The sequence below is a fragment of the Coregonus clupeaformis genome, chromosome 26 (genome assembly GCF_020615455.1).
Source record: "Coregonus clupeaformis isolate EN_2021a chromosome 26, ASM2061545v1, whole genome shotgun sequence".
NCBI classification, from domain to species: Eukaryota; Metazoa; Chordata; class Actinopteri; order Salmoniformes; family Salmonidae; genus Coregonus; species Coregonus clupeaformis.
In genome coordinates this window covers 12,525,459-12,597,547 of record NC_059217.1, presented here as the reverse complement: position 1 = coordinate 12,597,547, position 72,089 = coordinate 12,525,459, and the positions used below count along the sequence as shown (strand labels likewise).

The 72,089-nt window shown below is 45.4% G+C and overlaps 1 protein-coding gene across 4 annotated transcripts; it reads left to right on the top strand.

Annotated features, from left to right (window-relative positions):
* The first annotated feature begins 12,856 nt into the window (after positions 1–12,856).
* LOC121540391 (retinoic acid receptor RXR-gamma-A) lies at positions 12,857–70,048 on the top strand. Of its 4 annotated transcripts, none has more exons than XM_041849232.2 (9): positions 12,857–13,073; positions 38,509–38,717; positions 58,304–58,448; positions 58,706–58,885; positions 59,158–59,318; positions 59,471–59,600; positions 60,928–61,152; positions 63,513–63,618; positions 69,408–70,048. In XM_041849232.2, the coding sequence occupies exons 1-9, from the start codon at positions 13,040–13,042 to the stop codon at positions 69,553–69,555; spliced, it is 1,338 nt and encodes a 445-aa protein (XP_041705166.2). In that variant the 5' UTR covers positions 12,857–13,039; the 3' UTR covers positions 69,556–70,048. The 4 variants fall into 4 exon arrangements, with proteins under 4 accessions (XP_041705166.2, XP_041705167.2, XP_041705165.2 ...); XM_041849233.2 differs by having other exon boundaries at positions 58,706–58,891; positions 60,976–61,152; XM_041849231.2 differs by having other exon boundaries at positions 58,706–58,891.
* Positions 70,049–72,089: the final 2,041 nt, after the last annotated feature.

Genomic DNA, 72,089 nt, shown 5'->3' with positions numbered 1-72,089 from the left:
GTCCGTTCCATCCTGGATCCGAGGCATCGGGTGGGGGGCCTTCAGTACCTCGTGGAGTGGGAGGGGTACGGTCCAGAGGAACGGTGCTGGGTCCCGGTGAGGGATATCCTCGATCCCTCCCTGTTGCGGGATTTCCACCGTTGCCATCCGGCTCGCCCTGCTCCGCGTCCTCCTGGCCGTCCCCGAGACCGGTGTCAGTGCGCGCTGCTGGAGCTGCGCGTCAAGGGGGGGGTACTGTCACAACTTCTTCCGAAGCTGCCTCCCCTCCTTGTTCGGGCAGGCTTCGGCGTTCGTCGTCACCTGCCTTCTAGCCACTGCCGCTCCATATCTCATCATTCCATTTGTCTTGTCTTGTCAATTACACTCACCTGGTTCACATTCCCCTCATTAGTACGTGTTTAAGTGTTCCCTCTGCCCCCTTGTCCTTGTGGGTGATTGTTCATTGTGAGGATTAGTAGCTCGGTTGAGCTCAGTATTTTGTATTGCTGGGGTATTTTCCCAGTGTGCATGTTTGTTCCAGTGCGCCTGTTTTGTGCACTGGACTGGTTACGCTGGATTACGGAACAAACTCTGTATACTGTGATTTACCCTCCTGCGCCTGACTCCTTCAAATCACGCATCACACATTGGGAGACAAATTAACCATTCAGCAGGACAATAATCTGAAACACAAGGCCAAATATACACTGGAGTTGCTTACCAAGACGACATTGAATGTTCCTGAGTGGCAAAGTTTGAGATTTATCAATATGAACATTTCCTTGAGAGTGTGCGTCAATGTATGCACAGCCATTACCATGCATACGTGCAGTGCTAAGCGGTGGAATATGGGAACTGCTTGTCAAGCGTAGAATGGGGAAAATGTATGTTGAAAATGTGTGAAATTGTAAGAATAATAATTTTTCGACTTCATTGTATTTCCATTGTGAATTCATGCAACATATCTTGACATCAAATCAAATCATATGTTATTTGTCACATGCGCCGAATACAACAGGTGTAGACCTTACCGTGAAATGCTTACTTACAAGCCCTTAACCAACAATGCAGTTCAAGAAATAGAGTTAATAACATATTTACTAAATAAACTAAAGTAAAAAATTTAATATAAAGTAACACAATAAACATGATATGTACACTGAGTGTCCAGAACATGCTCTTTCCATGACATAGATTGAACTGGTGAATCCAAGTGAAAGCTATGATCCCTTATTGATGTCAGTTGTTAAATCCACTTAAATCAGTGTAGATGAAGGGGAAGAGACAGGTCAAATAATGATTTTTAAGCCTTGAGACAATTGAAACAAGAGCTGTGTTCGAATACCCATACTAACATATATATACATATAACATATACTACTATATGCTATTAGTTAATTTTTGTATACTGTAAACAAACGGTATCCATTCAGTTGAGCGTACTAGCGCTTCGCCTGTCTACCGGAAGTTGATGCTGTTGCTATGTAACCTCTTGCTAGCTTGTTAACATAACAAATGACTAGATAGCATTTTACGATTTCGGGTGTGTTCGTAAATTCAATCTGGAGTGCCAGAGTGCGCTCAGAGTGCGCTCTGGGCGTTTGTAAATTCAGAGCATTGTCAGATTGTCCGTTCGTAAATACAGAGCGTTTCACTCTCGGAGCGCGTCTGACCATTTTACTCGCCCTAGCAGAGCTGGTTAGGCGGTTTTCATGTTATCCAGAGCGTTGGTGAATGTAACTGTGCTGCTGGCAACAATTTTACTACGCTTTTTTTTGCCAACGTTTACTGACACCTGCCATATATTCAACGGGCGTTGAGCGTTCGTAAATTAATCAATTAACCTGCGCTCTGGCACACTCAGACGAGAGTGCTCTGAAATCGGAGTAGGTAGCCAGAACTAACAATGTCCATTGAGAATGCACATCGACTATACCATTTAGCTAAAAATGACGTGAATAATCAAGTCAAAAAATTTTGGGTAGTTAGTTAGATTATAGTTAATATACTGCCTGGCAAGTTCGATGTATTAGTAGCCAACTAACGTTAGGTAACTAGCTAACATGCCAGTACATACTGTCACGAACAGAAGAGGACCCAAGAGCGCAAGTTCAAATTCAGAGTTCTTTATTCAAGGTTACAGGCGGGAAGAGGAGTCCCAGGGGTGTCAGGGGTCTTTCAGGGTCCTCCTGTGGGTACCTGTGCTCCGGGGGTCACCAAATGTCCGGGGGTGTCCAGTCCAAGTGCTTAGTGTGTGTGTTCCCCAGTGATGGAGCGGCGTATCGGGCTGAGGGTGGTGAAACGTCTGGGCACGCTCATCTGGTGGTCGGAGCCCTGGGGGAACACACACACACAACAGCAATATGAATGGCAGGCAGAAGTACAGATCAGGGCTGGGCAAATATCGTGGTGAGAGACAGAAGGCAGAAACGAGTTACCGGAGGGGCTGAAGATCGGAGAGTAGTCGAGGTCCAGAAGGCAGGTTGGGATAGACGGGGCAGTAGAACAAGGAGGCAGTCAAGAAAGGATCGGTATCACAAACAGGAGTCAGAGCGCAGACAGGCAGGTTACTGGTCCGGGTTTGAAGACGATCTGACAGGGCTTGGCTGAAAACCAGGGCTTGATATACTGGGAGAGGTAGTGGGGAAATGCAGTTCAGCTGGCAGAGTAATTAGAACAGAGTGAGGCAAGGTGAGGATGGTGAGTGGGAAATGCAGTGCAGCTGGCCAGGTAACAAGAGCAGAGCAGGGCAGGTGGAGCTAGTTAGGCTGAGTAGAGAGAGGGAGGTGAGCAGAGTGGAAGATAATTGAATGCAATTAATGTTGCTACCAGGGAGAGAGAGTGCTCATGACAGGACCCCCCCCTCCAAGGGACGGCCCCAGAAGTCCCAAGAACAACATCATGCCGGGAGGGTGGAGGGGAGCAGGCGGCGGGTCAGAACTCCTCCGAGCGGTCCGAGTGAATCTCCTCATCCTCAGAAGGAGCTGGAGGGTCACGGTCGGGAGACAGGACAGGCACTGAGACAGGAGCAGGGCGGGCCGGACGGCTAGGGAACCCCTCTTGGACGGCCCCTACGGATTGCAGGCTGATCAGGATGTAGTCGGTGGAAGTCAGTGATAAGGGTCCGGTCCACTATCCTCCTGGCCGGGATCCAGGTCCTCTCCTCTGGACCATATCCCTCCCAATCAACGAGGTACTGGAGACCCCCTACCCCTTCGCCTAGAGCGGAGCAGCCGCCGGACGGTGAAGACAGGACCGCCATCTACGAGGCGCGGAGGAGGTGGCGCCGGAGCTGCAGGGACCAGGGGACTTTCATGGACCGGCTTGACCTTGGAGACGTGGAAGGTGGGGTGGACCCGCATGGAAGCGGGCAACTGAAGTCGGACCGCCGTTGGACTGATGACTTTCTGCACAGGAAAAGGACCAATGAAGCGAGGGGCCAGCTTTCGTGATACAACCCCGCAGCGGCAGATCCGGGCAGACAGCCAGACCTTCTGACCAACCCGGTAAGTAGGTGCTGGGTCCTCCGTCGGTTGGCACCGACGGCGTAGCTGGTTCCAGACTTCAGGAGCACAGTGCGAGCCTGGGCCCAAGTGCGGCGGCAGCGGCGGGCATACGCAAGAGCAGACGGACAGGTGGCATCCGCCTCCTGGCTGGCAAACAGTGGAGGTTGATACCCGTAGACACACTGAAAGGGGGAGAGCCCGGTGGAGGAACTGGTGAGTGAATTATGGGCATATTCCACCCAGAGCAGGTGTTGAGCCCAGGCCCGGGGATTTTGGGAAGCCACACACCTCAGTGCCTTCTCCAGCTCCTGGTTCATGCGTTCAGTCTGGCCGTTTGACTGCGGGTGGAATCCAGACGATAGGCTGGCGGTGGCCCCAAGGAGATGACAGAACTCCTTCCAAAAGGTTGCTGAGAATTGCGGGCCCCAGTCTGACACTATATCCTGGGGTAGGCCATGGATACGAAACACATGTTCCAGGACCACCTGGGAGGTCTCTTTAGCAGAGGGTAGTTTGGGAAGGGGCACGAAGTGGGTCATCTTACTAAAGCGGTCAACAATGGTAAGGATGACTGTGTGTCCGTCAGAGGGCGGAAGGCCCGTAACAAAGTCCAGTGAAACGTGGGACCAGGGCCTCTTGGGTATGAGTAGGGGTTGCAGCAACCCAGCAGGAGGCTGGTTGGGAGTCTTGTTTCGGTTACAAGTGGGACAAGCTCGGATGAATTCTCGGACATCCCGTCTCATCCCCCGCCACCAGAACCGCTGGCGGACCAGATGAAGGGTGCGAGTGATGCCGGGATGACAGGCCAGACGGGATTCGTGCCCCCACTGAATCACAGGTGACCTGAGATTTGCTGGAACAAACAGACGGTTGGGGGCGCTGGTGCTTGGACCTGGCTGGTCCCGAAGAGCCTCCATGACCTGCTTCTCGATCTCCCAGGTGAGGGCCGCTACGACCAAGTGGCTGGGAAGAATGGGAGCTGTCATGGCGGTGGTCTCGTCCTTCTGAAACATCCGGGAAAGAGCATCAGGTTTAATGTTGCGAGATCCCGGGCGGTAGGAGAGCGTGAAATTGAAGCGCGTAAAGAACAGAGACCACCGCTGTTGACGGGAGTTCAGCCTCCTGGCTGTTTGGATATACTCCAGGTTCTTGTGGTCTGTCCACACTACGAATGGTTCCTTTGACCCCTCTAACCAGTGCCGCCATTCTTCAAGGGCGAGCTTGACAGCCAACAGCTCGCGGTTCCCAATGTCGTAGTTGCATTCGGCAGGGGTTAGCCGACGGGAGTAGAAGGCACAGGGGTGCATCTTGCCATCCTCAGCTGCTCTTTGAGAAAGCACTGCACCCACTCCCACGTCCGAAGCATCTACCTCCACCACAAACTGCCTTGCTGCATCTGGCATCTGGAGGATGGGAGCAGAAGTGAAACATGTCTTGAGGATATTGAAGGCCTTATCAGCAGCTGATGTCCATTGGTACGGTTGTTTAGTGCTGGTTAGCGCCGTGAGGGGTGCAGCCACTGTGCTATAGTTTCTGATGAATCTCCTATAAAAGTTGGCAAAGCCCAGGAACTGTTGCAACTTCTTCCGAGACTCAGGAACTGGCCAGGAAGTGACAGCCGACACCTTCGTGAGATCCATCTGAATGCTGCCCTCGGTCACCACATACCCCAGGAATGAAACGGTCTTGGCATGGAACTCGCACTTCTCTGCCTTCACGAAAAGAGAGTTCTCCAGCAGGCGGCGCAGGACCAACCGGACGTGGTGCGTGTGTTCTGACAGAGTCTTTGAGAATATTAAAATATCGTCAAGGTACACAAATACGAACGTATTTAGCATGTCCCTGAGGATATCATTCACTAGGGCTTGAAAAACTGCTGGGGCATTGGTGAGGCCGAAGGGCATGACGAGATATTCATAGTGGCCGGTTGGTGTGTTGAACGCTGTCTTCCATTCGTCTCCCTCCCTCATCCGCACCAGATGGTAGGCATTGCGAAGGTCCAGCTTAGTGAATACAGTGGCTCCCTGCAGCAGTTCGAAGGCAGACGAAAGTAAGGGCAGTGGGTAGCGATTCTTAACCGTGATGTCGTTCAGACCCCGGTAATCTATGCATGGACGAAGAGAACCGTCCTTCTTGCCGACAAAGAAGAATCCCGCTCCTGCGGGGGAAGACGACGGTCTAATTATCCCGGAGGCAAGAGAGTCATTAATGTAGTCCTCCATGGCCTTTCTTTCCGGGGCTGACAGTGAATACAGACGACCCTTGGGAGGTGCTGTGCCAGGCAGGAGATCAATCGCGCAGTCATAGGGTCTGTGTGGGGGGTAGAGATGTCGCCTTGGATTTGTTGAACACCTCTTTCAGGCTGTGGTAACAGGCCGGAACATTGGATATGTCGGAGGTAGCGCTAGATCCTTCCCCGGTGAACGGGCAGGGTGGCCCCCCTTAAACAGGTCTGGTGACAACTCCTTCCCCCACTCACGGACTGTTCCTGTCTCCCAGTCGATGTGGGGGTTGTGCTGACGGAGCCACGGGTATCCAAGAATGAGTGGTTGGCCAGGTGAGTGTAGGAGGTGAAACTGGATGGACTCCTGGTGGTTTCCTGACAGCAGGATTGTCACAGGGGCGGAGATATGAGTGACAGTGCCAAGATGATGCCCATCCAGGGCTCGTGCAGGAATGGGTTGTGTCAGTTGATGATGGTTCACGCCCAGTTGCTGTGCAAGCTCAGGGTCCATGATGTTTGCTTCGGCTCCGGAATCCACAAGGGCGGCCAATGTATGAGTCTTGTCAGAAAGCTGAAGGCGGAGATGAAGCAGGGTCTTTCGGATGGAGGGAGACTGAAGGCTTGTTGAGCTCACCCGGATCTCCCCTACACCTGGTGAGCTGCGGCTTTTGCCGGACAAGTAGCGACACGGTGATTCTCGCCACCACAGTAGAGGCAAAGGTTGGAGCTTAGACGGCGCCGACGCTCCTCGGGAGTCAGAGAGGCACGGCCAATCTCCATGGGCTCAGGCTGATTGAGTTGGCTATGGGACTTGACAGGCAGGGGCTGGACAGAAGCGGTATCGACCCGAGTACGGATGGCAGGTTGACTGAGACGGCCCTTCTCCCTCCTCCGGGTCTGTATACGGCGGTCAATGCGAACGGCAAGGTCAATGGCGGCATCAAGCGTTGAGGGCGGGTCATGGGAAACAAGCTCGTCCCTGATATAGTCCGCCAGGCTATGGAGGAAGGCTTGCACCAGTGCCTCTGGGTTAAACGAGCTGTGACTGGCCAGGGTACGAAAGTCAATGGAGAAGTCTGCCACTGTCCGATTGCCCTGACGGATGGTGAGCAGAGCTTGTGACGCTTCGGCTGTTGGCGAGCCTAGGTCAAAGACCTTTAACATCTCCTCCTCAAAGGCACTGAAGGAGGCACAGGCTGGGGTTTGCCGGTCGAATTCCGCCGTTCCCCACAACCGAGCTCGACCGGTGAGATGTGTGATGACATACCCCACCTTGGCTCCCTCTGTTGAGAAAGTCCTGGGCTGTAGTGCAAACTGGATTCGGCAGCTGCTCAAGAATGGTCTTACTTGCTTCTGGTTGCCATCAAAACGTTCCGGGTTCCCAATCCTTGGTTCAGGAGCGTGGGGATCTGGTGGCAGCACTGCCGGGCCTGCAGCATTGGGACCTCCAGCGGAGGGATGAAGGAGTATCGGTGGTACAGGAACAAAAGGACCAGGGGGGGTGCAGGTGGAGTAGCCGGGCTTGAGAGTAGTTGCAGGGCTTGGGCTAGCTGTTGTTGCTGCAGTTGGAACTGTTGTTGCTGCTGGTTGAATAGCTGGAGAAGGGAAGCGATGTCGCCAGCCATCCGATTTATGTCTCCCTCAGAGCGTTCCAGTCGCTGTAGGGCAGTCCTCTCTGGCTCTTCCTCCATCGTGGTCAGGGAGTGCGCTGGGTCCATGATGGTCAGATCGTTCTGTCACGAACAGAAGAGGACCCAAGAGCGCAAGTTCAAATTCAGAGTTCTTTATTCAAGGTTACAGGCGGGAAGAGGAGTCCCAGGGGTGTCAGGGGTCTTTCAGGGTCCTCCTGTGGGTACCTGTGCTCCGGGGGTCACCAAATGTCCGGGGGTGTCCAGTCCAAGTGCTTAGTGTGTGTGTCCCCAGTGATGGAGCGGCGTATCGGGCTGAGGGTGGTGAAACGTCTGGGCACGCTCATCTGGTGGTCGGAGCCCTGGGGGAACACACACACACAACAGCAATATGAATGGCAGGCAGAAGTACAGATCAGGGCTGGGCAAATATCGTGGTGAGAGACAGAAGGCAGAAACGAGTTACCGGAGGGGCTGAAGATCGGAGAGTAGTCGAGGTCCAGAAGGCAGGTTGGGATAGACGGGGCAGTAGAACAAGGAGGCAGTCAAGAAAGGATCGGTATCACAAACAGGAGTCAGAGCGCAGACAGGCAGGTTACTGGTCCGGGTTTGAAGACGATCTGACAGGGCTTGGCTGAAAACCAGGGCTTGATATACTGGGAGAGGTAGTGGGGAAATGCAGTTCAGCTGGCAGAGTAATTAGAACAGAGTGAGGCAAGGTGAGGATGGTGAGTGGGAAATGCAGTGCAGCTGGCCAGGTAACAAGAGCAGAGCAGGGCAGGTGGAGCTAGTTAGGCTGAGTAGAGAGAGGGAGGTGAGCAGAGTGGAAGATAATTGAATGCAATTAATGTTGCTACCAGGGAGAGAGAGTGCTCATGACAACATACTGCTGTAATTCTATGTGGTTCGTAAGGATAGCGTAGCTATCAAATTGTCAGCCAACATAATATGTAACGTAACTTATTTGAAAAGTCACTACTTTATTACATTACTAAACATTTTCTTAACATTTGTCATAATTAGTTAAAGCCATGAATTTGTATCCATTCTCGCTGCATATATTCCGCCATTTTCTTCAAATCTGAAAACTTTGTGAAGCCACGCCCATTTTCTGAAGAATTGCATTATGGGCCCTAAAAGCACGGAAATAGTGTCCACTGCTTGTATACTTCGTATTTTGGCAAATTTAGTACGACATCCGGGAACTTTTGGCACACTAACTATATCCATACTATGACCAATAAGTATACTACATACTCTATTCACGTCACAAATAGTACGGTTAGTGCGGTTAGTATGAGTATTTGAACACAGCTATGGATTGAGCACGCCCCCATTCTCATCGACGGGGCTGTAGTGGAACAGGTTGAGAGCTTCAAGTTCCTTGGTGTCCACATCACCAATGAACTATCATGGTCCAAACACACCAAGACAGTCGTGAAGATGGCACGACAAAGCCTATTCCCCCTCAGGAGACTGAAAAGATTTGGCATTGGTCCTCAGATCCTCCAAAAATTATACAGCTGCACCATCGAGAGCATCCTGACTGGTTGCATCACCGCCTGGTATGGCAACTGCTCGGTCTCCGACCGCAAGGCACTACAGAGGGTAGTGCGTACGGCCCAGTACATCACTGGGGCCAAGCTTCCTGCCATCCAGGACCTCTATACCAGGCGGTGTCAGAGGAAGGCCCTCAAAATTGTCAAAGACTTCAGCCTCCCTAGTGATAGACTGTTCTCTCTGCTACTGCACGGCAAGCGGTACCGGAGTGCCAAGTCTAGGTCCAAAAGACTTCTCAACAGCTTCTACCCCCAAGCCATAAGACTCCTGAACAGCTAATCATGGCTACCCTGACTATTTGCACTGCCCCCCCACTCCCACCCCTACCCCATCTTTTTACGCTGCTGCTACTTGTTAATTATTTATGCATAGTCACTTTAACTCTACCCACATGTACATATTACCTCAACTACCTCAACTAGCCGGTGCCCCCTCTGCACCGGTACCCCCCTTGTATATATAGCCTCCCTACTGTTATTTTATTTTACTTCTGCTCTTTTTTTCTCAACACTTTTTTGTTGTTGTTTTATTTTACTTTTTTATAAAAAAATAAATGCATTGTTGGTTAAGGGCTGTAAGTAAGCATTTCACTGTTATGTCTACACCTGTCGTATTCGGTGCAAATTTGATTTGATTTGATTTTAATGTGTGCCATTCAGAGGGTGAATGGGCAAGACAAAATATTTAAGTGCCTTTGAACAGGTTATGGTAGTAGGTGCAAGGTGCACCGGTTTAACTGTGAGACTGAGATAATGGGAAATCGAATGAGATTGAAGATTTGGCACATGCTGCATTTCGCAGAGAGTGCGTTTTTAGAGAGAGGTGGGACTTTTTCTGCAGAAAGTACAGATTGGCTCATCAGATATCTTTTCCAAAAAACAATCTTAAAGGATTTTTGTGAAGATTTAAGACCTACTTTAAATAGGCAAAAACATGCCATTCCAGTGCACATCCAAGTGCTATCCACCCTCTGGTTTTTGGGAACGGGCACTTTTCAGCGGGAGCTTGCTGATCGGCATCTCACAGCCCTCGATGAGCCAATGTTTGGATGCAATTATCATCAAAACGAACAGTAACACATACAATCTCCATACACCATCGCACAACAGGTTGAAATCAAGAGGGGTTTCTTTGCCATGATGCCATCAATGGGTTCCCAAATACGAACTTAGCAATAGACGGCACCCACATCGCCATAAAATCACCGTCCCAAAACGATTTCAACTATGTGAACAGAAAAGGCGTTTACTCTTTATTTGCAGGTGATAGTTTATGTGATGGGCAAAAGACGCAGCTGAATGTGTTGGCCAGGTGGAACGCACAACTCATTCTGCAGAACAGCAATATTGGCCTATAGGGCTACAGGAGGGAGCTGTTGAGGATGGATGGCTTATTGGTGAGTGTTGTCTACTCATTTGAAGTATATTTGCAATTGCTTAAGCAACTTGAATTGTCCTGATGGTGCTGTCTTTGTAGCTATGTTTATATTTTTACTGGTCAAGCCACAACTGAGGGAGCCAAATAAAACATTTTGGTTGTACTCAATCTCTGACACTAGCACCTATATTTCAGTCTGGGAAAATACTTTTTTTCTTAGCTGTTTTTGGTTGCGCCAGTATATTTTATGGTACTGCGTTGTATATTCAGCAAAGGCTTTAAAGGGAGGATTTTGACCATATATGGTTAATTAGGGGCATTTCAAAATGCAAACTGCCAAGGTCATGCATGAGCACTCAGGCTGAGAACAATTGGTATTTATCAATGGTTATCTCCTACTGGTGTGCGTATGACGCTTGTAGGATTGTTTGATAATCACACTTTTTCTATGCGTACAACCATTCTAAATTCCGTTCGTGAGTAGTATTTTAGAATAGTTTCTATGCAATATTGATAAATGAGGCCCCTGGTGTGCAAAGCTCTTACGGACTTACCCATACTTACCCATAGCTGTAAATGCTGCCTAAGGTGATTCTAACATGTATTGACTCAGGGTTGTGAATACTTATGTAAATGAGATTTTTCTATATTTATTTTTCAATAAATTTGCAAACATTAAAAAATATATGTTTATTGTGTGTAGATACCTTGCGGGGGCTGTGGGGGTGTGTCGTACTTGAATAAAAGTAAACATACATTAATTGAAAATGATTCAAGTAAAAGTGAAAGTCACCCAGTAAAAAAAAAAAAGTAAAGGAAATGTTATAGCCAACATCTAATTCCTTATATTAAGCAAACCAGACGGCACAATTTTCTTGGTTTTTTAATTTACAGACAGACAGGGGCAGCACTCCAACACTCAGACGTCATTTACAAACACAGTATTTGTGTTTAGTGAGTCCGCCAGATCAGAGGCAGTAGGGCTGACAACGCCTTATATTGATAGGTGTGTGAATTGGACCATATTGCTGTCCAATTCACACACATAGTATTCGAAATGTAACAAGTACTTTTGGGTGTCAGGGGAAATGTATGGGAGTAAAAAGTAGCCTACATATTTTCTTTAGGAATATAGTGGAATAAAATAAAACGTTTTCAAAAATATAAATAGTAAAGTACAGTTACAAAAAAAAGGGCACAAATAAATAAATATAAAATGCACGTTCACACATGCGTTCACACATGCGTTCACATGTTCAACAAGGTGTTGGTAAGGCGTTCTAAAGCCCCAATATTCAGTTCATGTATGGCATTAATCACCCCCCATAAACAACACACACACACACCGTGTTGATTGCTTCACAGGTGGGGAAATGTTTTTTCTTTTTTTCTTCTCTTTGCTTTTCTGTCTCTCTCTTTTCTCTGTTATCTGATTCCCCCTCTGTCAGTTATTTTCCTTGAAAACACAGGGGGACAAAAGATGTCACATGTTTCAGTCTTCTTCCCTGTCAATACCACAGTCCTCTCTGCGAAAATACACTATGTCCAGTCCACACTATCCAGCCAACTAAACTGCCTCCCCCTCATACCTCCTCAGATCAACTTGATTTAAAACCCTATGTGAGTCGGCTTCTTCGGTCAGTGCTTATGAAAACACACACACACACACACACCCCAATGGAGGCTGGTGACTTGAATAATATCCTAAAAATGCTAAACTATTACTTTTCAGTATATATACACAAAACCCGTTCTGCCAGTCACATTCTGTTAAAGGTCCCCAAAGCACACACGAGCTACAAAAATCACTCAAACTGGAAAGTTTTATCTCCATCTCTACATTCAAAGACTCAATCATGGACACTCTTTCTGACACTTGTGGCTGCTTTGTGTGATGTATTGTTGTCTCTACCTTTTGGCCCTTTGTACACGCATGCACACACACACACACACACACACACACACACACACACACACACACACACACACACACACACACACACACAGGACTGGTTTTGCTCTAAGGTACGGAGTGACAGGGACACACACACAGGCGACGTGCAGTTTGCCACCACAGCGCAAACAGGCATGTATGCTGCCCTAATTGCAGAAAGGCATCCTGGGAAATTACAGACATGCCCAGTTCAATCCACTCTGTTCAGCTCTCCAAAATTATACTGAGACACAAACGGACACACCCACTCTCACACGTGCACTCAAGGAACTTTTTTTTTAGATGTTGGCCGGTATTGCATTACTGACTCTCGGTTTATTATCTCTGCACATACTCTTTGGCTGTGAATCATTGAGAACGAAATAGGAAACTGCTAGTTGCACTGAGTGTGTGTGTGTGTGTGTGTGTAGCACAAACCCCCTGCTTTGCCACAACATGTGTATCCGATGTAGATAGTTTTACTGACACCCGTAGCCCTCAGATAGGGGAGGGAGGGGGGGACGGACAGCAAACGGTTCCTCAGTTTGATCAGAGAATAATCTGGGTAATACCATAAACTATGCGGGCAGACTCCGCCTCTCTCTCTCTCCTCTTCCCTCTGTCCCTCCCTCTCTGTCTGCTCGTCTCTATCTCCTGTTGGAGCGGGAGCAGGAGTCGGAGTACATCCTTTTCTCTCCACCCTCTCTGGAGCCATGTGGCACCCTATGGCATCACCCTCATTTGGAATCCCCAGCAGGGAGCTGGGTTATAGCCACTGCGAATAACGCAGGACCGCAACACTCTGACTGCCAGGCTCCCCAAAGTAAAGACCATGGATCAGGGAGGGGAATTTATTCAGACAGACGGTCAGTGTCAGTGGAGAGGGGATCGAGAGGAGTGTGTGTGTGTGTGTGTTTACAAACAAGTTTGCTACACTGCAAAATCCTGAAGCTTTTGCTTTCAAAAGGGGATTGAAAGAAGACACTTTAATTAAGCTGTCTTTTAGTATTTAGGGTTGTTTTATGGGCTGTTTGTTGTGTTTTTTTCAAAGTATGATCTTAAGCATCAGGAGAGATGCTCTGTTCTGTTCTGAGTTCTGTTTTCATTTGATGGGTTCCTAAACTACTACAGTACAGTATGTGTGTAATATGTGGTTTATGGTATGTGGGGGTTGTTTGCAAACATGTGGTTTAAGATACAGTCTGAATTGACTGACGGCTGTTACTGTTAAGTCAGAGTGAGGGCTCTTCAAAAGTAGAGAGAGTTTGGGGTTGTATTTTGGTCAGGGGACTCCTATGAGGGGAACCAGAATGGGCCTGTTCTCAGGCTCTTCTGTGTCTTAGTGTAGATTGATGGAGTATGGTTTGGTTGCCTCTTCTTTGGTATTCTCTTAGTTCTTTTAACTATTGTCATATGGTGTCACGAATGATTGTGCATGGTAAGAAGAGGTCAAATGATTTCATGTGTGCAACAGGCATGGAGAGAGTGAAGGAGAAAAATATAAATATTGTGATCTGAGTATGGAAGCCCACTCAGTTCAGGGTTCAAAGGTGGTCGTTGAGGTGATGTCAACACCAAGCTATAACCATAACAACTCTGTCTCATTCTCTGCGCAACCTCTCTCTTTTTACCCACTGTCTCTTCCCTCAACACCTATTTTTTCCTGTCTTCCTCTCTTTCCTTTCCTCCCCTCTCTCCATCTCTCTCTGTCGCTGTTGCCTGTCACTCTGTATCTCTCCATAACCCCTCTCCCTCTGTGTTTTCCCCTTCCTCTGGTTAGCAAGGTGTTGATGTTCCCTCTGACCAAAGACAGAAGAGAGACAGAGACACGGTCCTTCCTCTCTGGACACACTCAGGCTGTCACCAGCCATTATCAGCCGAGAGGAACGACACAGTGTGTGTGTTTGTGTGCGCGCACATGCATGTGTGTGTCTGTTGTGTGTGTGAAGAGAATGCCTGTGTGTGTGAACCACCAGGGTTTACTACTCTCTCTCTCTATTGCCCTTGAGCAAGGCATGTGTCATGGCTCTATAAAACAACTGATTGTAAAATGTGACCATTAAGTTGGTATAATAAGACATGTAATGGGTTTCAACGCCAGGGATAAAAGCAGCTGATGAGTGTAGAAATCAGAAATCATCCCAGTCAGTCCCCATAGAGAACACTCATTGTTCTCTATGGGGTTAATCCCTGATGTCTGTCTGTCTGTCTGTCTGTCTGTCTGTCTGTCTGTCTGTCTGTCTGTCTGTCTGTCTGTCTGTCTGTCTGTCTGTCTGTCTGTCTGTCTGTCTGTCTGTCTGTCTGTCTGTCTGTCTGTCTGTCTGTCTGTCTGTCTGTCTGTTCTCTTCTCCCTCTCAGGACACAGCAGCAGTTTTACATCTATAACACTGTCTGTGATGGCAGATGAATACTACCGACCACCATTTTTAAGCATGGTGGCGTCTTATCTCTGCTGTCTGCAGTGCACATGTGTGCTGATCTGGCCATGATCCATGATGATCATTCAAATCCTCTCTGTGCACTACGCTGAGCCTGGGGCAGTCTGGGAGTGTGTCCAAGTCTCTGGCTGTGGGGCATCCTACCCAGGTCATGGGGTCACTGGGTGCATATGAGCAGGTTGGATGGGAATGAGGAGTGTTCCAGAGGAGTTAGAGAGGACAGGGATGTCCCATTGCCAGCAACAGCACATATATCCTTATTTCGGCCCTCGGTCCCTCCTCCCCTTTCCCCTCCTCCCCTCCCCTTCTCATACCCTGGCCTCAATACTTCTATGAAGCAGAGAGAGTTGCTTCACCATCACCAGTAACCACATGGGAATGTTAGTTTGGAACAGGGCCGGGGGCTGGTCACTTCTGCTAGTAGTTGTTTTTCTTTGTTGTGCGGCGATCGTTTGGCCAGTCTGTCCACTTCATTCCTGATCGGGAATCATTTGGTTGGGTCTGGCTGGTCCTGTCCAGTTGTTGTTTGAGTTGAGGTTCTTTATCTCTGAACCAAAACATCTGTTATCTCCTTCTGTCTGTCTCAGCACCCGTCCAACCATCGATCCCCTTCCTCTTTTGAAATGTTCTCAGTGTCAATGTGTCAATGTCTCTGTTTGGAGCATGAGGAAATGTATCCATTTGTTTTGCCCTACTTTTGGAAACGTTGTTGTCCATAGGTTGAATAGCGGGCTTGCCTACTTCCCCTGCTGGACTGAAAGTTACTGCTTTAGGGGAAATCTCTGTTCCTGACAGAGAAAGAGAAAAAAAGAGAGTGAGAGGGAGAAGATTTACATTTTCACAGTGTGTCAGCGAGAGTTTACTACAGGACAGTTTAGGTCAATACTCTCCAGCTCTGGTCCATCTGTATTATGTGTTCAGACTTGGTAGAAAGAAAGAAAGAAAGAAAGAAAGAAAGAAAGAAAGAAAGAAAGAAAGGTCTATGTTTTATGTATTATTATGTTTTATAAACAATTTGCTCTGAGCTGACATAGAAAACTCTAAGATTTATTTAGAGAAACTAGGAACTTGGAGTGGGAACACATCTGAAAACCCCTCAGTAGCAATGGATAGCATTTGGATTGTTAGTATAACAGTGTCTGTGAATAACAGTCCCAAAGCTCTCTTTTGGCTGCTCATCATCACTGTATTGATTTGAGACTCAGACACGGGACAGCAGAGGATCTTCTCGCATCCATTCAGCCACAAGAACATTAGTGGGGTCGGGCACTGATGTTGGGCGATTAGGCCTGGCTCGCAGTCGGCGTTCCAATTCATCCCAAAGGTGTTGGATGGGGTTGAGGTCAGGCCTCTGTGCAGGCCAGTCAAGTTCTTCCACACTGATCTTGACAAACCATTGTCATGCTGAAACAGGAAAGGGCCTTCCCCAAACGGTTGCCTCAAAGTTGGAAGCACAGAATCATCTAGAATGTCAATGTATGCTGTAGCATTAAGATTTCCCTTCACTAGAACTAAAGTGCCTAGCCCGACCCATGAAAAACAGCCCCAGTCCATTATTCCTCCTCCACCAAACTTTACAGTTGGCACTATGCATTGGGGCAGGTAGCGTTCTCCTGGCATATGCCAAACCCAGATTCGTCCCTTTGGACTGTCAGATGGTGAATCATGATTCATCACTCCAGAGAACGCGTTTCCACTGCTCCAGTCCAATAGCGGCAATCTTTACTCCACTCCAGCCAATGCTTGGCATTTCGTATGGTGATCTTAGGCTTGTGTGCGGCTGCTCGGCAAACAGTTATTGTGCTGACATTGCTTCCAGAGGCAGTTTGGAACTCGGTACAGAGAATATTTTTATGCACTACGAGCTTCAGCACTCGGCGGTCCCGTTCTGTGAGCTTGTGTGGCCTACCACTTCGCGGCTGAGCCGTTGTTGCTCCTAGACATTTCCACTTCACAATAAAATCAATTACAGTTGACTGGGGCAGCTCTAGCAGGGCAGAAATTTGATGAACTGACTTGTTGGAAAGGTGGCATCCTATAACGGTGCCACGTTGAAACTCACTGAGCTCTAGAGTCACTTCTTAATTACATGTTGGCAGTTCACGGGTTTAAGGACCAGACGTGAAATGGGTTTCGAGTATTTGAGGAAATGGAATGGATGTGAGCATGAAGATTCAGTGAGGAAATGAGAATGGACCGGATGAAGCCAAGGGCTGCAGATGAAGGATCCGGACGGGTTGAGTCTGTAGGGTTTGACTTGGAGTCTCAGGTAGACCTCACCATCAGGCCATGGTAGTTAGGCTTCTGCGGTGAAGGCAATCTCCAAAAAGGGGAACTCCATGTTAGTCGGATCCTGGAGAGGAAGTGAGCTGTTCTGGACTGTAGGTGCTAAATGGTTGGCGATATAGTTGAGGCATACGGACGAGATGCCCATGAAGTGAACCAACCTTAGACCCCAGGAGCGCAAGCAGAAGCGAAGGTGGCAAGGGAAAAAAAACTCCCTTGAATGAAGAAAACCTTGAGAGGAACTAGGCTCAGCTGGAGAGCCAATCCTCTTTTGGCTGGTTGGGTAGGATACGGTGCGTGAGGTAAACTGTGTCCATGAAATGAGCCAGAGACAGGAGGACTGTGCCTGAGTAAATGCTGGTTCTGAGAGATGATCATGATGTGGGCTATCCTGATGTTGTTGATGTCAGAGCGGATGTAGGAAGGATAGGCTTGAGAGGACCAGCGGCCGAGGAGTTGGGCAGCGTGGTCTCGGATGCCTTGTCGGGACGCCATGGAGGCGGCTCCGATGCGGAAGGATTGTCAGAAAGAATTGGTCAGCAGGATAGCCGGACAGGGATAGTATTTGTCTCAAATGGGAATGGAACCGTTGGTGAGAGGCGATAGAACCAGTATTGGTGATGAATGGTGGATCGGATGGAGAGGCATGTTGAGATTGTGTGAGCTGCCGGAAGAAGGCGAGTGCTTCGTAAGGGCTGAGGGTAGATGGTACACAAAACAGGTAGACTGGTTTGGTTCCAAACTGATCGGTTTTGCTGTGTTTGATGGTGAAGATGAAGGTATCTTTGTCGAGGATGGTGACGTCTGACATACTGGGATGACGAGAAGGGTTGTAGATAGCAGATGAGGATGTAAACTCTGAACATTGCAGAAATCCCCAAAATGCCAAAAGAAACATTAATTCTAGTGTGGAAGAGACTGCAATGGAGATGTAATTAGACTGCAGCGTCTGGATGCAGGCAGACAGGATGTCGAGTGTGATGGGCTGGCGGTGAAGAGGGTGGTTGACTTCAGTAAGTTGGAGGCCTTTGAGGATAGAGAGGGTGAGAGGAGGAACATGGGGACCCAGTAAACAACTTGAGAAAGAAGTTGCTTAGATGGAGGATGTCCGCATGGAAAGGGATGAGCTGGCATGGGTGACGAAGGCAGAAGAAGTCGTTGGAGGGAAAAGGCAGGTGAGCGATGATATGGAAACGCTGGAAGTATCTCCAGGGTACTTGGTGCAACAGCTGATAGGCTCGAGTGGCGTGACTGGGAGATGAAGCGAAGGAGTGGATGGTTCACAGGAAGGTCATCATGGAAGAAGGAGTGACTGGGGTTGGTAGGGATTCTGCATACAGGGCCAAGCGCCTGAATCTCTGAAATTGAAGATGAGACAGAATCAGCGGTTGAGTTACATTGGCCGGGTACATGTGCAGCTCTGAGAAGGAACTGATGGGTGACAGTTAGCCATGTTAGACATCTTAGGAAACTCATGATAGGGAGGGAGTCAGAACGGCCCTTGTTAATGATGTGTACCACGGAAAGGTTGTCGGGAATGGATGAGTATGTCCCTTTTTTTCCAAATTTTTTTTCTTCACCTTTATTTAACCAGGTAAGCAAGTTGAGAACAAGTTCTCATTTACAACTGCAACCTGGCCAAGATAAAGCAAAGCAGTGCGATAAAAACAACAACACAGAGTTACATATGGGGTAAACAAAATATAAAGTCAAAAATACAACAGAAAATATATATACAGTGTGTGCGAATGTAGTAAATTATGGAGGTAAGGCCATAGTGCAAAATAGTTACAATTTCGTATTAACACTGGAATGATAGATGTGCAAAAGATGATGTGCAAATAGAGATACTGGGGTGCAAATTAGCAAAATAAATTACAATATGGGGATGAGGTAGTTGGGTGGGCTAATTACAAATGGGCTGTGTACAGGTGCAGTGATCGGTAAGCTTCTCTGACAACTGATGCTTAAAGTTAGTGAGGGAGATGAAAGTCTCCAGCTTCAGAGATTTTTGCAGTTCATTCCAGTCATTGGCAGCAGAGAACTGGAAGGAATGGCGGCCAAAGGAGGTGTTGGCTTTGGGGATGACCAGTGAGATATACCTGCTGGAGCGCAGACTACGGGTGGGTGTTGCTATGGTGACCAGTGAGCTAAGATAAGGCGGGGATTTGCCTAGCAGTGATTTATAGATGACCTGGAGCCAGTGGGTTTGGCGATGAATATGTAGTGAGGGCCAGCCAACAAGAGCGCACAGGTCACAATGGTGAGTAGTATATGAGGCTTTGGTGACAAAACGGATGGCACTGTGATAGACTACATCCAATTATCTGAGTAGAGTGTTGGAGGCTATTTTGTAAATGACATCGCCGAAGTCAAGGATCGGTAGGATAGTCAGTTTTACGAGGGCATTTTGGCAGCATGAGTGAAGGAGGCTTTGTTGCGAAATAGGAAGCCAATTCTAGATCTAACTTTTGATTGGAGATGCTTAATGTGAGTCTGGAAGGAGAGTTTACAGTCTAACCAGACACCTAGGTATTTGTAGTTGTCCACATACTCTAGGTCAGACCAGCCGAGAGTAGTGATTCTTTGTTAACTTGACATTCAAATACTTTCGAAACGCATGGCAGGATGGATATAGGTCTGTAACAGTTTGGATCTAGAGTGTTACCCCTTTGAAGAGGGGGATGACCGTGGCAGCTTTCCAATCTCTGGGGATCTCAGACGTTATGAAAGAGAGGTTGAACAGGCTAGTAATAGGGTTTGCGACAATTTCGGCGGCTAATATTAGAAAGAAAGGGTCCAGATTGTCTAGCCCAGCTGATTTGTAGGGGTCCATATTTTTCAGCTCTTTCAGAACATCAGCTGTCTGAAATATATACAAAATAGACAAAAAAAAAAAAAAACTGTCTATTTACACCATCTGGACCATTCGTGCCTTCAGAGAGAAGCAGCTATGACAACCCGAACAGGGCGGAGGAGGGGGCCGCAGGAAAGGAGGCAAGTTTAGGAAGCTATATAGATGACCGCTGTAGAAACCCCTGTACCCGATGGAAGGGGCAGCATCAGTGAAGAACTGTAAGTCTTCAGGAGAAGAGACACATTCATCATAGAAAAAGGTGATACCGTTCCAATAACTGAGGAGAAGGTGCCAAAGCCTGAGCTCCAAGAGGCACGAGGGGTCAAAGACCACGGTGGGAAGCAGGGAAGGCACGGAGGCGGCCAGGGGGAGAAAGTGGGACAGGAAGGAGCGGCCTTGATGGATGATCCTGATGGCATAATTCAGGTGGCCCAGCAGTGAAAGCAGCTTACGTTTAGTGCAGTGGGGAGATTCCAAGTAATTGGACAGGAGGAGGGATATACGCTAAAGATTGTCGAGATGCATGGAGGCCTGAAAGGAGACTGTGTCCAGCATGATGCAGAGGAATTTGAGGCGAGTGGAGGGGCCTTCTGTTACCCCCGGCACTGCCCCAGAGAAGAAATATCAGCCTGTACAAAGAAGCACGAGATTGAACTTCACTCAACTTTCTAGAGGTTTTCCCCTTAGTTAACACTATCAACGTTTCCCTTTACTGTGGGAATTATGATCGAATCAATGCAATATTAGCCATTTTCAATGCAACATACCAAAACGAACTATGCAAGACTTAGTATGCAAGAGATTTTGTTGTAGGCAGAACACATCGGAGTAGGATTCTATTGCATTGACAAGCACAACTCAGCCCGTACTCTACACAGACCGGTGCAGCATAACTAATCAGAGCTCCGGTACGCCTATATGCAAATAGACCATTGCCATATATCAAATCAAATCAAATCAAATTTTATTGGTCACATGCGCCGAATACAACAGGTGCAGACATTACAGTGAAATGCTTACTTACAGCCCTTAACCAACAGTGCATTTATTTTAAACAAAAAAAGTAAGAATAAAACAACAACAAAAAAAGTGTTGAGAAAAAAAGAGCAGAAGTAAAATAAAGTGACAGTAGGGAGGCTATATATACAGGGGGGTACCGTTGCAGAGTCAATGTGCGGGGGCACCGGCTAGTTGAGGTAGTTGAGGTAATATGTACATGTGGGTAGAGTTAAAGTGACTATGCATAAATACTTAACAGAGTAGCAGCAGCGTAAAAAGGATGGGGTGGGGGGCAGTGCAAATAGTCCGGGTAGCCATGATTAGCTGTTCAGGAGTCTTATGGCTTGGGGGTAGAAGCTGTTGAGAAGTCTTTGGACCTAGACTTGGCACTCCGGTACAGCTTGCCGTGCGGTAGCAGAGAGAACAGTCTATGACTAGGGTGGCTGGAGTCTTTGACAATTTTGAGGGCCTTCCTCTGACACCGCCTGGTATAGAGGTCCTGGATGGCAGGAAGCTTTGCCCCAGTGATGTACTGGGCTGTACGCACTACCCTCTGTAGTGCCTTGCGGTCGGAGGCCAAGCAGTTGCCATACCAGGCGGTGATGCAACCAGTCAGGATGCTCTCGATGGTGCAGCTGTAGAATTTTTTTGAGGATCTGAGGACCCATGCCAAATCTTTTTAGTCTCCTGAGGGGGGAATAGGCTTTGTCGTGCCCTCTTCACGACTGTCTTGGTGTGTTTGGACCATGATAGTTCGTTGGTGATGTGGACACCAAGGAACTTGAAGCTCTCAACCTGTTCAACTACAGCCCCGTCGATGAGAATGGGGGCGTGCTCAGTCCTCTTTCTTTCCTGTAGTCCACAATCATCTCCTTTGTCTTGGTCACGTTGAGGGAGAGGTTGTTGTCCTGGCACCACATGGCCAGATCTCTGACCTCCTCCCTATAGGCTGTCTCATCGTTGTCGGTGATCAGGCCTACCACTGTTGTGTCGTCGGCAAACTTAATGATGGTGTTGGAGTCGTGCCTGGCCATGCAGTCATGGGTGAACAGAGAGTACAGGAGGGGACTGAGCACGCACCCCTGAGGGGCCCCCGTGTTGAGGATCAGTGTGGCAGATGTGTTGTTACCTACCCTTACCACCTGGGGGCGGCCCGTCAGGAAGTCCAGGATCCAGTTGCAGAGGGAGGTGTTTAGTCCCAGGATCCTTAGCTTAGTGATGAGCTTAGAGGGCACTATGGTGTTGAATGCTGAGCTGTAGTCAATGAATAGCATTCTCACGTAGGTGTTCCTCTTGTCCAGGTGGGAAAGGGCAGTGTGGAGTGCGATAGAGATTGCATCATCTGTGGATCTGTTGGGGCGGTATGCAAATTGGAGTGGGTCTAGGGTTTCTGGGATTATGCTGTTGATGTGAGCCATGACCAGTCTTTCAAAGCACTTCATGGCTACAGACGTCAGTGCTACGGGTCGGTAGTCATTTAGGCAGGTTATCTTAGAGTTCTTGGGCACGGGGACTATGGTGGTCTGCTTGAAACATGTTGGTATTACAGACTCAGTCAGGGACATGTTGAAAATGTCAGTGAAGACACTTGCCAGTTGGTCAGCACATGCTCGGAGTACACGTCCTGGTAATCCGTCTGGACCTGCGGCCTTGTGAATGTTGACCTGCTTAAAAGTCTTACTCACATCGGCTACGGAGAGCGTGATCACATAGTCATCCGGAACAGCTGGTGCTCTCATGCATGCTTCAGTGTTGCTTTCCTCGAAGCGAGCATAGAAGTGGTTTAGCTCGTCTGGTAGGCTTGTGTCACTGGGCAGCTCGCGGCTGTGCTTCCCATATATGGCTAAGCGAGGGCTGCTCTTGCATCCAAAAGTCAGGTGGACAGAGAAGTAATACAGCCCCTCCCAGCAAACTCAGAAGAGATGCCAAGTGTCGGGATGGAGGGGCAGCACCATGAAGGCGGAGATGATATTGGCCTTGGCAAGCCAGGCTGCATGGCCAGCAAGTTTAATAAGTGATGGCATAGTTGACCGTGGCATACTGCAAGAAGAAGTCAGGACTGGGGATGAGGTACATTTCAGACATGGAATGCTTCACAGGAAAAAACGAATAAAAACAATGAAAATAAAAACTGAAATATTTACTACACAACAAACATAAGAGGATAAAAAATGTAAGAATAACAATAAAAACTGAACGACTAAAAAGAACCCTAAGGAAAAGCAAAGCTGAAAGGTGTGTTTTAAGATCTCTTAAATATGTCTACAGTGTCGGCCCCACTCAGGGTCTCTTGCAGGCTATTCCAGAGGCTGGGGGCATAATAACTAAAGGCTGCCTCTAAATGCCTCTTGTTCCTAGGCTTTGGGATAGTTAAAAGGCCAGTGCCAGAAGACCTACTGGGTACATAACTTAAAAGCATGTCTGACATGTATTGGGGTGCACAATCGTGGATTGATTTAAAAACCAATAGAAGAATCTTAAAATTAAATCTAAAACTCAGTGCAGAGAACTTAAAACCAGTATAATGTGTGCTATCCATCTGGTCTTGGTCAGTACCCGTGCTGCAGCATTCTGTATGTTTTGCAGTTGACCAATGGCTTTCTTGGGTAGACCAGACAGGAGAGCATTACAGTAGTCAAGCCTGCTTGTAATAAAAGCATGGATGAATCTCTGTCAGCCTGAGAGAGAAACGGCCGCACCTTGGCAATGTTCCCCAGGTGGTTCAGAATCTAAAATAACACCCATTTTTTTTATTGCCCGTTTATTAAAATGTGCGGCCAAATTCTCGCTCTGTACTTTGGCTCCAACAATAGGTACCTCGGTCTTGTCTTGATTTAGCTGGGGAAAGTTGTGAGCCATCCAAGTATTCAAATCACTAATACAGTCTAATAATGTATCCGTGGAGCTAAAATCCTCTGGTGACACAGAAATATAAATAATAATAATATGCCATTTAGCAGACGCTTTTATCCAAAGCGACTTACAGTCATGCGTGCATACATTTTTGTGTATATGGGTGGTCCCGGGGATCGAACCCACTACCTTGGCGTTACAAGCGCCGTGCTCTACCAGCTGAGCTACAGAGGACCACGTTATGTATCATCTGCGTAGCAGTGAAAATCAATGCTGTGGTTTCTGATAACCCTGCCAAGGGGTAACATATATAAAGTTTACAGTACCGGACCTAAAATCGAACGTAACGGAACACCACATGTGATATGTATTTTCTCTGAGTTATGTTCACCAAGGGTGACAAAACAAACTCAACCGGTTAAATAGGTCCTAAACCAATTTAGAACTAAACCGGAGAGGCATGAAAAGCAGATAGGATTTCTTTTTTTAAATACAGTTGGCACTTTAAAAAATAACTTAGCTGTGAACACCAATTTCTCCAGAATTTTGCTTAAGAATGGAAGGTTGGAGATTGGCCTAAAATTGCTAAAAGCTGAATAATCTAGATTACTTTTCTTCAGGAGTTTCACCTTAGCAGTTTTTAGTGCCTGTGAACAGGGAGTGATTAACAATAGCTTGCATTTCTTCAGATGCAATGAAAAACTGTTTTGAAGGTGGTGGGGATAGGATCGAGAAGGCATGTAGAAGGCTTAAGTTGTGATATCACTTTCCTGAGCATGTCTATGTCAACTAGGGAAAATAAATCCATAGTGCCTTTGCGTGGTAGGCTAGGGCACATACAGTTGAAGTCGGAAGTTTACATAAACCTTAGCCAAATACATTTAAACTCAGTTTTTCACAATTCCTGACATTTAATCCTATTAAAGATTCCCTGTCTTAGGTCAGTTAGGATCACCACTTTATTTTAAGAATGTGAAATGTCAGAATAATAGTAGAGAGAATGATTTATCTCAGCTTTTATTTCTTTCATCACATTCCGAGTGGGTCAGAAGTTTACATACACTTAATTAATATTTGGTAGCATTGCCTTTAAATTGTTTAACTTGGGTCAAACGTTTCGGCTAGCCTTCCACGAGCTTCCCACAATAAGTTGGGTGAATTTTGGCCCATTCCTCCTGACAGAGCTGGTGTAACTGAGTCAGGTTTGTAGGTCTCCTTGCTCGCACACACTTTTTCAGTTCTGCTCACAAATTTCTATAGGATTGAGGTTAGGGCTTTGTGATGGTACAATCTTTGTCCCCATGTGCAGTTGCAAACCGTAGTCTGGCTTTTTTATGGCGGTTTTGGAGCAGTTGCTTCTTCCTTGCTGAGCGGCCTTTCAGGTTATGTTGATATAGGACTTGTTTTACTGTGGATATAGATACTTTTGTACCTGTTTCCTCCAGCATCTTCACAAGGTCCTTTGATGTTGTTCTGGGATTGATTTGCACTTTTCGCACCAAAGTACATTAATCTCTAAGAGACAGAACACATCTCCTTCCTGAGCGGTATGACGACTGCGTTGTCCCATGGTGTTTATACTTGCGTACTATTGTTTGTACAGATGAACGTGGTACCTTCAGGCGTTTGGAAATTGCTCTCAAGGATGAACCAGACTTGTGGAGGTCTACAATTTTATTTCTGAGGTCTTGGCTGATTTCTTTTGATTTTTTACCATGATGTCAAGCAAAGACGCACTGAGTTTGAAGGTAGGCCTTGAAATACATTCACAGGTACACCTCCAATTGACTCAAATGATGTCAATTAGCCTATCAGAAGCTTCTAACGCCATGACATAATTTTCTGGAATTTTCCAAGCTGCTTAAAGGCACAGTCACTTCTGACCCACTGGAATTGTGATACAGTGAATTATAAGCAAAATAATCAGTCTGTAAACAATTGTTGGAAAAATTACTTGTGTCATGCACAAAGTAGATGTCCTAACCGACTTGCCAAAACTATAGTTTGTTAACAAGAAATTTGTGGAGTGGTTGAAAAACGAGTTTTAATGACTCCAACCTAAGTGTATGTAAACTTCTGACTTCAACTGTATCATCAAACTTCTCATCAGGTGTTGCTTGACTGATATCCAGCCTAATGTTTGTTATCTTATCTCTGAAATATGCTGCAAACTCATCACATTTAGATGTGGAGGAAAGTTCACATAGGTTTGCGGGGGTAGGATTTATCAGGCCATCAATGGTCGAGAAGAGCACTCACTATTATTCTGATTTAATAGTGATCAAGTTTTTTTAAATGAGCCTGTCTGACATTTCTAATTGCCTTGTTATATATGCCAAGTTGCTCTCTCAGAATATCATAATGGACCTGCAACTTGGAGTTTCTCCACTTCCGCTCTGCCTTTCTGCAATTTCTCTTTAACTGATTCGTTTCCTCACTCATCCAAGGGGCTCTCCGTTTGGATGTGGCCTTTTCCAACTTCACTGGAGCTTTGGCATCAATGGTTTCCCTTAATTTGCTATTAAAGTTATCAACTAAATCATCACAAGAGGAAGGCAGAATAGGTGGTGGAGTATTGTTCATACACTCAAAATCTGTAGCAACTTCAGAGGTAAGATAGCATTTCTTAATACTGCATTCAGTATTATCTTGTACTATGGGTAACAAGGTAGTAAAAAATCCACAGTGGTGATCAGATAAAGCAACATAAATAACAGAGGACATGTCAATAGAAAGCCCCTTGGTAATAACCAGGGCTAGAGTATGGCCACGGTTATGGGTGGGCCCAGTAACATGTTGGATAAAGTCCATAGAGCTCAAAGATTCATAAATTCAATGGCCTTGAAGTCAGTCTCTTTGTCAACATTAATATTAAAATCGCCCAACACAAGGATTCTATCATAGTTCTCAAGGACAATAGACAATAGTTCAGATAAATCAATAAATAGATTGGGGCAGTGCTTTGGTGGCCTTTCCAGGGTTATGGCCTACACTGGTGGCTTACATTTAAACAGTATAGCATGATGATATCAAAAGACCCAAAGTCACCAAACGAAATGTCCTTACAGCATTAGTAAAAATAGAGGCTGTCCCCGCACCCTTTGTCCCTTTTCTGATTGAGGATGAAAAGCTGTAGAACGGCACTACAGTCTGATGACAGCCATGTTTCAGTGAGAAACATGCAATCAACTTTGCGCTCAGTAATGAGGTCATTCACGAGAAAGGTTTTACTAGTGATTGCTCTAACATTTAAAAGTGCAATATTCAATGTGTGTGGGCCATTCTGCCCCTGGAGTGTATGCCTCAAGGTAACCAATGGAATAACAATCTAATTATTAATGTTACAAACATGTTTTCTGACTTTCTCCAATCTATCAGAATGGTACGAGATAAGTTTGTATGGTACGAGATAACAATGTCTGAGGCAGAGTTAAAGGAAGATAAATTAGGTTACTCACAAGAACTATAGTACCAGGCTAGACCACACAAACTTCTCATCAGGTCTTACTTGACTTATAACCAGCCTAATGTTTAGCTTATCTTTGAAATATGCCTAAAAAATTCACATAGGTTTGCAGGGGTAAGATTTATCAGGCCATCAATTGTCGAGAAGAGCACTCACAAATTATTCAGATTATTAGTGATCAAGTTTTTAAAAAATGAGCCCGTCTGGCATTTCTAACTACCTTGTTACATATGCAAAGTTGCTCTCGGAATATCATAATGGACCTGCAACTTTGACCTTCTCCACCTCCGCTCTGCCTGGCAGAGAGAGTGGGTGAGCCACTGCCAAGGCAGTGGTCACAGGGCCAGCGAGAAAAGTAGGAACAAGGAGGATGAGGGGCCAGAGCAGGCGTACAATGTGGGGAGGGCACTGCTGGCAGAAGAGACAAGGGCAGAGAGGGAGGGATTGAGAGTGGGAAAAGCTGATAAGTATTCCAGTTCTTTGTGAGGCCGGGAATGGTGGCGGGCACCAAGACAATGGACCGCAGCCATCTGGTTAGAGGTGGCGTGTCCATGATAATGGAGAATGGAGAGTCTGGAACTTGGTCTGAAAACATATCGGAATCCGAGGCGGTGACATCAATCTCCATTGTAAACGAAGTCAATTAGCTAACTTAAGTGACCAAGTAAACTTTGAGTAGAACTTTCAATAAATCAAGTCTTGCCACGCAGTGCCTTGAATGCAACGCAAAACAGAGAGGAGGAATGATTGTTTGGTCAACTTTAAGTAGGGTGGTAGTGGTGACGAAGGAGAGTGAGAACAGGTGTTGAGGCTGATTAGCAGTTAGTAGCAGCTGGAGCTTGTTTGATGAGTTACGTTCAAGGCAACTAGTTAAGTGTTGCAAACAGTAGTTGAAGCTGATTGGCAATGGTTAGAAGCTGGTGCTTGTTGAGTTGCAAGGGAGCTGTGTTCAATGCAACTAGTTAAGTGTTCCATTCAAGTCTGTTCTCCTGAATTTTTGTTAATCCTTAACACCAGGGGTGGCAAACTCATTCCACAGAGGGCCGAGTGTCTGCAGGTTTTTCCTTTCAATGAAGACCTAGACAACCAGTTGAGGGGAGTTCCTTACTAATTAGTGACCTTAATTCATCAATCAAGTACAAGGGTGGAGCGAAAACCTGCAGACACTCGGCCCTCCGTGGAATGTGCTTAACACCATTATCTAATGTGGCAATGCACAAGCCCCGTCTTTTTCAGCCATCTATTTCCTGTTTGAGGGGTGCAAAATCCAGTTGTCACTTAAATATCGCTGGATTGATTGCTTTTATTTTACTCCTGCAACTCTTTCATACTCTTGCTTGTGCATGTAGTTTTTTCCCGTTAACATTACCACCACAGAAATGTTTGTAATGACCTGTCAAACACACCCCGGTAACGGCTGAAATGGGCTCAATGGAATACATTGTCTTTCCGTTGAATCTATAAGAACGCTAAAGCTTTGTCTGGGATTTAATGCGCTGTCTAAACACTTATGTCACAAGAAAGATAACTTCATTTTGATGTGTGTAAATTCTTTTTGGAATTAAAAAAAGTAAGAATTAAATACAGTTAAAATGTTTACAAATTAGATGCGCTGAAGTGAAAGCAACTTCAGAAAATGAACACTCGGATTATAGTGATATTAAGTCTGATCTTGCAAACAATGTAACGTATGTTTAGATAGGTGTAATCTAGCGCCAAGCATGTTGATTTTTATTCCGAGGGTTTCCTTCTATTGACACACTTGTTGAATTACGCATGAGAACGTGACAACAACAATAATTAATGAGGCAGTCTAGACAGCACAGGTGAGTGCAGGTAGGGTAGACAGAGCAAGTTTTTGGTGGTTGCAGCCCTGTTCCAACCCTTTATATTAATTTATTCATTTATGCAAATACACCCAGTGTATTTATGCAAATGAGGCACATATCATTTTCTTTGTTTTAACACAAAATATTTAAAAAAATACCTGCTACAATAATAAAATGTATATATGAGTGCATTCTAAGAAAATAAAAAGTGAAATTTGACTAATTAAATACCTGAATTCCAACCAGAATCCCTGAACTCATTATTTGTCCTTGCCAGTAAAATGTTTTATGTGCTATAATTCAGTCAATATCTGATGGATTTTAAAAATGTAAAAAGTTTGTCTAACCCGTTGCATTTATTGGAATTGTTTTTAAAAACGTTTAAGAATTTTGATTAACTGTTGCTAATCTAATGACTCTCCCAGTCTGTTCTCCTGATTGCTTTAGGAATTATTACGCTCTGTATCAGTCTGTCACAGTGCAACACACACACAAACACACACACACATAAACACACACTGCAGATCGATGCACGCGGTAGGGGATGCACTTCTCTATGTAGGGGATGATCTGATAGATATTGAAGTGTGTGTCATTCTATGTCGACCCCCCTTCCTACATCCACGCACACAAGCAGGCACGCACACGCACGCATTCACGCAGGCACGCACGCACGCACACACACACACACACACACACACACACACACACACACACACACACACACACACACACACACACACACACACACACACACACACACACACAGTAGTCTGTTCTCCAGTCCAGAGCGTAGATATCATTAATTAGTGGGCCGCAGGCTTATTGAATTACCACACACTGGAGTGCTTAATCTATTTAGCTATCCACTAGTCTGTAATTAACTAGCAGGGATTTAAAAGGTTTGTGGTTTGGGTTTATCCGCAAAAATAAATAAACGGGACACAATGGTGACTTCCAGTGTGCTCTTTTGTGTGCTATGAGAGCGCAAAGACGGGGCTCTTTTCTTACTTACTGTAGCCCTCTCTGAATGTAGCTGAATGTCTCTTTATCCCCATACATGTATCTGTCCTCATCAAGTCGGAAACATAAACAGTGTAATACACATCACCATTTGTATTTTCCTCTCAAGTGTACCCATTCTATTTTGAAGTAATAGAGTAATGTGAATATAAATGAGTAATGTGAATTGCTTGATCGGGACTGGGCATGTGTTATATAATTATATAGCCTAGCTCTGGACAGTATTGTCATTTCAGCATTATGGTTATTATGATGTTATGTATTACAGACCGCCATACACTGGCATAGGCTTTCCAGTCTGAGTTTCATGGGAAGCAGCAGGCAGCAGCACACTGTACCTCTCTGCAAGCGTTTTCTCAGAATAATCTCTGTAACCCTTGGATACTGATATGTTCTCTTTTGAACTTGGTCGGGAGGGATTTGGCAACAAGCGACCTTTGAGTCTTGACAGCAATTGCCAAAGGTGAACACAGCTGTTCTGTCTGTTTGTTTTCAGTAGAATAGAAGGTCACAAAGCCACAGTACAGTGAAGCCATGTGGAACCCAGTGTGTGTGTGTGTGTGTGTGTGTGTGTGTGTGTGTGTGTGTGTGTGTGTGTGTGTGTGTGTGTATGACTGTGTGCATTAGCATGCAATATTTGTGTTTGTGCGTCTGTGTGTGGCCAACTTGAACGTTTTGTTGGAGTCAGTCTACAACATTCTAAAGTCTGCGATGATCTTTCAAGGTTTGTTCCTCCATTATGGAATGTGAGTGTGAGCAGTACAGAAACGTACATTACGGAGCCTTTGTGAAGTGATTTACATCAAATAAGTCCCGTGTAGCTTTGTTGGTAGCGCATGGTGCTTGCAACGCCAGGGTTGTGGGTTAGATTCCCACGGGGGGCCAGTATGAAAAAATGTATGCACTAACTAACTGTAAGTCGCTCTGGATAAGAGCATCTGCTAAATTACTAAAATGTAAATGTAAATAGCATTGCGTCGGACAGCCTGTGGAGGTGGGTCAGGTCAGGCGAGGATAGCCCCGTTAACCACCACAGCCCTCAGATTTTTGTTGGCTTCCTGCCACACACACAAAACATTCTTCCTTCAGAGCACGATAACCTTCTGTCAGGCATCCCACCATCAGACGGTGTCCGTGCACTTTTACAAATTAATAAAAATGAAAAGCTGAAATGTCTTGAGTCAATAAGTATTCAACCCCTTTGTTATGACTAGCCTAAATAAGTTCAGGAGTAAAAATGTGCTTAACAAGTCATATAATAAGTTGCATGGACTGAATCTATGTGCAATAATAGTGTTTAACATGATTTTTTAATGACTACCTCATCTCTGTACCCCGCACATACAACTATCTGTAAGAACCCTCAGTCGAGCAGTGAATTTCAAACACAGATTCAACCACAAAGACCAGGGAGGTTTTCCAAGGTTTTTCAATATAAAAAAGTAGACATTGAGTATCCCTTTGAGCATGGTGAAGTTCTTAATTACACTTTAGATGGCGTATCAGTACACACAGTCAATACAAAGATACAGTGAGGGAAAAAAGTATTTGATCCCCTGCTGATTTTGGACGTTTGCCCACTGACAAAGACATGATCAGTCTATAATTTTAATGGTAGGTTTATTTGAACAGTAAGAGACAGAATAACAACAAAAAAATCCAGAAAAATGCATGTCAAAAATGTTATAAATTGATTTGCATTTTAATGAGGGAAATAAGTATTTGACCCCCTCTCAATCAGATTTCTGGCTCCCAGGTGTCTTTTATACAGGTAACGAGCTGAGATTAGGAGCAAACTCTTAAAGGGAGTGCTCCTAATCTCAGCTTGTTACCTGTATAAACGACACCTGTCCACAGAAGCAATCAATCAATCAGATTCCAAACTCTCCAACCATGGCCAAGACCAAAGAGCTCTCCAAGGATGTCAGGGACAAGATTGTAGACCTACACAAGGCTGGAATGGGCTACAAGACCATCGCCAAGCAGCTTGGTGAGAAGGTGACAACAAGTTGGTGAGATTATTCGCAAATGGAAGAAACACAAAATAACTGTCAATCTCCCTCGGCCTGGGGCTCCATGCAAGATCTCACCTCGTGGAGTTGCAATGATCATGAGAACGGTGAGGAATCAGCCCAGAACTACACGGGAGGATATTGTCAATGATCTCAAGGCAGCTGGGACCATAGTCACCAAGAAAACAATTGGTAACACACTACGCCGTGAAGGACTGAAATTCTGCAGCGCCCACAAGGTCCCCCTGCTCAAGAAAGCACATATACAGACCTGTCTGAAGTTTGCCAATGAACATCTGAATGATTCAGAGGAGAACTGGGTGAAAGTGTTGTGGTCAGATGAGACCAAAATCGAGGTCTTTGGCATCAACTCAACTCGCCGTGTTTGGAGGAGGAGGAATGCTGCCTATGACCCCAAGAACACCATCCCCACCGTCAAACATGGAGGTGGAAACATTATGCTTTGGGGGTGTTTTTCTGCCAAGGGGACAGGACAACTTCACCGCATCAAAGGGACGATGGACGGGGCCATGTACCGTCAAATCTTGGGTGAGAACCTCCTTCCCTCAGCCAGGGCATTGAAAATGGGTCTTGGATGGGTATTCCAGCATGGCAATGACCCAAAACACACAGCCAAGGCAACAAAGGAGTGGCTCAAGAAGAAGCACATTAAGGTCCTGGAGTGGCCTAGCCAATCTCCAGACCTTAATCCCATAGAAAATCTGTGGAGGGAGCTGACGGTTCGAGTTGCCAAACGCCAGCCTCGAAACCTTAATGACTTGGAGAAGATCTGCAAAGAGGAGTGGGACAAAATCCCTCCTGAGATGTGTGCAAACCTGGTGGCCAACTACAAGAAACGTCTGACCTCTGTGATTGCCAACAAGGGTTTTGCCACCAAGTACTAAGTCATGTTTTGCAGAGGGGTCAAATACGTATTTCCCTCATTAAAATGCAAATCAATTTATAACATTTTTAACATGCATTTTTCTGAATTTTTTTGTTGTTATTCTGTCTCTCACTGTTCAAATAAACCTACCATTAAAAGTATAGATCATGATCTGATCATGTCTTTGTCAGTGGGCAAACGTAGAAAATCAGCAGCGGATCAAATACTTTTTTCCCTCACTGTACAGGCGTGCTTCCTAACTCAGTTGCCGGGGAGAGGAAAGAAACCGCTCAGGGATTTCACCATGAGGCCAATGGTGACTTCAAAACAGTTATAGAGTTTAATGGCTGTGATAGGAGAAAAGTAACATTGAAGTTACTCCACAATAGTAACCTAAATGACTGAGTGAAAAGAAGGACACCTCTACAGAATAAAAATATTTCAAAACATGCATCCTGTTTGCAATAAGGCACTAAAGTAGAACTGCAAAAAATGTGGCAAAGAAATTAACTTTATGTCCTGAATACAAAAGTGATATGTCTTGGGCAAATCCAACACAACACTGTATACTACTCTTTATATTTTCAAGCATGGTGATGGCTGCATCATGTTATGAGTATGCTTGTAAACGGCAAGGAATGGGGAGGTTTTTTTTTTATAAAAAGAAACACAATTGAGCTAAGCACAGGCAAAATCCTAGAGGAAAACCTGGTTTAGTCTGCTTTCCAACAGACACTGGTGTCACGGTTTCGGCTGAGGCTGCTTCTCCTCCTTGTTCGGGCAGGCTTCGGCGGTCGTCGTCTCCGGAGTACTAGCTGCCACCGTTCTATGTTTCGATGTGCGTTTGGTTTGGTCTGTTTGTACACCTGTTCTTTGTTAGTGTTGATTATGTGCCCTATACGTTCTCTTAGGTTTTGTCATGTGTTGTGTGTAATTGTTTCGTGTCAGCTAGGCGTCAGTTTGTTCTCTCTCGTTCTGTTTGGTTTTGAGAGAGTGTCTGCACTGTGTGCGCAGTTTGGGTTACGCACTGTTCCCTGTGTGCGTAATTGTTTCGCTTGCCCTCCGGCTGGGATTTTGCCGTGAGTCTTTTGTTTTGTTTGATCCTCACTAAAGACTGTTGAAGAGCCTCTGTTGTCCTGCGCTTGATTTCTGCACCACATCTACGCTCAGCCCTTGACAACTGGGAGACAAATTCACCTTTCAGCAGGACAGTTACCTAAAACACAAGGCCAAATATACACTGGAGTTGCTTACCAAGACAACATTGAATGTTCCTGAGTGGCCTAGGTACAGTTTTGAGTTAAATTGGCTTGAAAATCTATGGCAAGTCTTGAAAATGGCAGTCTAGCAATGATCAACAACAACTTGACAGAGCTTGAATATTTTTTTTTATAATAATGTGCAAATATTGTACAATCAAGGTGTGCAAAACTCTTAGAGACGTACCCAGAAAGACTTACAGCTGTATCACTGCCAACGGTGATTCTAACATGTATTGACTCAGGGGTGTGAATACTTATGTAAATGAGATATCTCCGTATTTCATTTTCAATAAATTTGCAAACATTTCTAAAACATATTTTTCACTTTGATATTATGGGGTATTTTGTGTAGATGGGTGAAAAAAATATTTTTGAATCCATTTTGAATTCAGGCTGTAACACAACAAATGTGGAATAAGTCAATGGGTATGAATACTTTCTGAAGGCACTCAGTCAGTCATACAGTCAGGGAGAGAGGGGTGGGGCTGTCTGTTTTCTTGGGTGGGCCCATAGAGTCAGGGGGTGGGGGTGGGTGTTATAGCCCATACGGTACAGGCCAGTGGAAAAGGCGTGGGTGCTGTAGCCCATACAGTACAGGGGAGAGGGGGCTGTAGTTTTCTGTTAAAACAGGAAGTTGCACAACATCTGATCTCTGGCATACAGAACAGAATTACCAGCCAAACAGCTGTGGTTCCACCGTATGCTACTGTATATGTCTGATATGGAGAACTGTTGAATTCAGCTATGTCTGTTCCATACTCTTTCCCACTACATTAAAGTAGGACTGTGACGTTCATGGAATTTTGGATGACGGTTATTGGCCAGCCAAATTAATTTGTTTACCGTAATAACTATTCGAAGACGCACATGTTCTCCTCTCCTCCTCCGCATGTGCTGCCATAGAAATATAATGAATAGAACGGGTGTCCCTATTCAAGTAAATTATGGCATAATGGGTGGACTGGTGGCCACTGCGAGTGTACCCATAGAAGCAAAGCAGGAAGTAAAAGCAGGAAGTGTACCCATCAATATGTGCTGTGATTTGTTGATCAAATTCAACTGACATTATACAGTAAAAAATACATTCCATTGCATGAGCTACATCAGTTAACATTATTTGAATGAACATTCTACATTACCATGGAAATTATTGTGTCACAATATCAGGCAGCCATTGCGAGTGTCCAATGAGTTTACCAGTCAAATTGCCAGGGTTAGAGATTCCAAACATGTTGTTTTCATTCTATTTCTATGTGTGCTACTACTGCAGGGAGCGGGGTGATGCCTAGGCAACCGAAGACTAGTTTGCTACAACGACTTGCTTGATTTCAGCAAGGACAACCCACTTTCATCACGTTGTTAAGAGTCCATGTTACCGCAGAAACGGACTCAACCACAAGAATGCCCGGCCATCCCATCTTCAGTCAGATGTTCATTCCACACAACAACAAAAAACAACAAACAAAAAAACAAGTATTTTTATTTTTAACGGTTATGACGGTTATTTTATTCTCATGACGTCTTCATCCATAACCTTCGGTTACACAGTAATACAGTGCATTCTGAAAGTATTCAGACCCCTTGACCTTTTCCACATTTTGTTACATTATAGCCTTATTCTAAAATTGATCAAATTGTTTTTTCCCTCATCAATCTAAACAAAATACCCAATAATGACAAAGTAAAAACAGGTTTTTAGAAATGTCTGCTAATTTATTAAAAATAAAAACAGAAATATCACATTTACATAAATATTTAGACCCTTAACTCAGTACTTTGTTGAAACACCTTTGGCAGCGATTACAGTCTTGAGTCTTCTTGGGTATGATGCTACAAGCTTGGCACACCTGTATTTGGAGTTTCTCCCATTCTTCTCTGCAGATCCTCTCAAGCTCTGTCAGGTTGGGTGGGGAGCGTCGATGGACAACTATTTTCAGGTCTCTCCAGAGATGTTTGATCAGGTTCAAGTTCAAGGCTGGGCCACTCAAGGACATTCAGAGAAGCCATTCCTGCGTTGTCTTGGCTGTGTGGTTAGGGTCATTGTCCTGTTGGAAGGTGAACCATCGCCCCAGTCTGACATCCTGAGCACTCTGGAGCAGGTTTTCATCAAGGATCTCTCTGTACTTTGTTCCGTTCATCTTTCCCTCGATCCTGACTAGTCTCCCAATCCCTGCCGCTGAAAACATCCCCACAGCATGATGCTGCCACCACAATGCTTCACTCTAGGGATGGTGCCAGGTTTCCTCCAGACGTGACGCTTGGCATTCAGGCCAAAGAGTTCAATCTTGGTTTCATCAGACCAGAAAATCTTGTTTCTCATGGTCTGAGAGTCCTTTAGGTGCCTTTTGGCAAACTAAAGCAGGCTGTCATGTGCCTTTTACTGAGGAGTGGCTTCCGTCTGGCCACTCTACCATAAAGGCCTGACTGGTGGAGTGCTGCAGAGATGGTTGTCCTTCTGGAACTGTTCTCCAATCTCCACAGAGGAACTCTGGAGCTCTGTCAGAGTGACCATCGGGTTCTTGGTCACCTCCCTGACCAAGGCCCTTCTCCCCTGATTGCTCAGTTTGGCCGGGCGGCCAGCTCTAGAAAGAGTTTTGGTGGTTGCAAACTTCTTCCTTTTAAGAATGATGGTGGCCACTGTGTTCTTGGGGACCTTCAATGCTGCAGATCTGTGCCTCGACACAATCCTGCCTCGGCGCTCTACGGACAATTCCTTTGAACTCATGGCTTGGTTTTTGCTCTGACATGCACTGTCAACTGTGGGACCTTATATAGACAGGTGTGTGCGTTTCCAAATCATGTTCAATAAATTGAATTTACCACAGGTTGACTCCAATCAAGTTGTAGAAACATCTCAAGGATGATCAATGGAAACAGGATGGTCCTGAGCTCAATTTCGAGTCTCATAGCAAAGGGTCTGAATACTTATGTACATAAGGTATTTCTGTTTTTTATTTGTAATAAATTAGCAAACATTTCTAAAAGCCTGTTTTCTCTTTGTCATTATGGGGTATTGTGTGTAGATTGATGAGGAAAAACATTTATTTAATCCATTTTAGAATAAGGCTGCAACGTAACAAAATGTGGAAAAAGGGAAGGGGTCTGAATACTTTCCGAATGCACTGTATTGTAATGGTGCGAGCCCTTTTTTGGTCAGGGGCCCTATAGCGGCCTGGGGCCCTAAGCAACCGCTTATGTAGCTTATGCCTGGAACCGGCCCTGTTACTTACATCAAGCTGTTAAAACAGCTTTAGGATAATGAAAACAGAATGCACCAAAGCTCAGGAGAGAAAGAGTTAAGGAGTTGAAGAGAGAGAGAGAGAGAGAGAGAGAGAGAGAGAGAGAGAGAGAGAGAGAGAGAGAGAGAGAGCGAGAGAGAAAAGGGAGAATGAGAGAAAAAGAGAGGTGAAGAGAGGGAGAGGATCCTCGTGTGTCTCTGTGCTGGCTCTCTCTGTCTGTCAGTGTGCTTTGGTTCTGCAGATGCTCAACCCCCCCACCCTGGACCACTGTTAGAATGTGACATTTAGGGGAGGGCCTGTGGCAAAGTGTGTCATGTGTCACAGCCAGCACACTTTGTGTGAATGTGTGTGTGTGTGCAATGTGTGAGCGCTCTTGCGTGTGTGTGTTTGTGTTTAGTGGTAATGGTGCAGCACAGACACACACAAACACACACACCATTTTTAGACGCTGAGAATACCATATGAGAACAAACTGTACCTGCAAGAATGCAGGTACAGTTTGGGGAAAATAAAAGGGGGTAAGGGGGATGGGTTGCACGGTTGGAAGTGTGTGTAAATGTGTGTGTGCCTACGAGTGTGTGCCTACGAGTGTGTGTGTGTGTGTGTGTGTGTCAGTAAATTGCAGTGATGATGAATTTCCTCGCAGCTCCATGCATGTGGCTCCACACCATGCCCTGTTACCCTGGTGCCTGAGTAGGTCAACTATGTAAAAGCCAGCCTGTCAGTTTACATTGATGGATGCACAGCAAAGTCAGCACACCGTGACCAAAATATGTTTACTGCATCCTGCGTAGTTACATTTTCAGTGCACTGTATGCAAGGCTACTCGGTGTAAGTCGAGACTGGTGGTTATTATTTAAATAATTGCTAACATTAGCTTGACACAAGCTGGTTTGATCAAACAGAATCACTGACTGGACTGACCTCTGTGACCTGGAAGTGTTTTGTTTCTTGAAGGTGTTGAAGGTGTTGATGTCAGGTTTGCTGATTGTAGTATTTCTTTCTACGTCCTAACCCGCTCTCTCTACGTCCTAACCATGTCTATTTGTATGTTTGTCTGTCCCAACCTATTTTCTATCTCTATGTCGCTCTCTCTAGGTATGTCCGCCTTACCCAGTCTCTAACCCTGTCTCTCTGACTCCTTCCCATAGACTCCCCCTGGCCAATGAGTACGCCCCACTCCCACGACCCTCCAATGGGCGGCTTGGTGGGACACCCCTCCGTCATCAGCACCTCCAGGCCCCTCCCATCCCCCATGAGAACTTTGCGCTCGCCCATGAATGGCCTGGCCATTCATGGCTCGCTGCCCTGCACACCAGGAATTAACTTCGGATCTCTCCACAGTCCACAGATGAGAGAGGTGTGTGCCACTTAGCTTAAAGTAACTGTCCAGTAAATATCAAAGTTCATATTCAGTTAACTCATACCCAAATAATGTTGTTGACTCATCCTATACTCTTATATGTGGCCAAAGCATAAATTGAAGAAGAAAACACTTCAAAAACCCCACCTCAAACTTGTATCTCAAAGATACTTGCTATTTCCTCATAGAGGATGATGTCATCCTCCGGCCAATCAGCGGTCTACTCGCATTAATATTTTTTATGACGGGTATACACCCACACCATTCTGTTGTTCGGGTACGCCCACACCAATACAACATAGAAAATATGCTTTTTAATGTTGTTAAGGATTAACAAAAATTCAGAAGAAAGGACCAGACTTGAATGTAACACTTAACTAGTTGCCTTGAACTCCACTCCCTAGCGACTCAACAAGCACCAGCTTCTAACCATTGCCAATCAGCTTCAACTACTGTTTGCAACGCTTAACTAGTTGCCTTGAACGTAACTCTTCAAACTAGCTCCAGCTGCTACTAACTGCTAATCAGCCTCAACACCTATTCTCACTCTCCTTAATCACCACTACCTCCCTACTTAAACCTGACCAAACAGTCATTCCTCCTCTCTGTTTTGCACCGCGTGCAAGACACTGACCTCGATTTATCGAAAGTGCTACTCAAAGTTTACTTAAGTTAGCTTACTTACTTCGTTTACAATGGAGATTGATCTCACTGCCTTGGATTCCAAGACGTTATCGGTCCAAGTTCCAGACTCTCCCTTCTCCATTATTAGGTACACACACCTCTAACCAGATGGCTGTGGTCCGTTATCTCGGTGCCCTGCCACCGTTCCAGGCCTCACAAACGGAATGCCGTGGCCGGCCTCCAGGCTAAGCTGCATGCCAGAGCTCACCAGCCTCCCCTCTTCGCAAGCATGGATGGCTCGGGCCTACAGCTCTGCCCAGAAACATCCTGGACGCCATGGCTCCGCCCCTGCCAAGGGCCTTCTATCTCTTCTGCTGATAAATGACTACTGGCCAACCTCGTCTCCACCATGACTGCGGATTTGGACCTTCTGCACATGTACCCGGCCAATGTAACTCAATCGCTGATTCTCTGTCCCGCCTCCATTTTCAGAGATTTAGGCGCTTGGTCCCATATGCAGAACCCCTACCAACCCCCTCCTTATTCCATGACTACCTTCCTGTGAACCATCCACTCCTTCGCCTCATTTCCCAGTCACGCCAATCCATATCTGCAGTTACACCAAGTACACTGTCCTCTTACTGGACAGCCTGGAGATGCTTCCAGCATTTACATACCATCTATCACCTGCCTTTTCCCTCCAACGACTTGGTCATCATTTCTGCCTTTGCCACACATGCCAGCTCATCCCTCTCCATGCGGACATCCTCCATCCAGATGTACCTGGATGGGATCAATTTCTTTCTCAAATTTCTTACTGGGTTTCATGTTCCTCCTCTCACCCGCATGTCTCCCTTCTCAAGGGCCTCCAACGCACCGAAGTCCACCACCCCCCTCGCCGCCAGCCCATCACACTTGACATCCTGTCTGACTGCATCCAGATGCTGTGGTCTGGCTACATCGCCATCACAGTCTCTTCCACACTAGAATTTGTTTATTTAGGCATTTTTGGGGATTCCTGCGATGTTCAGAGTTTACATTCTCATCTGCTATCTACAACCCTTGTCATCCCAGTGTGTCAGATGTCACTATCCTTGACTAAGAGACCCTCATTTCCACCATCAAACACTATCAGTTTGGCAGAACCACACCAGTCTACCTGTTCTGGCTACCCTCAGCCCTTCCGAACCACTCACCTACTTCCTGCAGCTCAGACAATCTCAACATGCCTCTCCATTTGATCCACTATTCATCACTGTATCTGGTTCCAACACCTCTCGCCAATGGTTCCATTCCCATCTGAGACAAATACTATCCCTGTCCGGCAAGCCTGATGACCAATTCTCTGTACACTCCTTCCACATCGGCGCCGCTTCCATTGCATCCCGACACGGCATCAAAGACCACACTCCTCGGCCGCTGGTCCTCTCAAGCCTATAATTCCTACATCCGTTCTGACATCAACATCAGGACAGCCCACAACATGCTCATCTCTCAGAACCTGCATTAACTCAGGCAGTGTCTTTGTCTGTCTCATTTCACGGACACCATTTTCCTCACAAACCGTATCCTACCCAACAAGCCAAAAGAGGATTGGCTCCCCAGCTGAGCCTGGTTCCTCTCAAGGTTTTCTTCAAAGGAGTTTTAACCTTGCCACTGTCACTTCTGCTTGCTCTCCTGGGGCCTAAGTTTTTATCTCACTCTGTGGGCATCTTGTCAGTATGCCTATAATACCTCAGCTATAGTGCCAACCATTCAGCACCTGCAGTCAAGAACAGCTCACTTCCTCTCAAGGGTCCGACTAACTTGTAGTTCTTTTTGGGGATTGCCTTCAACACAGCAGCCTAAATACCTTGGCCTGATGGCGATGTCTACCTGAGACTCCAAGCCAAACCCTACAGAATCAACTCCTCCATCTTTCATCTAAAGCCCTTGGCTTCATCCGGTCCATTCTCATTTCCCCACTGAATCCTCATTCTCGTTCTCATATCCATTCCATTTCTTCAAATATTCTAAACCCATTTCATGGCTGGTCCTTGAACTTCTGAAACATACTTAATAAAAAGAAACACTGGATAGTTTAACTACAGCATCAAATGTGAAATCAGAAAACATCTAATGTTGCTGACTACTACCATCCAGAACAAGTCTCTCTTCCAGATAAGATTTTATCTCAATGACACTAACTGTATAAATAAAGGTTGCATGAAGTAGAATGATTTTGGATATGATATGAACTGTCTGGCCCAACCTATGGTAACCAAAGGAGAGAACCAACCAGTTTTTTAAAAACCTGCTTTCTACTTGTGCATTTTTTTACATGCCTTGGATACTCAGTGTGAAGGTTAGCTGTATCCAATCTCTGACCAGGACACGACAGTACTGTAATCCACCACCGGTCCTCTGCCCTCCTGACATATAAACCTTTAGCCTAAAGGTCAGCTCTTAGTGGCATGTTGTGGGTCAAACAGGCTAGGTGGACTTAAGACACTATCCAAGTGGGACGCAATGTGTGTGTGTGTGTGTGTCTATTCTCTGTGGAGTATCAGGACTTTAATGGATTACAGCAGTAACTGCCAAAGAAAGACCATCCCTCACTTTTTCCCTCTCTGCTGAGCTTTCATCCTCCCATCTACGTTATTACAGGGTCATTCACCACAATAGCCAAGCACGCGTGAGGCCAACTGAGCACATTTTCAACAATAAACAGCACCCAACAACACCAACATCGCTCTTTTAGCATCCCACACAATGAACTATAAGATGCTATAGGATTTCTCTTTAATGTGCCCTATTATATAAACTACAAAGGCCATGAGGCTCTGTGATTTGATAGTTAGCCAGAAATACAGTATATGCTCCATGGTTGAAACAAAGACAGAACTGCAGGCTGGAGGAGAGGATGATATCCATTACTACAGTGATAGTATGGATATGGATCTGATGGAGACTGACTGACTGTGAACTATGGATGGATGCATATTTTTCTCCATTCAGTAGTGTGCACTCAGTTGTCTTTGCCAGCCGAGCTACAGTGAGGGAAAAACGTGTTTGATCCCCTGCTGATTTTGTAAGTTTGCCCACTGACAAGGACATGATCAGTCTATAATATTAATGGAAGGTTTATTTGAACAGTGAGAGGCAGAATAACAACAAAGAAATCCGGAAAAATGCATGTCAAAAATGTTATAAATTGATTTGCATTTTAATGAGGGAAATAAGTATTTGACCCCTCTGCAAAACATGACTTAGTACTTGGTGACAAAACCCTTGTTGGCAATCACAGAGGTCAGACGTTTCTTGTAGTTGGCCACCAGGTTTGCACACATCTCAGGAGGGATTTTGTCACACTCCTCTTTGCTGATCTTCTCCAAGTCATTAAGGTTTCGAGGCTGGCGTTTGGCAACTCGAACCGTCAGCTCCCTCCACAGATTTTCTATGGGATTAAGGTCTGGAGATTGGCTAGGCCACTCCAGGACCTTAATGTGCTTCTTCTTGAGCCACTCCTTTGTTGCCTTGGCCGTGTGTTTTGGGTCATTGTCATGCTGGAATACCCATCCACGACCCATTTTCAATGCCCTGGCTGAGGGAAGGAGGTTCTCACCCAAGATTTGACGGTACATGGCCCCGTCCATCGTCCCTTTGATGCGGTGAAGTTGTCATGTCCCCTTAGCAGAAAAACACCCCCAAAGCATAATGTTTCCACCTCCATGTTTGATGGTGGGGATGGTGTTCTTGGGGTCATAGGCAGCATTCCTCCTCCTCTGATGCCAAAGAGCTCGATTTTGGTCTCATCTGACCACAACACTTTCACCCAGTTTTCCTCTGAATCATTCAGATGTTCATTGGCAAACTTCAGATGGGCCTGTATATGTGCTTTCTTGAGCAGGGGGACCTTGCGGGCGCTGCAGGATTTCAGTCCTTCACGGCGTAATGTGTTACCAATTGTTTTCTTGGTGACTATGGTCCCAGCTGCCTTGAGATCATTGACAAGATCCTCCCGTGTAGTTCTGGGCTGATTCCTCACCGTTCTCATGATCATTGCAACTCCACGAGGTAAGATCTTGCATGGAGCCCCAGGCCGAGGGAGATTGAAAGTAATTTTGTGTTTCTTCCATTTGCTAATAATCGCACCAACTGTTGTCACCTTCTCACCAAGCTGCTTGGCGATGGTCTTGTAGCCCATTCCAGCCTTGTGTAGGTCTACAATCTTGTCCCTGACATCCTTGGAGAGCTCTTTGGTCTTGGCCATGGTGGAGAGTTTGGAATCTGATTGATTGATTGCTTCTGTGGACAGGTGTCTCCAAATTACTTCAACTACCTCAACTAGCCGGTGCCCCCGCACATTGACTCTGCACCGGTACCCCACTGTATATATAGCCTCCCTACTGTTATTTTATTTTACTTTGCTCTTTTTTTCTCAACACTTTTTTTGTTGTTGTTTTATTTATTTTTTTGTTAAAAAGAAATGCACTGTTGGTTAAGGGCTGTAAGTAAGCATTTCACTGTAATGTCTGCACCTGTTGTATTCGGCACATGTGGCCAATAAAATTTGATTTGATTTGATTTTATACAGCTAACAAACTGAGATTAGGAGCACTCCCTTTAAGAGTGTGCTCCTAATCTCAGCTCGTTACCTGTATAAAAGACACCTGGGAGCGAGAAATCTTTCTAATTGAGAGGGGGTCAAATACTTATTTCCCTCATTAAAATGCATATCAATTTATAACATTTTTGACATGCATTTTTCTGGACTTTTTTGTTGTTATTCTGTCTCTCACTGTTCAAATAAACCTACCATTAAAATTATAGACTGATCATTTAGTTGTCAGTGGGCAAATGTACAAAATCAGCAGGAGATCAAATACTTTTTTCCCTCACTGTATACTCTTACTGTTACAATATAGTTACTAATAATAGTTTGTATTTATAGTTAATATTAATAGTTATTCAACTCTATCCATCTCTGGGATTTATATGGAGCATTTCAGAAAATGGCTTGTTCGTAAAGGTGTCAAAAACAAGTGCAGTCAAGTTGGTATGGATAATATAAGATGAAGGTCCCAATCAAAGCATGAGCTAAGTATGCATTTAGCCCTATTATAGCGTGTGTAAAGCATGTCTGAATCCTATGTAGAGCCAGATCCAGAATTATTGGCACCCTTGTTAAAGATGAGCAAAAAAGATGAGCAAAATAGCCCCATTACATCAAAGATCCACCACCATATTTTAAAGTAGGTATGGGGTTATTTTCTGCTTATGTATCCTTATTTAGAAATGCCAAACCCACCACTGGTGTGCTGGCCAAAGAGCTCTTTTTTCATGTCATCCAACAAATGTAAACGCCTGGAGTTTGCTATATGACATTTATCTGACCATGGCACTGGTTCCAATCCAAGTGCCAATGCCGTTTAGCAAACTGTAAGCATTTACATTTGTTGGATGACATGAAAATAGAGCTCTTTGGCCATGCACATCAGTGGTGCATCAAAATAAGGATGCATAAGGAGAAAATAACCCCATACATCCTTTAAAATATGGTGGTGGATCTTTGATGTTATAGGGCTATTTTGCTTCCACTGGTTCCTGGGGCTATTGTTAAGGTCAACGGCATCCTGAACTTTACCCAGTACCAGGACATTTTAGCCAAACACCTGGTTGCCTCTGCCAGGAGGCTGAAACTTGGCCACAAGTGGATCTTCCAGCAAGACAATAACCCCAAGCACACATCAAAATCCACAAATAAATGGTTCATTGACCACAAAATCAACATTTTGCCATCTCAGTCTCCGGACTTGAAAGCCATTTGAAAACATGTGGTTTGAATTGAAGAGGGCAGTACATAAGAACAGACTAAGGATATCAAACATCTGGAAAGATTTTGTATGGAGGAATGGTCTAAGATCCCTCCCGATGTCTTCTCCAATCTCATAAAACATTTCTCCATGTATATCAATGATGTCGCTCTTGCTGCTGGTGACTCTCAGATCCACCTCTACGCAGACGACACCATTTTGTATGCATCTGGCCCTTCATTGGACACTGTGTTAACAAACCTCCAAACGAGCTTCAATGCCATACAACACTCCTTCAGTAGCCTCCAATTGCTCTTAAACACTAGTAAAACTAAATGCATGCTTTTCAATCGAACGCTGCTGGCACCCGCCCACCCGACTAGAATCACCACTCTCGACGGGTCTGACCTAGAGTATGTGGACAACTACAAATACCTAGGTGTCTGGTTAGACTGTAAACTCAACTTCCAGACTCACATAAAGAATCTCCAATCCAAAGTTAAATCTAGAATCGGCTTCCTATTTCGCAACAAAGCCTCCTTCACTCATGCTGCCAAACATGCCCTCGTAAAACTGACTATCCTACCGATCCTTGACTTCGGCGATGTCATTTACAAAATAGCCTCCAACACTCTACTCAGCAAATTGGATGTAGTCTATCACAGTGCCATCCGTTTTGTCTCCAAAGCCCCATACACTACCCACCACTGTGACCTGTACGCTCTTGTTGGCTGGTCCTCACTACATGTTCGTCGTCAAACCCACTGGCTCCAGGCCATCTATAAATCACTGCTAGGCAAATCCCCGCCTTATCTTAGCTCATTGGTCACAATAGCAGCACCCACCCGTAGTCTGCGCTCCAGCAGGTATATCTCACTGGTCATTCCCAAAGCCAACACCTCCTTTGGCCGCCATTCCTTCCAGTTCTCTGCTGCCAATGACTGGAACGAATTGCAAAAATCTCTGAAGCTGGAGACTCTTATCTCCCTCAATAACTTTAAGCATCAGTTGTCAGAGCACCTTACCGATCACTGCACCTGTACACAGCCCATCTGAAATTAGCCCACCCAACTACCTCATCCCTATATTGTTATTTATTTTGCTCTTTTGCACCCCAGTATCTCTATTTGCACATAATCTCTTGCACATCTAGCATTCCAGTGTTAATACTATTGTAATTATTTTGCACTATAGCCTATTTATTGCCTTACCTCCATAACTTGCTACATTTGCACACACTGTATATATCTTTTCTGTTGTATTTTTGACTTTATGTTTTTTACCCCATATGTAACTCTGTGTTGTTTTTATTGCACTGCTTTGCTTTATCTTTGCCAGGTCGCAGTTGTAAATGAGAACCTGTTCTCAACTGGCTTACCTGGTTACCTTACCTGTGTCACGGAGACTCTCCGCACTGCTAAAGCTAACTCTCTCTCCTCTGCTCTTGTCCTTCTAGACCTGTCTGCTGCCTTTGATACTGTGAACCATCAGATCCTCCTCTCCACCCTCTCCGAGCTGGGCATCTCCGGCGCGGCTCACTCCTGGATTGCGTCCTACCTGACCGGTCGCTCCTACCAAGTGGCGTGGCGGGAAGCTGTCTCCGCACCACGTGCTCTCACCACTGGTGTCCCCCAGGGCTCGGTTCTAGGCCCTCTCCTTTTCTCCCTATACACCAAGTCACTTGGCTCTGTCATATCCTCACATGGCCTTTCCTATCATTGCTACGCTGACGATACACAACTAATCTTCTCCTTTCCCCCTTCTGATAACCAGGTGGCGAATCGCATCTCTGCATGTCTGGCAGACATATCAGTATGGATGACGGATCACCACCTCAAGCTGAACCCTGGCAAGACGGAGCTGCTCTTCCTCCCGGGGAAGGACTGCCCGTTCCATGATCTCGCCATCACGGTTGACAACTCCGCTGTGTCCTCCTCCCAGAGTGCGAAGAGCCTAGGCGTGACCCTGGACAACACCCTGTCGTTCTCCGCCAACATCAAGGCGGTGACCCGCTCCTGCAGGTTCATGCTCTACAACATTCGGAGAGTGCGACCCTGCCTTACACAGGAAGCGGCGCAGGTCCTGGTCCAGGCACTTGTCATCTCCCGTCTGGACTACTGCAACTCGCTGTTGGCTGGCCTCCCTGCCTGTGCCATTAAACCCCTACAACTCATCCAGAATGCCGCAGCCCGTCTGGTGTTCAACCTTCCCAAGTTCTCTCACGTCACCCCCCTCCTCCGCACACTCCACTGGCTTCCAGTTGAAGCTCGCATCCGCTACAAGACCATGGTGCTTGCCTATGGAGCAGTGAGGGGAACGGCACCTCTGTACCTTCAGGCTCTGATCAGTCCCTACACCCAAACGAGGGCATTGCGTTCATCCACCTCTGGCCTGCTGGCTCCCTTCCTCTGCGGAAGCATAGCTCCCGCTCAGCCCAGTCAAAACTGTTCGCTGCTCTGGCACCCCAATGGTGGAACAAGCTCCCTCACGACGCCAGGACAGCGGAGTCACTCACCACCTTCCGGAGACATTTGAAACCCCCACCTCTTTAAGGAATACCTGGGATAGGATAAAGTATTCCTTCTAACCACCCCCCAAATTGTAAAGTGGTTATCCCACTGGCTATAGGGTGAACGCACCAATTTGTGAGTCGCTCTGGCTAAGAGCGTCTGCTAAATGACGTTAATGTGCCCTTGAGCAAGGCACTTAACCCTAATTGCTCCTGTAAGTCGCTCTGGATAAGAGCGTCTGCTAAATGACTAAAATGTAAATGTAAAATGTAAATGTTAAATAAAGGTGAAAAAAAAAACATTATCCTCACAAGGTGAGGAATTGAAAGGTATTGAAAACAGGGGTGCCAATAATTTTGATCCTTATCTTTTTGCGAAAAAAAGATTACTTGTTAAACATATTCTTTAATCTTTGCAATTGTATTAGCATAAAATAATATAGTGGTCCATTTTTTTTTTTCATCTTTTATCATCTTTGTCCAGGGTGCCAATAATTCTGGACCTGACTGTATGCCGTGTACTGCATAAAGAATGTATGAAGGATTAAAAATGCATGTGGCATGTCTGGGGCATGTTGGTGCCTGAGAAGTCATAAGCATGTGAATGGCATTTTCAATTAGCATATTATGTTAGTCATGTGTAGGCCATGTGTCTGGCATGTTGGCTGTAGGGAGAGGCATGGTGATGACTGAAGGGGAAAGGGAAAGGGCTCTCTCTCATCATTGATTCACCAGCATCAGGAGAAGGCAGGGGGCTGAATGCTCATTTAGCTGTGACTCTGTGGGGCTAACAATGCTCACTGCTAAAGCTCAGAGAGAGAGCAATAGAGAGAGAGAGAAAGAAACTACCTCTCCAGCAGTTTTCTCCTGTAAGGTCAAAGCCAGGCCTTAGTCCAGACAGCCATTAGGGACTAGACAAAGCAGATTGCTGTCATAAATAAACTATAGGAAATGCCTGCAGTTCCTCTAAAGCAGCAAAACTAAAATGGCGGACCGCAGTCCGGGTACGGTGTCACGTTGCTGTGTATAGGTGTGGTGTGGAATCAGGCGCAGGCAGCAGAGGGTAAGTCCAACAAGACTTTACTTAGCACAAAAATAATCCACAACAGCCCGGAGGCAAAAAGACGCACACAGGCGTAATGCAAGCGCACACAAAGGTGCGTAAATCTCTCCTAAACACAAGGAGGAAACTACGGGAAAATAGCGTACCGTAACAGGTAGCGCAACCACGACACGAACAATCACACACAACACAAACCTAACAACAAGTAAACTAAATAGGGTGCTAAACGAGACCTAACACAAAACAGGTGTGACTAACAGACAAAACCAAACAAACACGAAACATCGAGCGGTGGCAGCTAGAACTCCGGAGACGACGACCGGCGAAACCTGCCCGAACAAGGAGGAGGAGCCGCCTCGGCCGAAACCGTGACAGTACCCCCCCCTAGCCGCGCGCCGCCTCCGGTCTCGGGGACGACCAGGGGGACGCGGAGCAGGGCGCGCAGGATGACCACGATGGAATTCGGTCATCAGGGACGAATCCAGAATGTCCCTCCCTGGCACCCAGCACCGCTCCTCCGGACCGTACCCCTCCCACTCCACGAGATATTGGAGACCCCCCCTCCGGCGTCTCGAATCCAGGATGGTCCGAACCGTGTACGCCGGAGCCCCCTCGATGTCCAACGGGGGCGGAGGAGTCTCCTCAATCTCAAAGTCCTGGAGTGGACCAGCTACCACCGGCCTGAGGAGAGACACATGAAACGAGGGGTTAATATTCTTGTAATCAATAGGTAGTTCTAACCTGTAACACACCTCGTTCAATCTCCTCAGGACTTTAAAAGGCCCCACAAACCGCCGACCCAGCTTCCGGCAGGGCAGGCGGAGGGGCAGGTTTCTGGTTGAGAGCCAGACTCGATCTCCAGGTGCGTACACTGGCCCCTCACTGCGGTGTAGGTCGGCGCTCGTCTTCTGTCGACGTATGGCACGCTGCAGATGGACGTGTGCAGCGTCCCACGTCTCCTCCGAGCGCCGCACCCACTCATCCACAGCGGGGGCCTCGATCTGGCTCTCATGCCATGGTGCCAGACCGGCTGGTACCCTAATACACACTGAAAAGGGGTTAGTTGGGTGGAGGAGTGGCGGAGAGAGTTCTGTGCCATCTCGGCCCAGGGCACATATCTCGCCCACTCCTCCTGCCGGCCCTGACAATATGACCTCAGAAACCTACCCACATCCTGGTTGACTCGTTCAACCTGCCCATTACTCTCCGGGTGGTAACCCGAGGTAAGGCTCACCGAGACCCCCAAACGTTCCATAAATGCTCTCCAGACTCTGGAGGTAAACTGGGGGGCCTCGATCGGACACTATATCCTCGGGCACCCCGTAATGCCGGAAGACGTGAGTAAATAGAGCCTCAGCGGTCTGTAGGGCCGTAGGAAGACCCGGCAGGGGAAGGAGATGACAGGCCTTCGAGAACCGATCCACAACGACCAGGATGGTGGTATTCCCCTGGGAGGAGGGAAGATCGGTAACAAAATCCACCGAGAGGTGAGACCAGGGTCGTTGTGGAACGGGCAGGGGCTGTAATTTACCCCTGGGCAAGTGTCTGGGCGCCTTACACTGGGCACATACTGAGCAGGAGGAGACATAAACCCTCACATCCCTGGCTAACGTTGGCCACCAGTACTTCGTACTAAGACAGTGCACCGTCCGGCCAATACCCGGATGTCCAGAGGAGGGGGACGTGTGAGCCCAATAAATCAGCCGATCCCGGACCTCGAGCGGGACGTACACCCGACCCACCGGACACTGGGGAGGACTAGGCTCGGTGCGTAACGCCCGCTCGATCTCCGCATCGACCTCCCACACCACCGGTGCCACCAGACAAGACTCCGGTAGTATGGGAATGGACTCCACGCACCTCTCCTCCGTGTCATACCGACGGGACAGAGCATCTGCCTTCCCGTTCTGGGACCCAGGGATGTAAGTGATCTTGAACACAAACCGGGCGAGAAACATAGTCCATCGAGCCTGGCGAGGATTCAGCCTCCTAGCTGCCCGAATGTACTCCAGGTTACGATGGTCGGTCAGAATGAGGAAAGGGTGCTGAGCCCCCTCAAGCCAATGCCTCCACACCTTTAGGGCCTGTACTACGGCTAACAGCTCCCTGTCCCCTACGTCATAATTCCGCTCCGCCGGACTGAGCTTCTTAGAATAAAAAGCACAGGGGCGGAGCTTAGGTGGTGTACCGGATCGTTGAGAAAGAACTGCCCCGATACCGGCCTCAGACGCGTCCACCTCAACTTGGAAGGGTAAAGTGGGATCCGGGTGCGCCAACACCGGGGCCGAGGTAAACAGGTCCTTCAGTCTCCCAAAGGCCCTGTCCGCCTCAGCTGACCACTGCAAGCGCACCGGACCCCCCTTCAGCAGAGGCGTTATGGGAGCTGCCACCTGTCCAAAACCCCGGATAAACCTCCGGTAGTAATTCGCAAAACCCAAGAACCGCTGCACCTCTTTAACCGTAGTTGGGGTTTGCCAATTACGCACGGCGGACACTCGGTCCACCTCCATTCTCACCCCCGACGCAGACAACTGGTAACCCAAAAAGGAAACTGACTCCTGGAAGAACAGACATTTCTCAGCTTTGACATACAGGTCATGCTCCAACAGTCTCCTCAATACCCTGCGCACCAGGGCTACATGCTCGGCCCGAGTAGCACTGTACACAAGAATATCATCTATGTACACCACTACTCCCTGCGCCTGCATGTCCCGGAAAAAGTTCGTCTACAAACGATTGGAAGACTGATGGAGCATTCATTAACCCATATGGCATGACGAGATACTCGTAATGGCCGGATGTAGTACTAAATGCTGTCTTCCACTCATCGCCCTCCCTAATGCGCACCAAGTTATATGCGCTCCTGAGATCCAATTTTGTGAAGAACCTTGCCCCGTGTAAGGACTCCGTCATAGTCCCAATCAGAGGAAGTGGATAGCTGTACTTCACCGTCCCCTGATTGAGACCGCGGTAATCAATACACGGACGCAAACCTCCATCCTTTTTCTTCACAAAAAAGAAGCTCGAGGACGCGGGAGAAGTGGAGGCCCGTATGTATCCTTGTCTCAGAGACTCGGCAATGTAAGTCTCCATTGCCTTTTCTCCTCCTGTGACAAAGGATACACATGGCTCCGCGAAGCGCCTGCTCCTGTCTGGAGGTCTATCGCACAATCCCCTTGTCTATGAGGTGGCAACTGTGCCGCTCTGGTCTTACTGAACACGAGCGCCAAATCCTCATACTCAGGAGGAATGTGCAGTGCTGGCATCTGGTTCGGACTCTCCACCGAGGTCGCCCCTACGGAAACACCCAGACATAACCCCTCACACTGAGCAGACCACCCTTTAAGAGCTTTCTCTCGCCACGAAATAGTAGGATCATGGGTCATCAACCAGGGAAGCCCCAGTACCACCGGATACGCAGGAGAGTCGATCAGATAGAGTTGAATCGTCTCCTCATGACCCCCCTGCGTCCTCATCCTAAGTGGCGCTGTGACCTCCCCAATCAACCCAGATCCCTAACGGACGACTATCTAGGGCATGTACAGGAAAGGGTTTGTCGACTGGAAGGAGGGGAATCCCTAACTTAATACAGAATCTCCGGTCTACAAAATTCCCAGCTGCGCCTGAATCGACTAGCGCCTTATGCTGGGACCGAGGTGCAACCTGTGGGAAACAAACAGGTAAGGTAATGTGCACGACAGAAAGCTCTGGGTAAGTAGGGCGCCTACTCACCTGGGTGGACTCCCCACTGTACGACCGGCTCTCTCCCTCACCAGGGGACCCTCCCCAGCACCTAGCCGCGGTGTGCCCTCCGCGCCCACACTTGGTGCAGGAGACTGCCCCCCTCGGGCTCCTACCTCCTCTCCCTCTAGCGCCAGCACCTCCAAGCTCCATCGGACACTGCTCGGAGGCGCTGGAGGGTGGAATGGGGGGGCCCCACCTGGGACGTCCGCGGGTCGCCAGCAGGTTGTCCAGTCTGATGGCCATGTCCACCAGCTGGTCAAATGTTAGTGTACTGTCCCTGCAGGCTAACTCCCTGCGGACGTCCTCCCGAAGGCTACATCGGAAGTGGTCTATGAGGGCCCTCTCATTCCACCCCGCATCAGCCGCTAGAGTCCGGAACTCCAGTGCGAACGCCTGAGCGCTCCTCATCCCCTGTCGGAGGTGGAATAGACGTTCCCCCGCCGCTCTCCCCTCTGGTGGATGGTCGAAGACCGCACGGAAGCGACGGGAGAACTCCGCATACGTGACGGTGGCGGCGTCTATTCCCCTCCACTCAGCGTTGGCCCACTCCAACGCCTTGCCGGTGAGACAGGAGATGAGGGCGGACACGCTCTCGTATCCCGAGGGCGCCGGGTGTATGGTGGCAATGTAGAGCTCCACTTGTAGGAGGAACCCCTGACACCCGGCAGCGGTGCCGTCGTACGCCCTCGGGAGCGAGAGCCGAATCCCACTGGGTTCCGGTCGATGGACGGGCTGGTTGTCCGGTGGTGAAGGTGATGGTGCGATAGGTGGGGCTATGGGAACCCCGCTGGTCTCCCATCGACGAAGGGTGTCCATGACGCCCTCCAAGGCGTGCCCGATCCGGTTGATCCGGTGCTCGTGTCCAAGGAGACGCTCCTCCATGGGGTCGACGGGTGCTCCTGCTGATTCCATCTGGTGGTGTGTGATTCTGTCACGTTGCTGTGTATAGGTGTGGTGTGGAATCAGGCGCAGGCAGCAGAGGGTAAGTCCAACAAGACTTTACTTAGCACAAAAATAATCCACAACAGCCCGGAGGCAAAAAGACGCACACAGGCGTAATGCAAGCGCACACAAAGGTGCGTAAATCTCTCCTAAACACAAGGAGGAAACTACGGGAAAATAGTGTACCGTAACAGGTAGCGCAACCACGACACGAACAATCACACACAACACAAACCTAACAACAAGGAAACTAAATAGGGTGCTAAACGAGACCTAACACAAAACAGGTGTGACTAACAGACAAAACCAAACAAACACGAAACATCGAGCGGTGGCAGCTAGAACTCCGGAGACGACGACCGGCGAAACCTGCCCGAACAAGGAGGAGGAGCCGCCTCGGCCGAAACCGTGACATACGGACCCAGAGAATGGTCAATCCGGACCGGACAACATCGCATTTTGTTATATAAAAGTCAATAAATAATTTTTTTGACAGCTTTAAAAAATCAACAGGGCGCTGAGGCCTCTTAAACTCAACAACCTCTCTTTCTCACTCTCTCTCTCGAAGCAACGCCCGGCTCAACTAATGCCCCGTCTAATCCAATCGCGTGGTTATATGCAAATACAAAAGGCTGCGTCTTACCCAATCACATTAATCAAAATATCCTTCACGGCACCTTGGACAAGCAGGCAGAAAGAAACAAAGATTTGATCGCAGTTCAACGGTGAAGATCACAGATAGAAGGAGCTTAGTTACCAGTATCTTTGTTAATATGGCTTGTAAAAAAAATAATATATATATATATTCAAAGACAAGTGGACAGAACACTATTTATTCATTCTCCCCGCAACTAGCACAAAACCAATGGGCCTGATATGCAGTGAGTCCATAGCTCTCATGAAAAGTGCCAATGTTAAGCGCATTATGACCTCAGACATAGTCAATTCTATCAGATGTATCCCCTGAACACGGAGGTGAGAACATACAAGATTAACCAACTCAAATCCCAATATGAGAGGTCCACCAAAGTCCTTGTCAATTCCCTGATAGCCCAACAACATGCAATGGAGTGTTCACTGAGGATAGCTTGGGTTTTGATAAAACACAAAAAAACATTTTCAGATGCTGAGATAGTAAAATAATGCGTGTGAAGTTGCTGACACCTTGCTTGAAGGTAAACAACAAGTTGGACTCAGGGAAAAGATCAAACAGATCCCACTGTCAGATTCCACAGCAATGAGGAGAACAGAAATATTAGCTGAAGATTTAACTTCACAACTTGATGAGGCCATTCAGAATGCACCATGCATTTCATTAGCTGTGGATGAATCAACAGGTAACACTGATAATGCCCAGCTTCTGTTGTTTGTCAGATTTTATAACGAAACAAAGAAGGAATTCTGTGAGGAGCTGTTGGGCTTAACAAATCTAGAAGCACATACGCGGGGAGAGGATATCCATGAGGCCATCAAAGGGATGCTGACAAAACGGGGGATAGATCTGAAGTCAGTGGTCTCCATCACCACAGATGGAGCTCCAGCCATAATAGGAAGAGGGAGGGGACTGGTTGTACGTTTGAAAGAGGACCACCCTGACCTGTCATCATATCACTGCATCATACATCAATCTGTCCTGTGTGCCAGTCTGGGAAAAGAGTATTCTGAGGTCGTGACAACGATGATGAAACTGATCAACATTTTGAGAGCAACATCATCCCTACAACACCGCCTGCTATGAGGCATTCTGACAGAGTCCAATGCCAGTTTTGATGACTTACTACTGCACAACAATGTCAGATGGCTCAGCAAAGGCAGGACATTTTGGAATGCTTTTGGGCCATTCAGGAGGAAATCAAAGCTTTCTTATCAGAGCAAAAGAGTAACAAGGCAACTCAGTTTTCTGAGTTTTTGGAAGATGAGGAGAAGATGGAAACGGTTGCATTTTTGACAGACATTACATCACACCTTAATCAACTGAATGTTAACCTGCAGGGACAAGACAACACAGTGTGTGATATGATAACAGCAGTCCGGGCTTTCCAGAAGAAATTTGAGCTTTTCAAAAATGATCTCCAGGGAGAACTTGTCCACTTCCCCCAATCTTCTGGTGCAAACGCAGGGAGACAAAGATGTTCCCAACCATGTTGATTTCATCCAGAAGCTGATGGAGAACTTCAAGGCTTGTTTTGATGACTTCACTGTTGGAAGAGAACTGCTGCTGCTCATCCAGAACCCCTTCTTGGTCACAAATGTTACAAAGTTGTCAGAAGAAGCAAAACATTCAAAAAATTCTACAGCTGCACCATCGAGAGCATCCTGACTGGTTGCATCACCGCCTGGTATGGCAACTGCTTGGCCTCTGACCGCAAGGCACTACAGAGGGTAGTGCGTACGGCCCAGTACATCACTGGGGCAAAGCTCCCTGCCATCCAAGACCTCTATACCAGGCGGTGTTAGAGGAAGGCCCTCAAAATTGTCAAAGACTCCAGCCACCCTAGTCATAGACTGTTCTCTCTGCTACCGCACGGCAAGCGGTACCGGAGTGCCAAGTCTAGGTCCAAAAGACTTCTCAACAGCTTCTACCCACAAGCCATAAGACTCCTGAACAGCTAATCATGGCTACCCGGACTATTTGCACTGCCCCCACCCCATCCTTTTTACGCTGCTGCTACTCTGTTAAGTATTTATGCATAGTCACTTTAACTCTACCCACATGTACATATTACCTCAACTACCTCAACTAGCCGGTGCCCCCCGCACATTGACTCTGCACCGTTACCCCCCTGTATATATAGCCTCCCTACTGTCACTTTATTTTACTTCTGCTCTTTGTTTTTCTCAACACTTTTTTTTGTTGTTGTTTTATTCTTACTTTTTTTGTTTAAAATAAACGCACTGTTGGTTAAGGGCTGTAAGTAAGCATTTCACTGTAATGTCTGCACTTGTTGTATTCGGCGCATGTGACCAATAAAATTTGATTTGATTTGATTTGAACAGATCTTCAGATGGGTTGATGTTGCATCGCAGCAAATGGAGTTGATTGAGCTGCAAGAAAATGTGTCTCTTGAAAGAGCAGGCTGGTGATTGTGACCCTGTCACTTTCTGGGGAAAGATGGTGCCTGCAGCTGATGTCCATGTTTTCAAGAAACTGGCACTAGACATCCTGACCATGTTTGCCTCCACATACAGCTGTGAATCAGCCTTCTCCACAGTGAACTTTAATAAAAACAAATAACTTTATACCAGTCATCAAATACACACAATATAGGTCACTGATGTTTACTTTGTCCATACTGTCTGACACATGCACAGACACGCGCGCATGCCCACACCAGCCCATGCACACTCACATGCATGCACATTTTCCAATGTTATCGTATCTATTTTATCTAGTGGTCTACAGGAGAGGTGTAAAGTGCAGAAAGACGATAAAGAGCCCATAAAAATATAATTTTGACAACGTGTGTTCAGGAATTAGGAACTGTGGGAAAGGATTTACAACACAGCTAGCTAAAACTAATAAATACATTTCTTTCTAATCATCAATTAAACTGTGAAACTTCTTCCTCTTCTAACATTTTTTAAATTTAGCAGATGCTCTTATCCAAGGCAACAATTAGGGGTAAGTGCCTTGCTCAAGGGCACATTAACTAATTTTTAATCTAGTCAGCACAGGGATTCGAACCAGCAACCTTTCGGTTACTGGCCTTACACTCTTAACGGCTAGGCTAACTGCCGCCTTCTTCTTCTTCTTCTTCTTCTTCTTCTTCTTCTTCTTCTTCTTCTTCTTCTTCTTCTTCTTCTTCTTCTTCTTCTTCTTCTTCTTCTTCTTAAATAAATAAATAATTACTAGCTATGGTCTCACTCCCACTTTCTTTTAACAGCTCCAAAAATCAGAATGGTTCAATGTGGTCCTCTGTAGCTCAGCTGGTAGAGCCTGGCGCTTGTAACGCCAAGGTAGTGGGTTCGATCCCCGGGACCACCCATACACAAAAAAATGTATGCACGCATGACTGTAAGTCGCTTTGGATAAAAGCGTCTGCTAAATGGCATATTATATATTATATATTATATTATATAAAAAACTGTTTAAGTCACTCGGCTCTTTGGTCTTGGAACTCTCTCCAGACCATTTTGAAACTCCAGGTTGATTGACTCTCATGTTACTGAGGAATGTGATTGTCACCAGCAATTTCATAAGGTGGTACATATTGATTTATCTATGATGTCTCTGTATGTAATTGTAATGTATGTGTGTCTATGTCTATAATTAGCTTAAGGTGTGTTTATGTCTGTAAATTGTTGTCTGAAATTTGTCTGAAACTTTGTTCCCCCCTGCTGCTATCTTGGTTGGACCAGGTCTCTCTTGAAAAATTGGATTTATCTCAATGAAAGTACCTGGATAAATAAAGGTTAAATAAAAAATTAATAATAATAAATAAATACAAATACTGAACCCATAAAATACCATAAAATCCCTTTCCCAGTTTATTCGCAGCCTAAAGCTGGTGTGACTCTACTCTGCTCTCTGCTGGTGAGAAGTCAGAACTGCAGCTTGGTGAATGTTACAGCTCAGCTCTCCTCCTACGTGCACACCCCCACTCCTGTCGACAAACAATCGAAACCTGCATGCCAAATCTCACAGAGGAAACACAGACACTGTCTTTGACCAGTAATGGGATCATGTCATCGCACCCTCAGCCACTTTCATAACACACGTGTGTGGAGAATGGAGGATTAGAGGAAGAGAGGAAGGATTTAGAGAAGTAAAAGAAAGAACAGGACTGACCGACTGAATCATTGATTCACTCACTTTTCCCCCATTTCTCCTCCACTCCACGCTCTCTCCTCCCCCATCTCTCCCACTCATCTCTTTCTCTCTCTTCTCTTTCCTCCCTTGCTCCAGATGAACAGCATGAACAGTGTCAGTATTTCAGAGGACATCAAGCCTCCTACAGGTCTCCAAAATCTGGGGAACATCAACTACAATTGCACCAGCCCTGGAGGCATGTCCAAACACATCTGTGCCATTTGTGGAGACCGATCCTCAGGTGAGAAATAGGGACTCACCGCAGCCCTAGCCCCCGATACAGGTGGCAGTGACTCCACTATTGTCGTTACTTTTGTTGTGGAGATTCATTCCCATTTATTTTAGATTTTGTAAATTACCTCATTGTAGATTTTGTTCTCCAGTCCTCATCCAATAACAATGGACTATGACATTGATTAAGAGGGAAAGGTATTACATTTTTGGAGCAGTTTCTCAGGAAAAGCAGTGGAGTTTATGTTTTGCATGTTGTTTACCCAGGGAAGCACTATGGTGTGTACAGTTGTGAAGGCTGCAAAGGCTTCTTTAAGAGAACCATCCGGAAAGACCTCTCCTATATGTGTCGAGACAGCAAGGATTGCCTGATAGACAAACGACAGCGCAACCGCTGTCAGTACTGCCGCTACCAGAAGTGCCTAGCCATGGGCATGAAGAGAGAAGGTGTGTGTAAGTGTATGCATGTAGAGAGAAGGAAAGAGGGAAGGAGGGAGGGTGTGTGCTCTTGTGAGTGTGTTGGGGGGCGGGTCTGTAATGTATGGGTATTTATTGGTATGTGTGGTATGTCTACAGTACTGTACTGTGTTGTACTGTAACTGCTGTAAGCATGTGTGGCAAAGGTGTTCAATATGTTTCAATTTGCTGTATCCCTTTGGAGTGGTTTGTTCAGTTGGACTATCTCTAACCTTTGACCTTTGCCCTGTGACCCCATGCAGCGGTGCAGGAGGAGAGGCAGCGGGGGAAGGAGCAGGGGGAGAAGGAGGTGGAGTCCACCAGTAGTTTTAATGAGGAGATGACCGTCAATAAGATTCTGGACGCAGAGCTTGCCGTGGAGCCCAAGACAGAGACATATGCAGATGAAAGCCCCGGCAACTCGGTAAGGATGACATAGAACATAAACACAATCAGAGCATTACTATTGAACATGGAAATAACATCTCCCTCTTGTAAATGCTATCCATTTAATGTTAAATGGCTAAGATGGAATATTATTCAGATATGTTGTATCTCTCTTTATCTTCTGTCTAGACGAACGACCCGGTCACCAACATCTGCCAGGCAGCAGACAAACAGCTGTTCACCCTGGTGGAGTGGGCAAAGAGGATCCCTCACTTCTCAGAGCTGCCCTTAGACAACCAGGTTATTCTACTACGGGCAGGTACAGCACTTAGTACTCATACTCAAAGTACTCATATTTTTTTCTTAGACAGAAGCACACTTTGATTAGAGGGCTAGAAAATCGAACTATAGCCATAGTCTATTTTCACTCTGGTTATAGCTATCAACCATATTGATGTTGCACACACCAGTTTCCAATCAGAGCCATATCTGTGCTGTACATATTCTCAGTAGTGACTATTTTTTTAACAAAACAGCCCAACGCTGATCTATGCTGGGATATTCCTGGTGGGATATTTCACACACACGTGGAACGGAAATGTCACACAGCATCACTAATGAGCTGAAGAGGTTTTAATAACCTGATAGAAATTTTCTGAGAGAGAAACAGAGAGAGAAACAGAGAGAGAGAAACAAAGGGATAGATAATATGAAGAGAGAGAGAGAGTTAACCCAATAGTTACCCGGACTATCTGCATCGACCTTTTTTGCACAAACATTTTTGACTCAACACATACGCTGCTGCTACTGTTTATTATCTGTCACTTTATTCCTAGTTATGTACACATTTACCTCAATGACCTCGTACCCCTGCACATCGACTCGGTACTGGTTCCCTGTGTATATAGTAAGTTATCGTTACTCTGTGTATCTATTATTACTTTTATTATTATTTGTTTTACTTTTCTATTATTTCTCTATTTTCTTTCTCTCTGCATTGTTGGGAAGGGCCGTAAGTAAGCATTTCACTGTTAGTCCACACCTGTTGTTTACGAAGCATATAACAAATACAATTTGATTTGATTGATTTGATTTGAGATGAAGAGAGAAAGAGAAAGAGATATTTGAAGAGAAAGTCAGAGGGATAGAGAAGTGGGGAGATAGAAAAGGAGAGATATGAAGCTAGAGGGTGAGATGAGATAAAGAAAGAGAAAGGAAGCAATAGATAAACACTAGCATCCATGTGGTCCTCTGTAGCTCAGCTGGTAGAGCACGGCACTTGTAACGCCAAGGTAGTGGGTTCGATCCCCTGGACCACCCATACACAAAAAAATAAATAATTATGCACGCATGACTGTAAGTCGCTTTGGATAAAAGCGTCTGCTAAATGGCATATTATTTATTTATGTTGGTTGCCAAGTTAAAGTAAATGGAAAGGGGTATACCTGGTCAGTTGTACAACTGAATGCATTCAACCGCATTTAACCCAACCCCTCTGAATCAGAGAGGTGCAGGGGGGCTGCCTTAATCGACATCCAAATCATCGGCGCTAGGGGAACAGTGGGTTAATTGCCTTGCTCAGGGGCAGAACAACAGATTTTTACCTTGTCAGCTCGCTCCCTGTGTGTTTGTGTATTTATGTTCAGGCTGGAATGAGCTACTCATCGCGTCCTTCTCACACCGCTCTGTCACAGTGAAAGACGGCATCCTATTGGCCACAGGCCTCCACGTCCACAGAAGCAGTGCCCACAGTGCCGGAGTGGGCTCCATCTTTGACAGAGTATTGACAGAGTTGGTGTCTAAAATGAAAGACATGGAGATGGACAAGACAGAGCTGGGCTGCCTTCGAGCCATCGTCCTCTTCAATCCAGGTCAGTGGGTCATATCTGCTTGGTAACAGCAGCATTTCTGATACGAGTTTGTTAAATTACGTCCTTTTTCTGTGTTCTCTACGTGGCGCGTGAGGGAAGGAATGAGGTTATTGATGTAGCAGTCAGAGATGAATCGATATGGCCTTGTGGCCTGGACAGTCTTCATGTTAGAGAACATGACCTAAGGAAGCCATACAATAGATTACTATGAGTCATTGTCATTTTTGGGGAGGTATTTTATTAGGATCCCCATAAGCTGTTGCGAAAGCAGCAGCTACTCTTCCTGAGGTCCACACAAAACATGAAACATGACACAATACAGAACATTAATAGACAAGAACAGCTCAAGGACAGACCTACATCAATTTAAAAAGGCACACGTAGCCTATATATCAATACATACACACAAACTATCTAGGTCAAATAGGGGAGAGGCGTTGTGCCGTGAAGACAACTTGAAGACAAGTTTGCTATGTGAGATGGAAGGGAGTTCTATGCAATAATGGCTCTGTATAATACTGTACGCTTTCTTGAATTTGTTCTGGATTTGGGGACAGTGAAAAGACACCTGGTGGCAAGTCTGGTGGGGTAAGTGTGTGTGTCAGAGCTGTGTGTAAGTTGACTATGCAAACAATTTGGAATTTTCAACACATGAATGTTCCTTATAAGAAGAAGTGATCAAATCAAATCAAATTGTATTTGTCACATGCGCCGAATACATTACCGTGAAATGCTTACTTACAAGCTCTTAACCAACAATGCAGTTTTAAGAAAATAGAGTTAAGAAAATATTGACTAAATAAACTAAAGTAAAACAAAAAACATAATACAAGTAACATCATAAAATAGCAATAATGAGGCTATATACAGGGGGTACTGGTACCAAGTCAATGTGCGGGAGTACAGGTTAGTCGAAGTAATTTGTACATGTAGGTAGGGGTAAAGTGACTATGCATAGATAATAAACAGCGAGTAGCAGCAGTGTCAATGCAAATAGTCCGGGTGGCCATTTGATTAACTGTTCAGCAGTCTTATGGCTTGGGGTAGAAGCTGTTAAGGAGCCTTTTGGACCTAGACTAGGCGCTCCGGTACTACTTGCCGTGCAGTAGCAGAGAGAACAGTCTATGACTTGGGTGACTGGAGTCTTTGACTGATGTAGTCAGTCTCTTCTCAACTCTTAGCCAAGAGAGACTGGCATGCATAGTATTTATATTAGCTCTCTGGTTACAATGAATAGCAAGACGTGCTGCTCTGTTCTGGGCCAGCTGCAGCTTAACTAGGTCTTTCTTTGCAGCACTCAACCACACGACTGGACAATAATCCAGATAAGACTAAACTAGAGCATGCAGGACTTGCTTTTTGGAGTGTGGTGTCAAAAAAAGCAGAGCATCTCTTTATTATGGACAGACCTCTCCCCATCTTTATAACCATTGAAACTATATGTTGTGACCATGACAGTTTACAAACTAAGGTAACACCAAGTAATTTTGTCTCAATAGCCACACCATTCTTTTAAATAAATAAATGGTCATTTAGCAGACGCTCTTATCCAGAGCGACTTACAGGAGCAAATAGGGTTAAGTGCCTTGCTCAAGGGCACATCGACAGATTTTTCACCTAGTCGGCTCGGGGATTAGAACCAGCAACCTTTCGGTTACTGGCACAACGCTCTTACCCACTAAGCCACCTGCCGCCCTTTTGGTGTCTGTGAAATGCGTGGGCAGAATGACTGTATCTTTAATGTTGTGGTGTGACTAGGACTTTGGACCAGATTAAATTTAGATCAATATTAACCCGCAGTAACCGAAAACCACATAGCATATCATTGTTTTTATTTAGGCGATGTTGGAGGTGTAACTGCGTTGGAACTGTCCAATCGGTGAGCGGCTTCTCCTGTGGTCATTGTCATAAAGCCACACCCGTCCCACCAATGTTAGAAGTTCAGAACGAGAAAGTGTAGGCTATAGAAAATAATGACGCTCAAATTGAAAATGATTCAATTAAATAAGAAGGATTTATATTCCAGTGTTCAAACTTCTAACACGGCTGCATGGGATTTCTACTAATGCGACTCGGTGCATCCAATGGCAATGTCTGTGGCAGGAATAATGCCGGGAGCCGCTTGTGGATTTGACATTTCTAATGCAGTTACATCTCCGACACCGCCTAAACAAAAACCATGATATGCTATGCGATTGTTGGTTACCGCGGGTTAACGTTCATCTGATTGAATCCTGGCCTTTGTGTAAGTATCCAGTTTGACTGAAGTGGAAAAAGGAGAGGAAAGGTGTGTCTAGTCTAACAGGAGAAGGTGAAGTTATAAAGGCATCAGACTGACTGTGAAGGCTCTGTTGTTGCAGATGCAAAGGGGCTATCCAATCCACCAGAGGTGGACGGGCTCAGGGAGAAAGTCTACGCCTCGCTGGAGTCCTACACCAAAGCCAAGTACCCAGACCAGCCCGGCAGGTACACTACTCAGATCATACACACAGGACACATCCCAATACAATCTGATAACTTCCATTTTCTCCTTTATGTTTATTTATTTATCTTTATTTCAAATAAATTGTTTGTTAACTGTAATATTATGGACAGCTATCAGGCACACTCAATTATCTGTGGGGAAAAAGTTAAAGGAAAGTGAGCCATTCCTTGAAAAGAGGACATGAACAAAAGAAGACCATTTAAGAGTATTATGACGTGGTCATAGCCAGGCTTAATCTTTGTTTCTTGTGACTTCCCCATCAAAGTATACAGTGTAATAAAGGCAGCGGTTATGTGTTATCTATGTGTTTACATATACAGTGCATTCGGAAGGTATTCAGACCCCTTGACCTTTTCCACATTTTGTTACGTTATAGCCTCATTCTAAAATGGATTTAATTGTCCCCCCATCAATCTACACACAATACCTCATAATGACAAAGCAAAAATAAATTTGAGCAAATGTATAAAAAAAAAAACCTTAAATATCACATTTACAAGTGTATTTTGTTGACAAACTTTTGGCAGCGGTTACAGCATCGAGTCTTCTTGGGTATGACGCTACAAGCTTGGCACACCTGTATTTGGGGAGTTTCTCTCATTCCTCTCTGCAGATCCTCTCAAGCTCTGTCAGGTTGCTGCACAGCTAAATCGGGTTCAAGTCTGGGCTCTGGCTGGGCCACTCAAGAACATTCAGAGACTTGTCCTGAAGCCACTCCTGCGTTGTCTTGGCTGTGTGCTTAGGGTCGTTGTCCTGTCACAGTCTAAGGTCCTGAGCACTGGAGCAGATTTTCATCAAGGATCTCGCTGTACTTTGCTCCATTCATCTTTCCCTCAATCCTGACTAGTATCCCAGTCCCTGCCGCTGAAAAACATCCCCACAGCATGATGCTGCCACCACCATGCTTCACCGTAGGGATGGTGCCAGGTTTCCTCCAGACGTGACACTTGGCATTCAGGCCAAAGAGTTCAATCTTGGTTTCATCAGACCAGAAAATCTTGTTTCTCATAGTCTGAGAGTCTTTTACTGAGGAGTGGCTTCCATCTGGCCACGCTACCATAAAGGTCTGATTGGTGGAGTGTTGCAGAGATGGATGTCCTTCTGGAAGGTTCTCCCATCGCCACAGAGGAACTCTGGAGCTCTGTCAGAGTGACCATTGGGTTCTTGGTCACCTCCCTGACCAAGGCCTTTCTCCCCCAATTGCTTAGTTTGGCCGGGCGGCCAGCTCTAGGAAGAGTCTTGGTGGTTCCAAACTACTTCCATTTAAGAATGATAGAGGCTTTTGTGTACTTGGAGACCTTCAATGCTGCAGAAGTTTTTTGGTACCCTTCACCAGATCTGTGCCTCGACCAAATCCTGTCTCGGAGCTCTACGGACAATTCCTTCGACCTCATGGCTTGATTTTTGCTCTGACATGCACTGTCAACTGTGGGACCTTATACTGACAGGTCCCCCAGTTGACAGATCATGTCCAATCAATTGAATTTACCAAAGGTGGACTCCAATCAAGTTGTAGAAACATCTAAAGGATGATCAATGTAAACAGGATGCACTTGAGCTCAATTTTGAGTCTCATAGCAAAGGGTCTAAATACTTATGTAAATAAGTTATTTCTGTTTTTTAGCAAAAATTTGTAAAAACCTGTATTTGCTTTGTCATTATGGGGTATTGTGTGTAGATTGCTAAAATATATAAGTATATATGTATATATATATATATATATATATATATATATATATATATATATATATATATATATATATTTAATCAATTTCAGAATAAGGCTGTAACTTAACAAAATGTGGAAAAGTCAAGGGGTCTGAATACTTTCAAAAGGCACTAGGCTGACTGTTTTCAATGTGTATGATGTGTACTGTATCTGGGCCTGGCTGCATAAAACACTTTAAGTTAATTTTCCCCTTATCTTTACCCTTAACGTTTCGTTAACTTTAAGTCAGTTGCACAAAACATTTAAAGGTGAATTTCCCCCTTAAATTAAGTGGAAAAAGTTAAGGGTGCCCACCAGGTCCCTTAACTGCTTCATTCAGAATGGATATCAATGTAAACAGCATGTGTGGAGGTGAATTTTGCTTTCATCTGCTCTGGTTAAAAAAGGAAAACATCAACCAGCTAGCTAGCTACTTAGCTAAACAATGGAAGGTGCACAATCAGTGAAGGCTCCTCAGAGGAGGAAGGGGAGGACCATCCTCCCCAGCGAATGTCATAAAAATAAAATGTAAAACTTTTAAAAAGTTATACTTTTTAGATAAAACTATACTAAATATATTCACATCACCAAATAATTTATTAAAACACACTGTTTTGTAATAAAGGTCGTAGGGTAGCACCATGGTGTAACCGGAGAACAGCTAGCTTCCGACCTCCTCTGGGTACCTTGACTTCAATAAAAAACCTAGGAGTCTCATTGTTCTCACTCTCTTCCATAGACTTACACAGTAATTATGACAACTTCAGACTTCTTTCAGCATTAACTGACATGTTGTCCACCCAATCAAAGGATCAGATAATTAATCTAGTACTGAAAGCATAAGCTACAGCTAGCTAGCACTGCAGTGCATAAAATATGGTGAGTAGTTGACTCAAAGAGAGCGAAAGACAATAGTTGAACAATTTTGAACAAATTAATTTATTCCAAAATGAAGAAGCAAGAGAAAGAGATGCAGCTAACTAGTTCAGACTACTCAAACACCCTGCTCAAACAGAGGGATGCTATGTTAGCTAGCTGGCTATGACTATCCAATACAACACTAGAACTCTTCCAAGTCAAGATAAACTTTTGGTTTTACAAATGTATTGCCACCGGGGCCCGCCAGTGTAAGTGCTAAACTGCTTACTGACTGTACACTGTAATGTTACTGCATGATTGTAGCAGGTTTACAAACTCGTTAGTTCTATTAGTTATGTTAACTGATGTTACTTTGGTGACAACAATGTAGGCTGTCTGTAGCGGTTATGATATTGTTTGGCTTGGAAAGGTTTTTTCGCCTGGTCACATGCATCTGATGTGTTGTGCATTGAAGTCCACAAGCGAAGGTAAAAGGTGAGAGGAGGAGCGCGCATAGAAGTGAGAAGGAATACAACGTGGCTGCTATGAAAGTGAACTGTCTTTACATGTGATCAGGGTTGTATTCATTACGCTGATTCTGTTGAAAAACGTTTCTTAAACGGAAGCAAACGGAACGAAATGGGGATAAACACCTGAATTTGTCCAATAGAAACTCTCGTTTGCAACTGTTGGACTAATGATTACACATTAGATCCGCTAGATGCAGGCAAGAGTGTGCAAGGCGGTATTGAATGTGTCACTGTCTGTCCATGTGTCACTGTCTGTCAACTAACATTTTTGTCTCTGCCTCTATGCGCCTACATTTAAACTTTCATTCATAGGTTAGGTTGTAGCAACCTCATGATAGGTATAGGGAAAATTTGAGTATCATGTAGTAGCCTAAACCTATCACTGTTACATTGAACTGGGTGAATGGGATATGAATGAGAGTCATCAAATAGGCTGTAATAGAAATAAGGCCATGCTCATTAAAAAGAAAATCGTCCTCCCTCATCTTAAACGGCACCGACTACCACTGTGCACAATCCAAGGCTACAAAGCTAGCCAGCTAGTTAGATATACAGTGAGTATATACAAAAAGTATTTGATCCCCTGCTGATTTTGTACGTTTGCCCACTGACAATGACATGATCAGTCTATCATTTTAATGGTAGGTTTATTTGAACAGTGAGAGACAGAATAACAACAACAAAATCGAGAAAAATGCATGTCAAAAATGTTATAAATTGATTTGCATTTTAATGAGGGAAATAAGTATTTGACCCCTCTGCAAAACATGACTTAGTACTTGGTGGCAAAACCCTTGTTGGCAATCACAGAAGTCAGACGTTTCTTGTAGTTGGCCACCAGGTTTGCACACATCTCATGAGGGATTTTGTTCTACTCCTCTTTGCAGATCTTCTCCAAGTCATTAAGGTTTCGTGGCAACTCGAACCTTCAGCTCCCTCCACAGATTTTCTATGGGATTAAGGTCTGGAGACTGGCTAGGCCACTCCAGGACCTTAATGTGCTCCTTCTTGAGCCACTCCTTTGTTGCCTTGGCCGTGTGTTTTGGGTCATTGTCATGCTGGAATACCCATCCACAACCTATTTTCAATGCCCTGGCTGAGGGAAGGAGGTTCTAACCCAAGATTTGACGGTACATGGCCCTGTCCATCGTCCCTTTGATGTGGTGAAGTTGTCTTGTCCCCTTAGCAGAAAAACACCCCCAAAGCGTAATGTTTCCACCTCCATGTTTGAAGGTGGGGATGGTGTTCTTGGGGTCATAGGCAACATTCCTCCTCCTCCAAACACGGCTAGTTGAGTTGATGCCATAGAGCTCCATTTTGGTCTCATCTGACCACAACACTTTCACCCAGTTCTCCTCTGAATCATTCAGATGTTCATTGGCAAACTTCAGATGGGCATGTATATGTGCTTTCTTGAGCAGGGGGACCTTGCGGGCGCTGCAGGATTTCAGTCCTTCACGGCGTAATGTGTTTCCAATTGTTTTCTTGGTGACTATGGTCCCAGCTGCCTTGAGATCATTGACAAGATCCTCCCGTGTAGGTCTGGTCTGATTCCTCACCATTCTCATGATCATTGCAACTCCACGAGGTAAGATCTTGCATGGAGCCCCAGGCCGAGGGAGATTGACAGTTATTTTGTGTTTCTTCCATTTGCGAATAATCGCACCAACTGTTGTCACCTTCTCACCAAGCTGCTTGGCGATGGTCTTGTAGCCCATTCCAGCCTTGTGTAGGTCTACAATCTTGTCCCTGACATCCTTGGAGAGCTCTTTGGTCTTGGCCATGGTGGAGAGTTTGGAATCTGATTGATTGATTGCTTCTGTGGACAGGTGTCTTTTATACAGGTAACAAGCTGAGATTAGGAGCACTCCTAAGTAGAACAAAATCCCTCATGAGATGTGTGCAAACCTGGTGGCCAACTACAAGAAACGTCTGACCTCTGATTGCCAACAAGGGTTTTGCCACCAAGTACTAAGTCATGTTTTGCAGAGGGGTCAAATACTTATTTCCCTCATTAAAATGCAAATCAATTTATAACATTTTTGACATGCGTTTTTCTGGATTTCTTTGTTGTTATTCTGTCTCTCACTGTTCAAATAAACCTACCATTAAAATTATAGACTGTTCATTTCTTTGTCAGTGGACAAACGTACAAAATCAGCAGGGGATCAAATACTTTTTTTCCCTCACTGTAGCTACTCTGCAAGCTAGCTTGACGTACTAGAAAGTAATATAAACAAGTTGAGAAAAAAGTAACTATTACAAGAAACGGGGTTTATTATCTTCTGAAGCAATTTGGTTATCCTGTCTTGATAGTAAAAGTTATATTTTGCTATCTCACAAAATGAAAGCGATCTTTATGACGAGATGTTTAGTTAGTGAATCAGGGTGTCTCCATGGTAACCAGGTACTCTTTCTTCCATACATGCCTTCAAACCCCTTAAGTATGCCCTTACCTAAGGAAATCATTGAGGGGCTCTATGCAACACCCTTAAACAATTCCCTTAGGTAAGGGAAAATCATTTTTTAAGGTAAACACTTAAAGGAAACACTGAAGATGTTTTATGCATCCGGGCCCTGATCCTTTTTCCTTCTTGTAAGGTGATGTCAAAGGAACATTTCCATCCTGGATGGAAAATAATGTTCTATTTTATTCTATTCTCCCTCCTCCTAGGTTTGCCAAACTGTTGCTGCGTCTCCCCGCCCTGCGCTCCATAGGCCTGAAGTGTCTGGAGCACCTGTTCTTCTTCAAGCTGATAGGAGACACTCCCATAGACACCTTCCTCATGGAGATGCTTGAAGCGCCGCATCAAATCACATGACACAAATCCCCCTTCTCTCTGTATTAGCCTAGGCAGGCGATAGTGGGCGCTAGAGCTGCACTATCATCTATTGATGTGACCAGCTGGTAATACACTTGTGTCCCCCTTGTACCGGCTCGTACATAAAGCATCCTCCATTCAGGCTGCAAAGGCATCATTTTCCTCCTTAACTAGCATTAATGGCTGTCTGTCTGTCAAAAAAAATATATAAGGATAAATATGTGTACTGTCTTAATAAAACACAATTTTACACCACCATTTTCCGATTTTTGGACAACTTAGGATGTTGCACACCTTTGGCTGAACGCGGTTGTGCAACATCCTAAATTGTCAGAAAATGGTGGTGGAAAATTGGGCACATCAAATTGGGCACGTCAATCCTAGGCAATAGTGCAGATCTAGCGCCCAATATTGGCTGCCTAGGCTGTCTCTGTATATACTCCCACAATGTAATTGATATGAAGATTAAACTTGATTCAAGTTGTAAAACAGACATATTTTGTACCAAGCACAAATTATTATTATTGTAAAAAAGGGATTTTTTTGGGGGTGTGGGGAGGGCCTGGTTTTAAGGGGGAGGGGTATGGTGTAAAAACTACACTGTTAAAATACATTCTAATAGAATTGTTACAATATGATTGGAGTAAATAGGTAATTTCAGGTATCCATTTTAAAAGCAACCCAATGCAGTATTAAAAAGCTTATTTTATTCAAAGATGAATTGTATAACATTTCTTCAGAATACTGTGATATCTTTCATGGACCATCCATATCCTGCGTCAGAATGTCTTGTTTCCTCAGTGAGCCACTAGATGCCGTGAGTAGACCTATGTACCAGTAGTTCTCAGCTGGCTAGAGAATCTGCCAATGTGCTATGTGTTTTATTCAAATGATGGGGGAATGCGTCCAATAGGCTAATATCCAGTACACGGAGCGAAGGAAAGTACATAAAATAGAATCCTCCGAATTCAGAATTGACCCAACGTGGTTGAGATGTGACAGAGGAAGGGGGGGACTCATGGCAAAATGTGTAGAATAGCAGGAAATTAGCTTTAAAACTGCAACATTTTCTCTCAGCCTCATGGCAAAATTGTAGAATTGCAGGAAATTAGCTTCAGACCTTGCGTATGGCCTCACAAAACTGTGGTAAACCACTGCCTGTGTGGGAGTCTGGGAGGACTGGCACTGCCTGGCAGGCGGTACACCCGGCCGGGCCAACGTTGACCATTGCCTCTGTTGAATTCAGCCATTTCTCTTCATTTCTTCATCTTCATTTTTTGAAGTTTTTCATTTTTGGACTATTTTATTGTCGACAGGCTACTCACATTGTAGTTTTTCAAGTTTTAAGTTTTAATGTCACATGCACAAGTACAGTGAAATGCCTTTCTTGCAAGCTCCAAACCAAAGAATGCAGTAATCAATGTCAATGTAGCACAAAAAATAGCATAAGGTAGAACGAAACCACAGGAAGAAATAAGAAGAACACCAGAAAGTAAGAAGCTATACACAGGGTTAGTCAGTTCCACCACCATATTTATTTTTCATTATTGTTTCGTTTTTTTTCTCCCAAGAATGGGATGGAAATAAAAATAACCAGCCTAATAATGAAGATTAGCATCCTAATTACATCCTAATTTCTTCTGACAAGCTTTAGTCTACATTTTAATAACATTTTACTGCAGTGGGCTAAATCAGGGTCACACAGAGTGTTTCTTGGTAGGCTTGAACAAATCTACTTTGAAACAAAAATCTACACCTCACAGACATGGTTATGGGTTTGAAAAAAAGAACACAGGTCATTTGACTGAAGGAAAGGGCAACTTCTTCCGTAAAATAAGAGGCAAAATGCAAGACGTGTGCCACCATTTTTTAATAAATATTTTCATATGGAAATATTAGGTCTAAAAGGATAATATTGAACACCTTTATAGGCTTATAATTCAACATAAAATATAATTTTGTCAACACAATGAATAAAATGTCCTTAATAAGCATCCCACTGGGCAAAAACTGATTGAATCAATGTTGTTTCCACGTCAAAAAAATAAATATATAAATGTGATGACGTTGAATCAACATGGAAAATTGATTGAATTTGAAAAAAGTCATCATTGTAAGGGAATCTTTTGTCCATCTTTTAAAGCTGCAATATGTAACTTTTGGGCCGACCCAACCAAATTCACATAGAAATGTGAGTTACAGATCTGTCATTCTCATTGAAAGCGAGCCTTAGAATACCTTTTTGCATCTTTTACTTTCGGTTTGTTACAACAGCTTCAAACAGCTGAAAATACAATATTTTGTGTTATGGAAAATATATTTCAAAGTGGTTTAGATGGTACAGTGATTCTCTACACTATACTTGCTTGTTTTGTCACATAAACTGACATTTTTGCAACCAGGAAATGGTGGCGCGATTTATGCATAGTGCATCTTTAACCTAAATCCAATGATATGGGGAATTTTGGGCGGGATTTCACGTTGAATTCATGTTAGTTGACAACTGAACCAAATGTAAATCAAAACTAGACATT

Bases quoted from the DNA above. Each gene is read 5' to 3' on its own strand.
- LOC121540391 (XM_041849231.2), top strand. From the start codon at position 13,040: ATGGATCAGGGAGGGGAATTTATTCAGACAGACG. The intron at 13,074-38,508 runs GTCAGTGTCAGT...TCCTTCCCATAG, and splicing joins GGAATTTATTCAGACAGACG to ACTCCCCCTGGCCAATGAGT. The intron at 38,718-58,303 runs GTGTGTGCCACT...CCCTTGCTCCAG, and splicing joins ACAGTCCACAGATGAGAGAG to ATGAACAGCATGAACAGTGT.